Below are 72,089 nucleotides of genomic sequence, written 5' to 3'. Positions count from 1 at the left end.
TTGGATGAAGCAGATGCTGAAGGAGTACAATGTCGAACAAGATGTCATGACATTGTACTGTGACAACATGAGTGCTATTCATATTTCTAAAAATCCTGTTCAACACAGCAGAACCAAGCACATTGACATTAGACATCACTATATTAGAGATCTTGTTGATGATAAAGTTATCACACTGGAGCATGTTGCCACTGAGGAACAAGTAGCAGATATTTTCACAAAGGCATTGGATGCAAATCAGTTTGAAAAACTGAGGGGCAAGCTGGGCATTTGTCTGCTAGAGGAGTTATAGCAATTACTTCTATCTGAATGTGCTCAAACGTTAATAGCACGTTCACTACTGGGCCAAAACAAATTCAACCTTCGTTTCACACGTCCCCCTACATTCCTCATTCAAACTTACATTTTCGTGGCAATCTCGTTTTTATCAGCATTCCCCAACACTTCTCAGATATTCACGAAACCACTCCAAAAGCTCTGCTTCTCCATGGCTACCTCACCAAAAGAAACCTCATCCCCTGTTTCACCCTCTGTACCATCATCTCCATCATCCACCAAAACTCCATCAAACCAGGAACAACCTGAATTCAATATCCAACCCATACAAATGATTCCTGGTCCAGGCCCTGTTCCTGAGAAACTGGTCCCTAAAAGACAACAGGGAGTGAAGATTTCTGAAAACCCTAGCTTTGCAACAAGCCCTAGGGAAGAAGACACTGAGATGGATAAGAAGATCCGCAGTTTTGTGAATAGCATTTTGAAAAATGCTTCTGTCCCTGATGCTGATAAAGATGTCCCAACATCTTCCACCCCAAATGCTGAAGTCCTCTCTTCATCCAGTGAAGAGAAATCAACAGAGGAAGAGGATCAAGCCACAGAGGAGACCCCTGCACCAAGGGCACCAGAACCTGCTCCAGGTGACTTCATTGACCTAGAAGAAGTAGAATCTGATGAGGAACCCATTGCCAAAAAGTTGGCACCTGGCATTGCAGAAAGATTACAAAGCAGAAAGGGAAAAACCCCCATTACTAGGTCTGGACGAATCAAAACTACTGCACAGAAGAAGAGCACACCAATCACTCCTACCACATCCAGATGGAGCAAAGTTGCAATCCCTTCCAAGAAGAGGAAAGAAATTTCCTCATCTGATTCTGATGATGATGTCGAACTAGATGTTCCCGACATCAAGAGAGCCAAGAAATCAGGGAAAAAGGTGCCTGGAAATGTCCCTGATGCCCCATTGGACAACATTTCATTCCACTCCATTGGCAATGTTGAAAGGTGGAAATTTGTATATCAACGCAGACTTGCTTTAGAAAGAGAACTGGGAAGAGATGCCTTGGATTGCAAGGAGATCATGGACCTCATCAAGGCTGCTGGACTGCTGAAAACTGTCACCAAGTTGGGAGATTGTTATGAAAGTCTAGTCAGGGAATTCATTGTCAACATTCCCTCTGACATAACAAACAGAAAGAGTGATGAGTATCAGAAAGTGTTTGTCAGAGGAAAATGTATTAGATTCTCCCCTGCTGTAATCAACAAGTACCTGGGCAGACCAACTGAAGGAGTGGTGGATATTGCTGTTTCTCAGCATCAAATTGCCAAGGAAATCACTGCCAAGCAAGTCCAGCATTGGCCAAAGAAAGGGAAGCTTTCTGCAGGGAAGCTAAGTGTGAAGTATGCAATCCTGCATAGGATTGGCACTGCCAACTGGGTACCCACCAATCATACTTCCACTGTTGCCACAGGTTTGGGTAAATTTCTGTATGCTGTTGGAACCAAGTCCAAATTTAATTTTGGAAACTATATTTTTGATCAAACTATTAAGCATTCAGAATCTTTTGCTGTCAAATTACCCATTGCCTTCCCAACTGTATTGTGTGGCATTATGTTGAGTCAACATCCCAATATTTTAAACAACATTGACTCTGTGAAGAAGAGAGAATCTCCTCTATCCCTGCATTACAAACTGTTTGAGGGGACACATGTCCCAGACATTGTCTCGACATCAGGGAAAGCTGCTGCTTCAGGTGCTGTGTCCAAGGATGATTTGATTGCTGAACTCAAGGACACATGCAAGGTGCTGGAGGCAACCATCAAAGCCAACACAAAGAAGAAAATGGAGCTGGAACGCCTGATCAAAAGACTCTCAGACAATGGCGTTGATGATGGAGAAGCAGCTGAGGAAGAAGAAGATGCAGCAGAGGATACAGAATCAGATGATGATGATTCTGATGCCACCCCATGACCATCAGACCTTTATTTTTGCTTTTTACTCTTACTAGCTATTGGGGCATGTCCCTTTGCACATTAATTTCATGCATTCTACTTTTGCCAAATTCTGTCTAAAAAGGGGGAGTAGTAGGATATTATGCATCATTTATGATTTTGAGGGGGAGTAGTATTTATACTGCTGCTGCTGATGATGACTGATGTAAGCTACTGAAACTAGTAGCTGATAGAAGATGCTGCAGTGAACTGCTGCCTAGCAGAATATTCACTTCACAGCAGTAAGAGCATGGAGACAGGGGGAGCAGAAAGCTGATGTCACGTGAGATGTCTTGACATCCTGGAAAAGACTTGTAGATTTGCAACTAGCAGAATTTTGCTGTCACCACTACAGATACTGCTGTGCTTGATTACTCTGATAATGAAAGTTGCTGATCCCACTTGCATGACTGCTCGTACCTGCTCAGGAAGTGTCTAAGTATGTTTTAGACAAAAATTTGCCAAAGGGGGAGATTGTTAGTGCTTAGCTTTACTTAGTTTTTAAAAGATTGGCTAAAATTTTGTTAAAACATAAGCACTTAGACAATGAAGGAAAGCTGGAGTTGCTGCACATGATGTCTAACATTATGTCATGGAATCAGATCGGGCTGCACAATGCACAAGGCAAGATAAAATGTCAAATGAAGAATTGAAGCTGCAGGATCCACGATGTCGGATACAATGTCCAGGACATCCTGCCCGAAAATACTGGACACATAAATCTGTTATATCTTTAACAGATTAATGTGCAGTCAACAACAGATTAGGAGCTCTATCTTTAGGAACGAATTAAAAGATAATTAAAGATCAAATTACAAACTTGAATAGTTTCGTTCAGGGATTAGAGATTGAAGATAAAAACTAAAAGATAAAAATTTATCTTTTAGATCTTTAAGTGCAGATTTTTCAGGAGAATGATAGAGCTTATCCAGCGCAAGGTGTTGCAGCCCAGATACGCACACTGCTATATAAACATGAAGGTTGCACGGGTTTTTTACCAAGTCAGAGATTGAAGAGTTATTTTGTGAGTTTTGTGACTTGAGTGTTTTGTGAGCCACCTTGATGCTACCCTAACATCAAGTGTTGGACCTGAGTGTGTAGAGTTGATCTCTATTGTTCAGAGAGCAATCTCTGGTGTGTCTTTGATCTGTTTGTAAACACGGGTGAGTGATTGAAAGGGAGTGAGAAGGGTTCTCATATCTAAGAGTGGCTCTTAGGTAGAAGTTGCATGGGTAGTGGTTAGGTGAGAAGGTTGTATACAGTGGCTGTTAGATCTTCGAACTAACACTATTTTAGTGGATTTCCTCCCTGGCTTGGTAGCCCCCAGATGTAGGTGACGTTACACCGAACTGGGTTAACAATTCTCTTGTGTTATTTACTTGTTTAATCTGTTCATACCGTCATATATAATCTGCATGTTCTGAAGCGCGATGTCGTGACATCCTGTACGACATCTGTCCTCAGTATCAGAATTTCAAAGGGGTTGTAGTGTTTGATGCATTTCGCAAGGAGACGTTCGAAATGCGTGCAATGCTTTTTTGTACCATTAATGACTTTCCAACATCTGGGAATCTCAGCGGTTACAGTGTTAAGGGTCATCATGCATGCCCCATCTGTGAAGAAAACACAAGCTACATACAACTTAAATGTGGGAGAAAAACAGTCTACAATAGGCATCGCCGCTTTCTAACACCCAATCATCCTTACAGACGACTAAAAAAAGCTTTTAATGGAAGTCAAGAGCATGATATTGCGCCAATACCGTTGATTGGTGAGCAGGTATATGAGCGGGTTTAACACCTGAATACTGTATTTGGGAAGACCCAAAAGAAGGATAAAAGTAAGAGTTGCATATGGAAGAAGAGGTTCATTTTCTTTGATCTTCCGTACTGGTCTGATCTTGACGTTAGACGTTGTATTAATGTTATGCATGTGGAGAAAAATGTTTGTGACAGTGTGATTGGGACGCTCCTTAACATTTAAGGCAAGACGAAGGACGGCTTGAATACCCGTCAAGATCTAGCTGATATGGGCATACGATCACAATTGCATCCAAGGTCTGATGGGAAGAAAATTTACTTGCCCCCAGCCTGCCATACTTTGTCCAAAAAGGAGAAGATAAGTTTTTGTCAGTGTCTTCGTCGAGTGAAGGTTCCACAAGGATACTCTTCAAATATTAAGAGCCTTGTGCAGTTGAAGGAGCTTAAGCTTGCAGGGTTAAAGTCTCACGATTGTCACGTGCTCATGCAACAATTGTTAGCCATGGCTATACGAGACATCTTGCCAAACAAAGTCAGGTTAGCGATAACTCGCCTGTGCTTTTTCTTCCATGCTATATGTAGCAAAGTCATTGATCCTGTCAAGTTTGATGAGTTGGAAAATGAGGACGCAATTATACTGTGCCAGTTGGAGATGTATTTTCCCCCTGCTTTCTTTGACATCATGATTCACTTGATTGTGCATCTGGTCAGAGAAATCAAATGTTGTGGTCCTATTTATCTACGGTGGATGTACCCGATTGAGCGATACATGAAGATCTTAAAAGGGTACACAAAGAATCTATATCGTCCAGAAGCATCTATTGTTGAGAGGTACATTACAGAAGAAGCCATTGAATTTTGTTCAGAATACTTAGAGAAGGCTAAACCTGTTGGCCTTCCTGAGTCTCGGCATGATGATAGAGTGGGTGGTAAAGGTTCAAAAGGACTGCATGTGATCACTCCAAGTGTAGAACATTTGTTACAAGCTCACTTGTATGTCTTGAACAACATTAATGAAGTTTTGCCATACATACTTAAGCATGAAGCTTTAGTTGAACAGAATAATCCAAAAATGTCAAAGAATTGGGTGTTGAAAAAGCATAACAAGACTTTCTGTGACTGGTTTAAAGATACAATCTTTGCAGATGAGAATGCTGCATAAACATTAAGAAAGCTAGCAGATGGGCCTAAAAGAAATGTTATAACTTGGCAAGGATACGACATAAACAAGTATTCATTTTACACAAAAGCACAAGATGACAAAAGTACAATGCAGAACAGCGGGGTCACCCTAAGGGCTGAATCTCAACACTTTGCAAGTGTCAATGATGCCAATCCCTGTGTAGCTTCCATCCCTTACTTTGGGTTCATTGATGAAATTTGGGAGCTTAACTATGTGAAATTTATGGTATGTGTTTTCAAATGTAAATGGGTTGACAGCAACACCGGTGTACGCACCGATGATATAGGATTTACACTAGTAGACCTAAAGAAACTTGGTTACCACAATGACCCTTTCATCATGGCAGAACAAGCTAGACAAGTATTTTACATGCAAGACCCTTGTGATGAAAGGTGGTGCGTGGTTCTGCAGGGCAAAACAATTGGTGTTAATGTAGAAGATGATGATTCATACATGGACAGCTATGTTAGTCCTTTGACCGCACAAATCACTCCTAACGTTGTCGGAGAAGAAGAAGCTGATGACGTTCATGCTAATCGTAATGATCATGATGAAGGAGAATTGATTAACATCGTCTAATGTAATTTTCTGCAAAGAGAGAGGTCACCAAAGCAAGTAAGTGACAGCTACATTTTTTTCTGATTGAGGTATCGATATTTTGTTTTAGATGGCATCCTTAGGACTTCATACAGCTCATGTTTGTCGCCAGTTTCATCATCCACCACCCTTACCTTCTCTGGCTTCTCACGTTTATTGTTGTTAAATCCATATTTATGCTTTCTTCCCTTCATGTCTTGTTTTATCACAACTTTAGCCAAATCTCCTATCTTCAGCACAGCTGAATCTCCTGTCTTATTCTCCAATGACACACTTTGATGGCTTGTATCTCTTTTCTTCATATGCTCTAGTGCTTCAGCTTCAGAATGCATAAAGCAATCTGAACTTTCCAATGATCACCAAAGGCTTATGCATCAGCATTGACACTTTCCACCCTCTTTGCTTTATGCTTCTGTGTTGCATTTCGTGCTTCCTCCTTATAAATCTCACATTTATTAGAGGTTGCACTAGAACGATCAGCACCAATCTGTGCTTCTTCCTCGTCTACTAGCTCAATATCTTTCCTTTCAACTTTTGTTTTGTAAATTACAATGTAGTTTACAAAAGTAAAGATGAAACGAAAGATATTGAGCTGGTAGAGGAGGAAGAGGCATGAATTGGTGTTGATTCTTCTAGTGCGACCTCTAATAAATCTGAGAATTATAAGGAGGAAGCACGGAATGCAGCACAAAAGCATAAAGCAAAGAGGGTGGAGAGTGTCAATGCTGATGCAGAAGCCTTTGGTGATCACTGGAAAGTTCAGATTGCTCTATGCATTCTGAAGCTAAAGCACTAGAACATATAAAGAAAAGAGATACAGGCCATCAAAGTGTGTCATTGGAGAATAAGACAAGAGATTCAACTGTGCTAAAGATAGGAGATTCGGCTAAAGTTGTGATAAAACTAGACATGAAGGGAAGAAGGCATAAATATGGGTTTAACAACAATAAACGTGAGAAACCAGAGAAGGTAAGGGTGGTGGATGATGAAACTGGCGACAAACATCAGCTGGATGAAGTCCTAAGGATGACATCTACATGTGTATTTCTCAAGATATAGTATTTATATTCCATCACGCATCCATTGACTGCTGATTACATGTAATAGACTTTTTTTAACATGCTTGCCCCAAATCAAATCATAATTCAATGTTTGCTGCACAACACGTCACTAAAATTTGCTATGTACAAAATGACACCAACACCAATCAACCCCTCCCCTGGTAACCCCCAATTTCATTCCTTCATCATTCAAGGTCTTCATGTCATTCCTTCCCCGAGAGTTTGAAGTACTGTTGTCAATGATTTCTCTACAATTCCAAAAATCTCAAAAAAGTTTGCTTGCATTCACCCCACTTTGACATCCTTTAAATCCCATGGGAATCTAGCTTTAAGTGCACACTATGTAATCTTGACATGTCTACGATTATTGTTACTTGTGCTACACAGTAATTTTCTTTCATGTTTTGAAACAAATTTAAAGCACAAGTATCACAACACATCATCAACCTTAATTTGTTATCAAACTATTGATTTATCATACTTTTTCATTACTATTACATCTTATCCTGTTTTGAATCACAATTAAAAAGCACAACTAAACCACTTATGACTTATCCTTTTTTGATTAATCCTATTTTGTATGTTGCTGTATGTTACTGTATAAAAGATCATGGATACGATCGTTGTCTACTAGACCACCTAGTGCTGAGAGACCAGTGGTCCATGTTGATCCAACTACCGGCAAGGCCAACGGTCCCCACAGGAAGAAATTAAGAACATATTTGGGGATTGTGGCGCATGATAAGGTGGACATCACCTACGAGAACTGGAAGGAGGCCCCTACTGCTCAGAAGGACCTGATTTGGGAGGATATTCAGGTATTTTTCTTTTCTTATTTGATTTTGTTTAATTAATAGCCAAAAAATACATTATTGTAACAAATAAACTTTATTTGATGTTGTCAGGCGGAATTTGATATCCTAGAGGCTTCTGACAGTAGGACGAAAAGGAAGTTACTTCAGACCGTGGGCGAGAGATAGAGGTTGTTTAAATCAGACCTCACGAGGAAATGGGCCCTTGCAGTCGATCAGGACGGTGTGGAGGACACTGTCTGTGAGAAATACGGCATTAGCAAGGAAAAATGGGCCCAGTTTTGCCAGACTCGCAGACACCCTTCTTGGGAGGTATGTTCCTTGCCATTTAAGTTGTTTTTAAAAAACATTATCTTGTTATACTTCATTCTAGCAATTTGAAAGATTATTGTTTTATTTTGGCAGGATGTGCACAAAAGGGCATAGGCCAGCCAGAAGCAGAAGCTCCTGGCTGAGAAGACGAAGAAAAAGCTGGAGGAAGCTGCACAGTCAGGAAGTGTTGATGGCTTCATCGACCCTCCATCCCCGGTCAGACGCCACGTGAAGTGGAAGATGTCCCGCACGAAGAAAACAGGGGAGATGACGACTGAGACCGCAAAGGAAATCGCTGAGAAGATCGTAAGTCATTTTCAACTAACCATTACAATTATATTTCAATATTTTGTGAATGCCATGTACCACTGTGTGCTTTCTATGCAGGATTCCTTTAACGAGCAGGCCACACAGGGATCCTTCGTCCCCCATGGACGTTAGGATGTTCTCACTGCTGCTATTGGACGTCCAGAGCACCCTGGACGTGTCCGTGCTGCTAGAGCCGGTGTCACCATCAAGCAATACTTTGGATCAGCTCCACGGACGTCCTGCAGCTCTTCCTCCCTGCCTCCCGAAGAATTGCAGCAGTTGACCCAACAAATCAGGGACAAGCTAGAGGAGTCCATCACAGAAAAAGTGACGTGGCAGCTCATGGCATCCTTCAGCTAGATGCAGTCCCAGATTCAGTCCCAGATGCAATCTCAGGGACTTGCACTGCCTCCCGACCCTCTGGTTGGTCCCTTCAATCCTCGAGTAAGCACAAAGGGGAGTTGTGTTGATCCCTCAGGAAACGATCCTGAGACGGGTGACTCTGATAGGTGCGGCTTGTAAATAGAAGCAGATCCTGCCTTCCTGGTTGCCATGGGGAGAGTTTATGAGGGATCCACTGTTGTTCATAACACTCCTTTGTTGCCTGGCCTAGTAAAGGTGAGTGTGGAGGAGGTTACAGATGCAGATGCTCTAGTTCCTGTACCCACTGATGAGGTTTCCTTAGTGGGGTAGGCACTTCACACCTTCCTAGCTTGGCCGACACATCTGGTCAAGTCTTTATCACAGCAGGTACTTATTGTCCTTACTATATGTTTCTTCTTTTTAAATTATGTCTGGTCAAGTCTTGTGTGTCTGTCTCCTTCTTCCCTACTCTTTTACTTTCCGCCGTGCATCTAATTTCCGCTTTTACTTTCTGTTAAGTTTCTCTTCTACTCCTCATTCTCTTAACAATTTAGTAAAAGCCTTAGAAGAGTAATTTTTTAATTAGTAAAGGTTTAGGAATAATTAATTCAACCTCCCCTTCTTAATTATTCTGAGGCCACTCGATCCAACAATTGACCATCCTAGAGCTTTTCTTGAGGCCTTATCAGGTTAGATGGGATGCCACCGTGTTCGGGGTCTTTAATCCAGATTTCCCGCTCTACATAAAGCACGAAGACCTCTCCAAAATCACACACGGTGGTCAATGTCTCAGCATATCAATGTTACAGTTGTGGATTCTGTAAGTCATTTTATATTACTTTTAATTACCTAAGTTATTGCTTTCAATTCATAAATATTTAACTTTGACTTAACATAAACAGGCATCTCACTGAAACATGTACGCGAGCGGGGAATTCTGATATCTATGGATTCCTCGAGCCACAGTCCATTCAGAGGTCTGGGCAATCGCAGTTTGAGTCTGAAAGTTATTGCTTTCAATTCATAAATATTTAACTTTGACTTAACATAAACAGGCATCTCACTGAAACATGTACGCGAGCGGGGAATTCTGATATCTATGGATTCCTCGAGCCACAGTCCATTCAGAGGTCTGGGCAATCGCAGTTTGAGTCTGAAAGTTACATAAAGACTTGGATGCAAAGTTCAAAATGCGATGTCTATCTTGGAGCCTACCTAAATGGGTAAGTCACACAAAATAACTGAATTTAATTAATGTTTACTAATATACTAACCCATATTCGTCTCCACTGCAGTGGACACTGGCAGATGGTGGTCATCCTGCCCAAGGAACACCTAGTTGTCTGGTTTTGTTCATTGCATAACAGGCCAGACAACTGCCTTAAGGGGATTATTAACAGGTTAGTGTTCTTTTCAATACATTTGCATTGAAATAACTCAACGTACAACACCATTTTTTAATTGTTACTCATCTGGAACAGTGCTTTAAAAGGTCTTGATGATGCTCCACAGCCTAAATTAAAGGCTCCTGCTAGGTGGATTGTCGTCAAGGTACGTCATTTACATAAAACTTCCACTTATATATATTTCTTTATGTGTCTGTACACTAGTTGTTTAATTAATATCCAAATTTCATTATGTATTTAGTGTAATAGACAAAAAGGAAGTACTGAGTGTGGCTACTATGTGATGCACTAGATGTCCACCATCATTTTAGGAACTTTTTGGAATAATTGGGAAGCGGTAACTTTATTTCCAACAAAATCGATTTTTTTATAATTTGTATTACATTATTAACTTATTATGATTTATTTCATCATGCAGTATTTTAACGATCCTAGACCATTGGAGACAGAGAGATTAAAGGCATTGCGGATCCAGTGGGCACAGTTTTATCTCCGAGTTAGAGATCAGACCTAGGATTTAGGGACATTATCTTTAGCTTAGTTTACTTTGGTTTAACATTTTTGACATTTTCTATGTAATATGAACATTGAATTCATTTTATGATTGTTCTTTATGATAAATCAATTATTTGATGTTTATCATCATTAAAACTGCTTGAAAGCATAATAAAATGTTTATTTGCTGTGAATTGGGCTTGAAACTGCATTTTTACAGGTACAATTTTGGGTTTATTGTAAAAACAGAAAATATATATAAAATAAAATACTTGAAAGCAACATCAGTTATTAACAAAAACCGATGTTAATATGATAAACAACATCAGTTATTTACAAAAACCGATGTCAACATGAACCTTAACATCGGTCATACAGAAAACTGATGTTAACTTTTGTACATTAACATTGGTTATTCATACATAACCGATGTTACCGTTTCTATATTAACATTGGTTGTTTATACATAACTGATGTTAATGTACATAAGTTAACATCGATTATCTATACATAACCAATGTTAATGTACAAAAGTTAACATCGATTATCTATAAATAACTGATGCTAACTTTGTACATTAACATCGGTTTTCTATGAATAGTCAATGTTATATACAAAGACGTACAACAAATAAGTATATGCATCATCAACGTTGACATCGGTTTTCTACTGAAACCGATGTTAATGTATAACATTAACATCGGTTTTACTACATAACCGATGTCAACTTTCGTCATGCATACACTTTTTTTTGCTGTAGTTCATTGTGTTTAACATCGGTTGTTTAGAAAACCGATGTTATCATATTTATGTTAACATCGGTTTTTCAAAACCGATGTTAACGATGATACATTCAACATCGTCACTTTCAACATCGGTTTTAGAGCCGATGTAGAATGCCCTAAATAACCGATGTTGAAAGTGTAATTTCTAATAGTGATTGTAAATTTGCAATTTTGGATCAACTAATGGTAAATGGAAAGTATTGACGGTTAAGATAATAAAATTGAATATGACATATATTAAACTAATTATCCTGTGTCAAATTCCTTAATTTGGACCCCATCAAGTCATTTCTTATTGATTAACACTTTTTGAATTTGATGGAAGAACAAAATTGTGAATTTTACATAACTAGAGGACTAAATGTCTATTTTAAAATAGGAGAACTAAAATTACACAATTTAAAAATAGGAGGATTAAATGTTTCTATTTTAAAATAGATTGACCAATGCGAAATTACATATTTTTAAAAATAGGGGGATCAAAATTACACAAGAGTGTGTTTGGATGAGGCAATTTAAAATTCTATAGAATTTTAAATGCTTCATTTGAAATTATTTCATTTTCAAAATTTTGTACTTGGATAAAGAAGTTAAGTTTCTTCATTTTTAGAATTTTATGCTTCGATAAAGAAATTGAATTACTTACTTTTCAAAATTTTCTTGTCTTGATAAAATATTATTATATTTGAATAAAACAAGTTTTTTAAATAAAAAAATTATTTTTTCGTTAATAAATTCTGTTGTATTTGTCGAGTGTGGTATTTCAATAAATATGTATTATTTTAATCTCTTTCAATTAAGAATATATTAATTCAACTATTTAAATCATTATTCCATTTATAGCCCACTACAAATCTCTATAAGCTTACAAGGCGAAACTATTTAGCAGACAAAATGACATATATTAAATGTGATCTTAGAACCACCACAACACCAAAAATATACAAATCAGAATTCACAGGGTTTTTTCGACAATAAAATCAGAGGCATGAATGTATAGTTCCACCTTAGAATTTTATTTAAAAGTCTACAAATAAAACTATGATTTCCACCGAAGTCATTGTCCAATAATGCAACTTCTTTTTTGGCTACAAGTTTAACCTTTCTTCATTCACAACGTTCTATGGCTGAAGCCCAAGTGAATTTCTTACTCACGGTTGGGTCACTTCATCTCAAGCTGTGCAACTTGCATTGTGTGAGTTGTGATTTCTTCCATATGCTGTTTGGAAGTGATGTTTCTCTATTTAGTGGTTGAACCGCTTTTTCTTATAATAGGGGCAACTTACACCAAGAAAATGAACATCATATCAACCTCCAAAATGTTCTTCCATTCCGAAGCTACATCTGTGATATTATAGGTACATGCATACATAATTAGATTTGCATCAATACAAGTCTAGTGTCACATAAATGTGCATCATGAGACCTAACTTATTTTGTTTTAACAAGCTTTGATGTTGTTATTGCAGGCAATATCACAAATAAAAACAGTTTATGCTTTCGTTGGAGAGAGCTCTGCAACCAAATCCTTTATAGAGAACATGGAAAAACAATATGTTATAAGCAAAGGGGAGGCACTTGTGAAGGGAGTTGGGGTAGGGATGTAGCAAACAGAGAGTTTCTATTCTTGGGCAGGATTCACAGTCACTACTTTGTCAACTCACTAGCAACCCATCTTTGGCAACCTCGAAATAATTCTCTCTCAAAATTTAACCCCTCTTAAGTGACGGATTTGCTTTAAAGAGTAAAGTGAGGACTTATTAATTGAAAAATTAACGTTTGATATTCATATAATGCATATGCATGTATTTAATCACAAAATGAACAACTCATTTTTTAATCAATGACTATAACTCCTCTCAGTCCTTAAATCTTGCCAGTTAGTCATACATCCGACAGATCACCTCGATGGAAAAATTACATAGCCTAAGTTAGTTGTATTACCCTTAAGGGACATATAAACTGAACCATATTGAAAGGAGTCTTCTAAGAACCCACAATTTGAATCACGGGATGATGAGGACTCTTTGTCATAACATAGTATTGGAGTTTTTTCCACCAAGTGGTTGAATGCTTGGTTTTGTGAGAGAAATCGAGTTGTTTTTGTTTGGATCAACTAATGGCAACTCTAGGTAGAGCATGTCAATGTGAGTAAGGGAGGACCATTAATGGCTAGACCTATTGCCATAGGCAAGATGAAGAGCAGGGTGTGAATGTTACACGAGACAAACAAGGTGCATGAGTTTAACATCTCAAGTAATTGCTAATATAATCATATTTAATGAGATGTAAATACAAAATTAGTTGATAAATAAATAGACTTTACATTGACAATTAATAGTATTGTAGGAGTTGAACATGTAATCGTGTATGCAAATCAATGTTGCCTAGCCTGACAATGCTTAACTATTCTAGGAGAAATTTTTATTGATCATTGTAATATTTGGATTTCAATCTGAAGTTCCTCTGAAGAAATATAGAGGTTGTTTCCCAAGAACCATCACTCTTTGGAGGCACCATAAATGATAACTTGTTAGTGTTATCTTCCTTAACAATAGTTTCAAACGAAAGAAGTAAAATAATTTTTCTCTTCCTCTTTCATGCATATTCACAAACACTTTGTGCTCACCACCTAGCTCAACCCTAAATAGAAATACAAATTTCACACATAAATAGAACCCAAGCCATCTCCCACATCTCCAGTAATGGAAGCAAATTTGTTAGACAAGTGGCCTCAGATATCTTAAGAAGGGGGGGTTGAATTAAGATATTACAAACTGTTTCCCCAATTAAAAATTCTATCAAGTTATAAATTCCCTTAATAATAAACTTCTTAAATATTGATTCAAATAGAACAATTTGAATATGAATATAAAACAATAATAAATAAAGGAGTTTAAGGGAAGAGAAAGTGCAAACTCAAATTTATACTGGTTCAGCCACACCCTTGTGCCTACGTCTAGTCCCCAAGCAACCCGCTTGAGAGTTCCACTATCTTGTAAATTCCTTTTACAAGTTCTAAACACACAAGGACAATCCTTCCTTTGTGTTTAGAATTCTTTTACAACAAGAGACCCTCGGTCTCTTAATCCCTTTTCAGAATAAAGAAGAAGAGAAGAAGAAATCTCTCTTGAAAGAGATAGATTGAACAATTAGAGCACTTAAATAATTCCTTAATGAATTGCAATTGAATTGGCCAAGGAATTCTTAAGAGGATAAAACGATTTTGCTTTATGAGAGAATAAATACTTGTTGTTCTGAAAAACTCTGAGCAAATTCGTGTTCTAAGTCACATATATATAGACCATTGGTGGTCATGTAAAAGCCTTTTGAGAAGTTGTGACTCTTAGAAATATTTTTCTGAAAATCTTGTCTGGTAATTGATTACAGGATTTGTGTAATCGATTATAGCTTTCAAATTTTGAATTAAAATGTTCATTAACTGCTGGTAATCGATTACCAATATTGTGTAATCGATTACACAGTCTAAAATTTGAATTCAAATATTTTGTAGCTGTTGTAAAGCATTTTTGGCCACTGGTAATCGATTACGAGAGAGTAAATCTTTTGAAAAAGACTTTTTAACTTAAATTACTTGGTCAAACCTTTTGCTAAATCAATTAGGAATTCCCTTCCTAAAATACTAGTGATCATCTTGATACTGTGGCGTGTATTCTTGAATTTAAACTTGAAAAGCCCATTTGCATCATTTACATCAAATCATCATGATCATCATCAAAGCACCAAAGGCATTTGCTTCAACAAAATTTATTTAAAATTCAAATCCAGGTAACATGACAATGAGAACAAAGCTCAAATCGCAAATTAATGAAATAAAAAAGAAACCCTAGATAATGGAGTTGAGAAACCAACCTTGTATGAAGAGAGTGTGCAATCAGAATCAAGAGAGAACAAAGGTTGTATCCATCGTAAGAGTGTGCAATCCGAACGAAGATTTTCGTGATTGTGAGAGAGTGGGAGCGAGGATCTCGAAATCGTAAGAGAGAGAGAGAGAGAGAGAGAGAGTGTATATATAAAGACTACGTTACTAATATTCAGTGCTATATTAATATTTGTATTCAAGTTTATTATGAGTGTCTGTGTGTGGTAATTTTTTAATAAGTGTCAAAGGTAAAAAAATTGACATAAGCTTTACTAACTTTCACTCACATTTTTGTAATCATTGATTAAATTTATTTTATTTTATAAATATAATATTTAATAAAATAAAATATTAAATATACATAATGAATAATAATATATACATTCTACTTTTTTTGAACTACCTAATTTTAGTGTGTTTCTTGCATTAATGGTTATGGAGGTTTGAAAAAAATGAATTTTCATAAAAAATATCATTTTCCCCATTTCTTATAATAATGAAAAAATAATTAATGATTTAGAGAGGTCCATCAAGTCTCAACTCTAAACACATTGTACAAAATGTTGTTCCAACAAAAAGAAAATCAATACAAATCGGAAAATTCAACCCCTTCAAAAACAGTGCAATTTGGCTCTCACTTGCAACTCGCCTCTCACTTGCATTGATTCAAAATCTTAAAATATCTTTCCTCGGTGAGAGACAAAAATGTCAAATTATGAAGAAAGGCTTATCTAAATATAATAACATTATTCACTTCCAATATTCTTTCAACGTCCAGAATTTAACATACATATGGTACAAAATAAATTTTTTTCTCTCTTAATTTCTAAATATATGTAATAATTTATATCTATTTTGTTTACCGTGATAAAAATAACTTTCTTTTAAGAAAGCAAAAACAACTATGGAGCTTATAAGAAACTCTTCAAAATAAATTTTAATTTTAATCAAGTTTTAATTTATTTTCATCAACTAATGATTTTGAAAAGCTAAAGCAAATACATGAAAATATTAAAAGTGATTCTTTTAAAATTATGTTGTAACAAACCAGTTCTTATTCCTTAGAAAAATAAGAAATATATATACATAGATAGATAGAGAGAGAGAGAGAGAGAGAGAGATAATGTGTGTGTGAGAGAGAGGAAGGAGAATGAAAATGTTGCCTAATAGACTTGTTTGATGGTTAATTATGATCAAAATTAATGTGAATTTTGAAAAACAAAACAAAATTGTTCAATTCATTTAAGAAATTAAATTAACAATGCTAAAAGAGTGAAGTGGTAGTGTAATCAAACTTCTTACAAAAAAAAAGGTGTATTTAGATACTCTTCATCCTCAATAATAAGAAAGTACCTAAATAAAAATTAAAAGGTTAATTGGCATATAAGGAAAATTTTATCTATTGTAATAAATATAACAATATTTTGCTCATAAAGATACTAACTTGGTGACTAATTTTTAAGCAACTTCAATTAATTACTTTTATGAATCTAGAAATATTATTTGAAATGCACAAATGGCCTCCGCAGACTCATGAATGGGATGATCTCTTATGCTTAGAAATAAGAGCTTAAACACCGCTACTTATCCATAATTGCAATGATGATCATCTATCTTCTACTATATTCTTGTTTGCATTTTTTTCTTTGACTCCATTGTCAGCTTGGTGGCCAGCTTTACCATTGCATATTTAAATTTATTTTCTTCTAGTGCAAAATGTAAGGTTGACAAGGGTGTGTTTTTTAATCATATTGTTGATTAACTTGGAATTAATCTCAGTTGTGTTTCCATGGGAAAAAGTTTATAGACATTGGGAAAATCTTAAGCCTTTGTTTTCAATGCTCAAGTCAATAAAATATCAAGGATGCCTTTATGCTTTCTTCAAGAAATGGAAACTTATTTTATAAGTACAATGGTTTTTTTAAAGGTATGGTAGAGAATAATCACATCATCAAAGTGGACTTAGCACCTGCAAAGAGAATTAGGATTCCATACACATAAAAATTACCATCATATACATCTTGAGTATATGTGGCCAAGTGAACTTGACGTTTAATTTTAAAATGTTGTATTTTTGTCCAAATTTCTTAGATGTATATGGTGATAATTCCATTGCACATCTGGGACATATGGATAAAAATATAGTATTTTAAAATGGAACATAAACTCACTTGGCTACATATACCCAAGATGTTTATGGTGGCCATTTTTGCATGTATGGAGTCTTAATTCTTTTTGGAGGTGCTAGGTACACTTTGTAGATGTGATTATTCTTTACCATACCTTTAGGAAGACCATTGTACTTACAAAATGAGTTGTCATTTCTTGAAGAAAGCATAAAGGCTCCCTCCTTGATATTATTGACTTGATCATTGAAAACATAAGCTTAAGATTTTTCAATGTCTCTAAACTTTTTCATATGGAAACACAACTAAGATTAACTGCAAGCTAACTAGAAATATGATGAAAAAAAATAATGTTTTTCTTAAGCTTGCATTTTGCTATTGAAGAAAAAAAAATTAAATATGCAATGATAAAATAATGAAAATAAACTCAACAAAATCATGTTCGGCAGCAAAAAGTAAAAACAAAAAGAAGTTCAATCCACATGTGTTGAAGTAAAGGAACTACATCAGATTCATAGAATATGTTCAGAAATTCAAGTGTTGTTTGTGTTATTTCTGCACACAGGTATAAAGCAACAAAGAGTTGTTAAATTCCATGCTTCAATATTTGATTAGATACAAAATAGTATACAACCAATAGAGTTTATGTTTGAACTATTCTCATAATACGATTTCAAAGAAATGGAATGAGAGAAAAACAAAACATAGAACAAAATACAACATCCAAATGAAAGGAAATGAAGAAAGTGAGAGAACAAAGGAGTGAGGAAGGAGAAACAAACTCAATGTTTGGAGGCACGATTAGTCCTGAATGGATTGACAAGAGTTTATGATCAATTTAAAGGAAAAAAGAGTGAGAGAAGTGAATGAAAAAAGTGACGAGGAGAGTGAATTGAACTAAAATATTAAATAAGGGTAACACTCTTTAATTAAAATTGAGTTGACCTTCCACCAACACGGTTTAATTGATGTTATTTCATATGAGTTATTGATCCTTCCTTCCAAAGTAGTGTGTGGGGACCATTACTCTCAAAGGCAATATTTTTTCATAATAATGTTTGAGATTAATATTTATGTACAATATGTGTATTTTAGACTTTTATACGATAATCAAATTAGGTATGTTTTTTCTTACGCACTTAAACTAAGCATATTTTGTGATGTAACGTTTCAATGCGTTCACATGGGTGTCAATGATCTATTTAATGGGAGAACTCGTGTTCAATTCCCATCTTGTCCAAAATATATTCCATTGGATCAATAATGGTGATGTACCAGAAATGGGATTAGTCTCTGGCCTAGTAGGTTGGGGGACACTTGAGATTTCAGACATAAGACAAAAAATTACTAAACATATTTGCATCATTTAAATATTATAATAGTATTTGCATTAAATAATATTTAATGATATTATCAAAGTATTCATCATATTTAATGTTCTTATTGAATTATAATCTATTATTTAACGATATAATATTTAATGTTGTGAGTAAATGATATAAGGTGTATTAAATAATTTAATTATATATATATAGAGATGCATGCATTTATTAATTTTAACAAATAATATAATATTATTTATATTACATAAGAATTAATGATATAATATTAAATGATATTATTAAATTTTTCATAATATTTAATGCTATTATTGAATTAAATTATACATAGTTAGTGATATAATATTAATGATGTTATTAAATAATATTAATTTCATTGAAGTTTTTTCAAAAATATAAAATTTAATAACATTGTCAAATTTAATTTTAATCCAATGTATTTAATAATTGACTTAAATACAATTTTGGTTCCTAGATTTCTTAAAATCTAAAATTTTGATCATCCTAATTTAAAATAGAGATATTTAGATCCTTTATTTTTTAAAATTCATATTTTTAGTTCTCCTCTTTTAAAATAGAGACATTTAAGCTCCTACTATTGTAAATTTGCAATTTTGGTCATTCTCTCAAACAGGAAGTATCGACGGTTAAGATAATAACATTCAATATGACATATATTAAACTAATTATCTTGTGTCAAATTGCTTAATTTGGACCGCATCAAGTCATTTCTTATTGATTAACACTTTTTGAATTTGATGGAAGAACAAAATTGTGAATTTTATACAACTAGAGGACTAACTGTCTATTTTAAAATAGGAGAACTAAAATTACACAATTTAAAAATAGGAGGATTAAATGTTTCTATTTTAAAATAGATTGACTAATGCGAAATTACATATTTTTAAAAATAGGGGGATCAAAATTAAATAAGAGTGTGTTTGGATGAGCAATTTAAAATTCTATAGAATTTTAAATGCTTCATATGAAATTATTTCATTTTCAAAATTTTGTGTTTGGATTAATAAATTAAATTGCTTCATTTTTAGAATTTTATGCTTGGATAAAGAAATTCAATTACTTACTTTTCAAAATTTCTTGTTTTGATAAAATATTATATTTGAATAAAACAAGTTTTTTAAATAAAATAATTATTTTTTCGTTAATAAATTGTGTCGTATTTGTCGAGTTTGGCATTTAAATAAATATGTACTATTTTAATCTCTTTCAGTCAAGAATATATTAATTCATCTGTTTAAATCATTATTCCATTTACAGCCCACTACAAAGCTCTATAAGCTTACAAGATGAAACTATTTAGGAGACAAAATGACATATATTAAATGTGATCTTAGAACCACCACAACACCAAAAATATACAAATCAGAATTCACAGAGGTATGAATGTATAGTTCCACCTTAGAATTCTATTTAAAAGTCTACAAATAAAACTATGATTTCTACAGAAGTCATTGTCCAATAATGCAACTTCTTTTTTGGCTACAAGTTTAACCTTTCTTCATTCACAACGTTCTATGGCTGAAGCCCAAGTGAATTTCTTACTCACGGTTGGGTCACTTCACCTCAAGTTGTGCAACTTGCATTGTTGGAGTTGTGATTTCTGTCATATGCTGTTTTGGAAGTGACGCTTCTCTGTTTAGTGGTTGTACCGCTTTTTCTTATAATAGGGGCAACTTACACCAAGAAAATGAACATCATATCAACCTCCAAAATGTTTTTCCATTCCGAAGCTACATCTATGATATTATAGGTGCATGCATACATAATTAGATTTGCATCAATACAAGTCTAGTTTTCAATTACAATAGTTCTTCTAGTGTCACATAAATGTGCATCATGAGACCTAACTTATTTTGTTTTAGCAAGCTTTGATGTTGTTATTGCAGGCAATATCACAAATAGAAACAGTTTATGCTTTCGTTGGAGAGAGCTCTGCAACCAAATCCTTTATAGAGAACATGGAAAAACAATATCTTATAAGCAAAGGGGAGGCACTTGTGAAGGGAGTTAGGATAGGGATATAGCAAACAGAGAGTTTCTATTCTTTGGCTCTCATTGTATGGGTTGGAGTTGTTGTGGTTAGAGCCGAAAGAGCAACCCCATAAGACATAATGACTGTCGTGATGAGTATTCTCTTTGGTTCCATGTAAGGAAGAAATCACCTTCAGGATTGTTTAGAATGGAGAAAATGGTTAATAATTAATAACTAAGTAACAATAGTCTCCTTGTGAATTGCATATCTCTCACTTACGCATCACCAGACATGTAAATATTTAATTGATGTTATTTCGTATGAGTTATTACCGATTAACACTGTTTGATTTTGATGGAACAATAAAATTGTGAATTTTACAAAACTAGAGGGCTAAAATTGTCTATTTTAAAATAGGAGAACTAAAATTACACAATTTAAAAATAAGAGGATTAAATGTTTTTATTTTAAAATAGAGTGACCAATGCAAAATTACATATTTTTAAAAATAGGGCGCTCAAAATTACATAAGAGTGTGTTTGGATGATCCAATTTAAAATTATAAAGAATTTTAAATGCTTCAATTGAAATTCTTTCATTTTTAAAATTCTGTTTGGATTGAGAAATTAAGTTTCTTCATTTTCAGAATTTTATGCTTGGATAAAGAAATTGAATTTCTTCATTTTCAAAATTTCTTATTTTGATAAAATATTATATTTGAATAAAACAACTTTTTTATTAAAATAATTATTTTTTTCATTAACAAATTCGAAGTAGTGGCTGCAGGAAGAGCACTATTATTTCCCTGGTTGACCATCATGTAACCTAGCTACCTTTAAGGATTTTATGACCCATTCTACCATCATGTACTAAATTTTCATTAACAATCCAGCTAACTATCACATGCAATCCATCTACTCCTCCAACAGGTTCCCATCACAGCCAGAGAAAGCAATCCTTCAAGGATTGTCCTTATCAATTCCAACAGGGAATTAACATATCCTTTTGAATTAGCAAAATCAAGGATTACCCCAAAACATGGAGAGAATTAACATATCCTTTTGAATTGCATCAGAGAAGGTACTCAAGTCTCGCAAAAAAGGTTGAGATTGTTGTGTGAGGGGAATATGATCCATAACCTCTGCAAACTCCGTTGTTAGCTCAAATTGGGAGTCCTCGACCTTTGTGTTAGCTTCTGTCTCCACTTCAACATTGGGCACCTGTGTAATATGCTCATTCACCTATAAAATAGTAGATACGGTGTTCTCAATCAGATTCTCTTTTGGCACCTATGTAATATGCTTTTACGATTAGGATTCCATCTTGTTAAGATTTGTTTCATCTATTAGGATTAAGATTAGGATTTAATTTTATCTTTAGGTCAAATATGATTAGGAATTTTTTAGAATTTGTTTTATGTTACTTGATTTATTTACTTGTTTGACTGTCCATCAAAGCATTGTGATTCAAATAGAAGAATTATCCTTTAATTAAGAGCATCATTGTTTTTTTAGATTTCAAGTGGCACTACTAGAAAATAAGGTTTTTACATCGATTATTTAAGACTTTCAACATCGGTTATTAACCGATGTTGAAAGTAATGATGTTGAAAGTAATATCGTTAACATTGGTTTTTCAAAACTGATGTTAACTAATAAATACAACATTGGTTATTTGAATAGCCGATGTTATATGACAATAATTATGAAAAAAAAGAAAGTTATAAATCTACATATCAACATCGGTTTTTTAAAAAAAATCGATGTTAACTAACACTAACAACATTGGTTTTTTAAAAAACCGATGTTAACTGACACTAACAACATCAATATTCATTTTTAACTTTCAAATAGTACTTTGACCACTGGATGTGAAGCGCCTTCAATCTCTTTGGTTCTAATGGTCTAGCATCAGTGAAATAATGCATGTTATAATAAAACATAAGTTAATGATATAATAACAATCGTAAAAAAATGAAATTTGGTGAATTAAAAATTACCATTTCCCAATTATTCTTGAAATTTCATAAGATTATAGTTGACATCCAGTGCAAGACGTAATATCCACACTCAGTGCTTCCTTTTTGTCTATTACACTAAATACATTATGAAATTTAGATATTCAACATTAAGAACAAATTAGTCTACACAATACTAAAATATAAGTAGAAGCATATTGTTTAAATGACTTACTTTAACAACAATCCACCTAGCAGTAGGTTTGGATTTACTTTGTTGAGTATCATCAAGTCCTTTCAAAGCACTATTGAATACAAATATTGATGCTTATTGTACAATTAAAATTTTGATATTCTTGACTAATGCTAATGCAAATGTATTGAAAAACAAAACCTGCATATTGACCTATTAATTATGCCTTTGAGGTAGTTGTCTGGCCTATTATGCAACAAACAAAACCAGATGACAACATTTTCATTAGGCAAAATGACAACCATTTGCCAATGTGCATTGTAGTGGAGATCAATATAGGTTATTATACTGTTATACATTATTTAAATTCATTTGTTTGGTTTAAGTTACCCATTCAGGTAAGCTCCCAGGTACATATCTCATTTTGAATTTTGCATCCAGTTCTTAATGTAACTTTCTGATTCAAATTATGATTGGTCAAATCTCTGGATAGACTGTGGCTCGAGGTATCCATACACATCAACATTCTCCGCTCGCATACTTGTCTCAGTCATATGCCTATTGTTGTGAACATAAAGTAAATTATGTAAGAAGATAAAACAATAAGTTAGGTAATTTACAATAATCAAAATTGACTTACCGAATCCACAACTGTGTAATAGAGATGCTTTGACATTGACCACCGTGTGCTATTTCAGATAGATCTTCATGCTTTATGTACAAGGGGAAGTCTTCATTAAACAGGCCAAACAAGGTAGCATCCCACATAACCTACAATGGCTTCAGAAAAAGTTGTGGGATGGTCAATGTCATAAGATAGAAGGGATCATCGACTTCATGATCCGGCCTATCTGCAAGTTTCACAGGTCAACATGGGCACCCTTAATGCACTGATCATGGATAATTAAAGATTCTAAATCATCCCCCTCCAAAGATGCTCAAAACTCTTTAATCACTTTATTTCCCCCACCAGGTATATCCAACAAGGTCACTGCACCACCCATGTACATACACAACACACAATGTATGAAACATGGGCACCATCAATGCACTAATCGTGGATAATTAAGGATTCTAAGCCATCGCCTTCCGGAGATGCTTAAAACTCTTTAGCCACTCTATTTCCCCCATCAGGGATATCCAACAAGGTCACTGCACCCCCCATGTACATACACAACATAACATCATCACAATGTATTTTCAACATTTCATCTCAATATCATTATCAACATCAACATCATCTCATCTTAATGACATTATCAAAACCAACAACAACATCTCATATTAACATAATCATCAATGACAACATCAACTCATGTTAACATAATCATTAATAACAACATCATCTCATATCAATATTATCATAAACACCAATGTCACCACATATCCATTAATGTCATCAATAGAAATATCATTAGTAAGTCACACTCCGCATATACATATACAGTTCATGCCTAAGATTCACACTCCCCAGGTCTTCAGACAACACAAGTCTAAAAGAAACAATAATGTTATTCATCAATAATAGATATATCGCATCCCATTAGTCAATAACATTGTTTTCTTGAAAACCAGCATGCAACAGGGACATGCATACATCCCCATAGTTAGGTTCCCTGACCTCAAATATGGTATTAAAAACTATAAACAATAATAAACTCTCCTCACCTATCATGTGCTCTACGTCAGTTTCTCTATGCGTCACTTAGAGACCTCTCTCGTTGACGTTCGTCAGTCCAAAAGCAAGGTTCTACATACCAAATTGAAAGAAATTTAGTATACATTTCTGAAACAAGGTTAATGACAACATTTGGAGTCAAATACCCCTGTCAAAACATTAAGGGCTGATGGGTGTTTCAGATTCTACTAAAAGGAGACATCATTTTAAAATTCCGATCACGCCAATGTGACTGGGGTTTAGTGAAGGTCACGAAAATAAAATCAATGTTGTAAAAAGATAAATTTTACAATGTCTCATTCTCAAGGGTTTTTCAAAGGAAGTGTAAAAACACCCTATTACAGTACCCAAAACACAAGAGGCACTAAGAGAAACTCAAACTAACTAAGAGAAAGGCTTAGAAGTCAAGATTACCTCAGAGAAGCTTTAAAATGGAGGATTGGGGAAATTTTCTCCACCGAATCCTTGAGGAGGATTCAAAGGATTCCACTTTGATTAAAATGTTCCTCTTGGTGTGGGGTTTGATGACAAGCAACGACAGCTCATGACAACCACTAGTGGTCATTGGTGGTGGAGAAGGAGGTGTTAGGGTTTGGGTGGCATTTGGAGAGGATGAGAGAGTGAAAATCGTGTTTTTCACGCTGAAGAACAAATTTATAATCTGCAGATCTCGCTTAGCGAGCTCGTCTCACTAAGCAGAAGTCCACTTTTCGTACTTAGCATGACAATTTGCGCTTAGCACAACTCCCTCTACACTAGGTCTCGCTCAGCGTAATTCCCTCTCGGGTTGGAATTGTTCTTAGTGCGCCCTTGGCACTTAGGGAGACACTTTTGTTTATTTTCAAAATCCCAATGGTCAGACTATGGAAGAATGTCTTAGGAAGCTCTAGGCAAAATCTGAAGATGATCCAACGGTTAAAGAATCCAAGAATCACGATTTTATTGAAATAGGTTTGGGTAAATTTTGAAATCTCATAATTTCAACTTAGCTCAACAAAACTCCACTAATTCAACTCATACCTTAACTCATTCAAGTCAACCATATAGTCAAATAACATGATAAATACAATTAAACATAGATTTATAACTAGTAATATTTCAGAGTGTTACAACTCTCCCACCCGTTTAGAAATTTCATCCCCAAAATTTATCTGACTCAAACAAGGATGGAAAGGTTGCTTGCATTTGACTCTCTAATTCCCACATGGCATATTTTCCTAATGCACCTCCCCAGATCACCTTGACCAAAGGAATATCCTTCCCTTTAAGGTGCTTTGTTCGTCTATCCTCGATCCTCAAAGGCAATGTTTCATATGTCAAGTTCTCCTTCACTTGTACGTCATCCAATTTGATCACATGAGATGGATCATGTATATACTTACGGAGTTGAGACACATGAAAGACATTGTGAAGATTAGAAAGAGAGGGGGCTAATGCAATTTAGTATGCCACAGGACCGACTCTTTTAAGAATTTGGAAAGGACCGATAAAGCGAGGTGTGAGTTTTTGGGATTTCAATACTCGACCAACCCTAGTCCATGGAGTGACTCTCAAGAATACATGATCACCAACCTTGAATTCTAAGTCTTTTCTCCTCTTATCCTGATAACTTTTATGCCTACTCTGAGCAGCCTTCATCCTTTCTTGGATCAACTTGACCTTCTCGGTGGTTTGTTGTACCACTTCAGGTCCTAAGGTGAGGTCTTCTCCAGGCTCTAGCCAACATAGGGGTGTCCTACACCTTCTACCATACAAAGCTGCATAGGGAGCCATGCCAATCATAGAGTGAAAACTATTGTTATAAGTGAACTCTATCAAAGCCAGAAAACTCTCCCAGCTCCCCTTTTGCTATAAGACACACGCCCTCAAAAGGTCCTCCATTGACTGAATGGCCCGTTCAGTTTGTTCATTAGTCTGAGGATGGTAGGCTGAACTTAGTCTAAGCTTGGTCCCCAATGCTCTGTTCAGGCTCTCCCAAAATCTAGAGGTAAACCTAGGATCTCTATCAGACACTATGCTAGATGGCACACCGTGTAATCTGACAATCTCACTAATATAAAGGGAGGTCAACTTCTCCAAGGAAAATTTGATATTAATGGGAATACAGTGAGTTGACATGGTCAGTCTGTCAACAATAACCCAGATAGAATCTAAACCCCTGGGGGTTCTAGGTAGTCCTACAACAAAATCCATGGAAATACTGCCCCACTTCCACTGGGGTATCTCCAACGGTTGTAACTTCCCTGAAGGTCTCTGTAACAAATGCAACAGCAAGAGGCAATGAAGGAGGAATAAGTGGGAACCAAACAGGGGGACACGTGGCAGAATTAGGAGGAGAGAGGTGTAGCACAAGACTCAAAATAACCAACTCCAAGCTAGCCGAGTATGTGTGGTCCCGAAAGTAGAATAAATAGCAAAACATGGGAGTGGGTGAGGCATGGAATTTGGGTGATGTTATTCTCCTTCTCCTTTGGAAATTTGTTCTTCTTTTTTCTATCATCCATTTCTGCCATTGTTGTCTCTGTAATTGCAGGATTTCGTTGAGATCCTTGCTTTTCAGTAATAAAATTCTATGTTCCTGCCTTGCATTTTTTGGTACAACTATTACATTGGTGCTTTCATTCTACAATGGCTGATAATACACGTTTGAAAGAGCTTTCTACGAACATGTCTAGGGTTTTGGAAATGCTGGAGGCTGATCGGAAAGACAACAAAGCTCGATTTGAGTCCATTGAAGTTGTGGTAGAGTCATTATTGAAACAAAATTCTGGTTCCGGTGAGAACCACAATCTGCCACATCCACCGTTCCAGGTGCGTAATGTAAAGCTCGATTTTCCTCGTTTCGACGGATCTGAAGTGCTCCAGTGGATTTTCAAGGCGGAGCAGTTTTTGACTACTACAATACTCTAGACCCTCAGCGTCTCATGATTGCTACAATTCACATGGAGAAAGAGGTAGTTCGTTGGTTTCAAATGACTAATAGAGCTACACCTTTTCAGTCTTGGATTAAATTTACTCGTGCCTTAGAACTGGAATTCGGTCCATCCCCTTATGAATGTACTAGATCTCAGTTGTTTAAGCTGTCACAAGTAGGGTCTGTGCATGATTATTATACACAATTCACTGCTTTTGCAAATCGAGTACAAGGTGTTACTAGTGAGGCTCTGATTGATTGTTTTATTAGAGGACTCAAACCTGATATTCAACGTGATGTAATAGCCCAATCTCCTGCCACCTTACTTCGTTGTGTCTCATTTGCCAAGTTATTTGAAGAAAAATATTTACCTAAACACAAACCATTCCAAAATTCGTACCCAAAACGTGCCCAAAACACAAGCCTAAACACAAACCTACCCTCTTCCTAGTCCGTCAAATCCACAAGCCTACCTCCCTTACTTCCTACTCCTATAAATTACAATTCAAATGCCCAAAAATCTAGAAATATAAAAAGAATGTCACCATCTGAGATGCAGATTCGTAGAGAGAAAGGTATATGTTACACTTGTGATGAAAAGTCCATTTCTTCCCATAGCTGTCCTAATAGGCAATACTTACTGTCGCAACCTACCCTTAGGCGGGAAGGCGACGTGTGAATCGCGGGATGCGTGTTCCACGAAAGGAATACGCGCGGAGTCGCCACCAACGTTTATTTGAGGAAAACGTCGGAAAAACCGGAAAAGACGCGATCTACGAACTTTTAAGTGAAAGGTTCGGGAGTTGTATTTATGCGCGGGGAAGGTATTAGCACCCCACACGTCCGTCACAAGGGACGACAACCTTTAATCGAATGTGCAAACATGACTTTGATTTTTACGTTCCCTTTTATGTCCTTATATCCTTTATACCCTTTTTATATTTTTTCTCTTTTTGTGGTCGACAAGGGTGTTTCCCTTTGCTCCTACGTATTCCTCAATTGGGATGAGAAAATCATACCTACGTAGTTCTTTCGGAACAAAGTGTTTGGTTTAAGTTTGTTTTTTGTCTTTTTTGCAAAATATGTTTTTTATTTGAACAAAAGGTCATTTAAGGTGTTGGACCATTAAACGGTCTTTTGATTTTGAAAGGAGAGAAACGTTAAGGCATTGGACCATTAACGATCTCTTGTTTTTGAAAGGAGAGAAACGTTAAGGCATTTGGACCATTAACGATCTCTTGGGGTGGTCGACAAAAGCGGGGCTTTTGCTCCTACGTATCCTCAATTTCGATGAGGAAATCAGACCTACGTAGTTCTTGCAAAAGCGGTAAAGTCACATGTTGATTTTATGCTTTTGAACGGTCCATGTTAACCGATAAAAGCAAAGAGGACCGTTTAAGGCGTTGGACCTTAAAACGGTTTTTAGTGATTTTTCGGAAAAAAACTTGATTTGTGAGTTGATTTTAGTCTTAGTTTCACTTTGGTTATTAATCAATTCATTCAAGGAAACTTCCAAAGAAAAACGTCCGATTGATTTTTTTTATTATTTTATTCAAAGATATTTTGATTATTTTATTATTATTTTTCAAGATATTTTGATTATTTTATTATTATTTTACTTTTTTTTGGTTTAACCGAGGTTATAGCGTGAACGATCGGTTAGATTTCGTTTTAAAAGTGATTAAATGAGATTACAACACAAATGATCGGTTGAAATTCATTTTACCATTTATTAGGTGAGAAAACGGCTTAAATAAACGGTAAAAGCGCGTTAAAGACAGAAGAAAAGAAATCGAAAATGAACGAAATTAAAGTGAAAGTACACAAAACAAGAAATGAATTGAAAGTCTTGGATTCGAAAACTTACCCGTTGAAGAATGAAGAACGAACGAAGAACGGATGAAGAACGGTGAAGAACGACGAAGAACGATGAAGAATTTCCACAGAATCGCTTACGGAAGCGTTACAGAAGCACTTCGACTCGATTTTTCTTCATGAAAACGTGTTTTTTGCCCAAAATAGCCGAAATGCATAGCCAAAGGGGTCTTGAACATTTTGAAACAGCTCCCCCTCCCCTATTTATAGAAAAAAAGGGAGGTGTTTGCCGCCCAAAGACTTAATGAAGAAGATTTCTAAGCGCACCCGAATTACTAAGTTCACCCCCCTTTTCGTATTTTACGGAAAAGTTACGGAAGCCTTACGGAACTGTTTTCGAATTTGATTTTCATCTTTTTTCTCTTCCCTTTCACCAATGTTAAGTGGAATATGCTTACCCAAGGTTTTCGGAAATTTTACGGAAGTATTACGGAAGCCGCGGAAGCCCCGAAAACCATTTTTCAAAAACGTGGAGGAGCTTGCCGCCCAGTTGCTTCCTCCTTAAGCAACCCAACTTCCAAAATGTTCTGGAAGGGCCTAGATTTGAATTGCTATTTACATCCCTATCTTGATAAGTTCACCCCCTTACCTTTTTTGGTGATTCTTTTTTCGTAAAGTTACAGAAACTTACGAATCTCGTAACGATACTTGTTTTCTTTCCGTAATGTTACGGAACCTTGCGGATTACATAATCATCCCCTTTTTGACTTATGGAATGTTACGGAATCTCACTTAATTATGCAACGATGCTTCCATTTGATTTCTGGTGTGTCACGGAAACTTACGGATTGTGCATCAATATTTTTTGGTTTTCCGGCATGTCCTGGAATTTCACAAATTGCCTAATGATGGGTGCCAAGCACCTCACAAGGACCAAAGAAAGGTCGCATGTCATCAAGCAAAGGTCCCCGGACGAAATTAGGGTATGACAGTTGCCCCTCTTTACTTGTCTTTTATTGGAGATAAAAGGAAAGTAAAGACAAGACACTAATTTCGTTCCTCTCGATTTGACGAGAGTCGCGGGTGACCATAAAATCTCCACATGCAAATGACTTGTTGTTCCCGGAATTTCACAAATTGCCTAATGATGGGTGCCAAGCACCTCACAAGGACCAAAGAAAGGTCGCATGTCATCAAGCAAAGATCCCCGGACGAAATTAGGGTATAACACTAATTTCGTTCCTCTCGGTTGACGAGAGTCGCGGGTGACCGTAAAATTTCCGCATGTAAATGACTCGTTGTTCCCGGAGGAACAAAAGGTGCAGAAGACTATGTCAGTCTCTGCATGTCATCAGGCCCGCCGCCTCTGGATGACACAAGGGTGCAGAATGACCAAATTTTGTCTCTGCGTGTCATCGGGCCCGCCGCCTCTGGATGACAAAAGGGTGCGGATAACCGTAAGGTATCTCCGCGTGTCATCGGGCCCGCCGCCTCTGGATGACACAAGGGTGCAGAATGACCAAATTTTGTCTCTGCGTGTCATCGGGCCCGCCGCCTCTGGATGACAAAAGGGTGCGGATAACCGTAAGGTATCTCCGCGTGTCATCGGGCCCGTCGCCTCTGGATGACACAAGGGTGCAGAATGACCAAATTCTGTCTCTGCGTGTCATCGGGCCCGCCGCCTCTGGATGACAAAAGGGTGCAGATAACCGTAAGGTATCTCCGCGTGTCATTGGGCCCGCCGCCTCTGGATGACACATGGGTGCAGATAACCGTAAGGTATCTCCGCGTGTCATCGGGCCCGCCGCCTCTGGATGACAAAAGGGTGCGGATAACCGTAAGGTATCTCCGCGTGTCATCGGGCCCGCCGCCTCTGGATGACAAAAGGGTGCGGATAACCGTAAGGTATCTCCGCGTGTCATCGGGCCCGCCGCCTCTGGATGACAAAAGGGTGCGGATAACCGTAAGGTATCTCCGCGTGTCATCGGGCCCGCCGCCTCTGGATGACACAAGGGTGCATGTCACATGACCTCAGGGTCAGTATGACAAAGATTATGGGGCGGCCGACAAAAGCAAGGCTCTTGCTCCTACGTATCCTCCAATGAGGAACTCAGACCTACGTAGTTCTAGATAACTTGTGAGACTTGAAAAAGTCTCCACCAGAAGATGCCTACATCTTCGGAAAGGGTGCAGATGACCATATTGGCCTCCGCTTATCAATCACACTCGAGGTGCGGATAACCGTAAGGTGTCTCCGCAGGCTACCAGCTCTTGGGTCATGGTAACAGAAAGCAGTGTGGTCGACAAAAGCGAGGCTTTTGCTCCTACGTATCCTCCAATGAGGAACTCAGACCTACGTAGTTCTGGATAACTTGTGAGACTTGAAAAAGTCTTGGTGTTTTCTTCACTAAAATGCAAACATGCTTTAGTAAAGAGATAAATATTCCAACTGATTAGAGCAGCATACGCTTTTTTGAGTGAAAAACAATGCGTTTACCGGGGAAGGAGAGTCTGCTGATGAAATCCCCCCATAACCTTATCTGAGATTTTGGATGTTAGCATTTTGTTTCTAAATGACCATTTAGAGGAAACACTGGGTTCGACAAAAATAGAAGAAATCCACTCAAAGTGTATCAATCTCGCATAGGTAAGTGTTTCATCCTAATTCCGAACCATAGATATGTCATGAGTTGACTTTGCAAATTATTTCCTATCAAATCAAAAATTACATGCGTGATCATGGATCAATAGGACTTCCCTTGGGAATGGGTTCTTTTGGTGGGTTTTTCGGCTTTTGTGTGTTTTTGGCTTTTGATTTTTTGTTGGCTTTTCCTTTTCTGTTTTTGTTTAGTGTGGGGCAAAAAAGTCGCTAGCGCACTGATTTTGGTTGGTAATTAAAGGGAGAAGACCATTTTAGGTCATGGTTTCCTTTCCTTCTTTTTGTTCATTTGGTGACAATTCTGTATTGTTCAGATATTGTCCGGTCTAAAGACCTCTCTGCACATTTCTTCTGGTTTCTTTGACCAGGAGCTTTCTTCTTTTTTTTTTCTTTACTTTCTCCCATTCTTTGGTTGGGACTTTTCTTTCTTTTCTTTTTTCTTTCTCCCTCTCTTTGATTGGGAATTTCCTTGTTTCCTTTTTTCCTTTGATTGGAAATTTTCCTTCTCTTTTTCTTTGATTGGAAATTTCCCTTCTATTCTTTTTTGCTTCCGAGGGTAAGGATTGACATTCTCACCCTGGGTCAAGGTTTATGGTGAGTCAGGATCTTGGCTCAAGACTTGTAGAATGGCTAGGCATGGTACATGTCAGGGTTTGGTTTGGTTCAAGGATAAAAGGGGTGCCCCACATTATTTCCATGACACAAATGCAAAAATGATGATTTGGAAACTTTATGCAAAACTGGTCATGCATGCACCTATGCGGACACTCAAGTGTCAAATTTTTATGGTCATGTGATGCTAGGGCTCAGGATTCATTTCCTCTATTTTAGTCAACCCAATGTTTCCAAAATATGTTCTTTTATCAATTTGTGCATTCATCCGAGTCCATTTCGAGCGTCCCGGGAAATTTCACAGTATTCACCCTTCAGGTGTAGACACATTTTTTTCAAAAACTAGTTATGATCAATGAATTTTTTTTCAAAGAAAAGTTGGAAATCATCTCTTTTCAAAAGCATGTCGGTTTTTAGCTAGACAACTTTTTTTTCTTTTTTTTTCTTTTTTTTCTTTGAGGTATTTTGCTACCTAAACATGTGTATATTTTTTTGAGGTATTTTTGCTATATACATGCATATCCAAGGTATCTTGCTACCTAAACATATATATATTTTGTGAGGTATCTTTTTGCTACATACATGCATATCTAAGGTATCTTGCTACCTAAACATACATATATATTTTGTGAGGTATCTTTTTGCTACATACATGCATATCTAAGGTATCTTGCTACCTAAACATACATATATATTTTGTGAGGTGGTTGTTTGCTACCTAAACACGCATACATATATTTGTGAGGTATGACTACCTTCTGAGCTTGCACTTGTTTTATTTAAATTCCCAGGATCATGAGCAACTAGGTGCGTCCTACTATAAAAAGTGATCAAATAACAAGCATAGATTCAAAAGGTACTAGGTTGCCTCCTAGTAGCGCTTCTTTAACGTCTTGAGCTGGACGCCTTATGACTTGTCGGTCACTGACCTAGTACTTTGCTTACCTTTGGCTTTGGACTTGGTCGCCTATTGGTCGGCCATGTGGTGTAGGCAATACTCAAACCTTTTTGTGGATGAGCAGAGGTGAACTCTAGAGGTGATGGCGGTGCGTCTGTTGCCCGCTGCCGGCCATCCCCAGGCTGCTGTGGTGTTTCGCCCTGCGCCTGCCTGGAGACGCAGAACTTCTTGATGAAAGCTCGATTGGTAGGGGGCCTGATGCCCTTGCTGGAGGTGACAGGTACTCCGTAGAACTGACAGAGACCCGTAATTAGAGCTTGACAACTCCAAGACCCTGTTGGACTTCTTCGGGTCCACTGGGTGTCTTGCAGGCGCGATCCCTGCAAACAATAGATGAAATCAGAAATCAGTTGAGCGATGTGCATACTTACCTATGATGACGTGACCTTGCCGGGGGGTACGGGCACCCTGTAGGACTGATAGAGGCCCGTAACCAGAGCTGGAAACCCCAGGGCCCTGTTTGACTTTTTCGGGTCCACTGGGTGTCTTTGTGGGTGCGATCCCTGCAAACAATAGATGGTATCAGAAATCAGTTGAACCATATGCATACTTACCCACGTCGGGACGACACAGACCAACTGATACTTTTGCAGGGGGAGATTGGCAATGCGGTCGCTGGGCAAAATGTTGCTAAGTAGCAATGTCATCTATATCTGTGTAAGAGTGGTCATGTTGGTGCGCATGATCCGCACTCGTCTCTTTGCAGCGGCACAGGTGAAATCTTGCCCCGGTATGCATAGTAGCTGTGTGATAGCCTCCCTTTCTGGTTGTGCTTGCACAGTTGGCCCTCCTCCAATATCAGGGGGTGGCCTAGGAACCGTTAAAAGGAAACTACTGGCCCCTTAACCGGGAGTGAAAGTCTCGGTTAAGCATTTAAGGGCAGAGGACCTTAAATCCTCTTAAGGTGTGGATGTGGAGCACACTGAAAATGAGGACACGTAGCCCTCTAAAGGTGAGGGCGTGCAGCCCTCTCAAGGCGAGGATGTGTAGTCCTTTGGAGGTGAGGGCGTGCAGCCCTCTGTTGGCGAGGATGTGTAGTCCTCTTCAAGGTGAGGGAATGCAGCCCTTTGTTCGCGAGGACGTGTAGTCCTCTCAAGGTGAGGGCGTGCAGCCCTCTGTTGGCGAGGACGTGTATTCCTCTAAAGGTGAGGGCGTGTAGCCCTACGAAGGTGAGGACATGCAGTCCTCTGATGGCGAGGGCGTGTAGCCCTCTTAAGGTGAGGGTACTAGTACCCAAGGTGAGAACGTGTAGCCCACTCAAGGCGAGGACATGTAGTCCTCTGGAGGTGAGGGCGTGCAGCCCTCCGATGGTGAGGACGTGTAGTCCTCTCAAGGCGAGGACGTGTAGTCCTCTGAACGGTGAGGGTAACTAATACCCAAGGGTCCACCCTTATGAGAAAGCAAGAGATCGACTCATCGAGAGAGCCGGTCATCCCAAATTCAAAAGATTTGGACATTTAGATGTAGGGAATCTATGTAGTCAACATGATTTTTAGGGATGCAGATGCATGCAACCTTTGTTGTGAAATTTGGTAAATGCGGACTTCATATGAAATAATGCAATGAAATGGAAAGTTTGTACAATGTTCATGTCATTCTTTCCTTGTTTTGTGATTTTGATTTTGATTTAATTTTTTTGGAAAACACAGATTGACTGTCCTTTTGAAAGAGGTGATAATTCATGCAACCTTATCCTATCTTTTGCAAATCTCTATGGGAACTCCCTCAGAGTGTATTTTCTTTTTGATTTAGTCACTTGACCATTTTGGAGTGACGGCACTGGAGTCGTTTGATGTTTAATCAATCCATTGAAATCCTAGGGTTTGTCCCCTTTTTTTTGTTGAAAACATCGATGGGTGAGAACTTTTGATCGGCCCCTATGTTCACTTGAGGCTCATGCACGGTGCCCCTCATTGCCCCAATGTAAGGCTTTGAGGTACCAATCGTTGTCTTTCGTCATGACCTTGTAGGAGGGAACCTATTGGGTGAGAACTTCTAATCTGCCCCTAGGTTCCCTTGAGGCTCATGCACGATGCCCCTCATTGCCCCAGTGTAAGGCTTTGAGGTACCAATCGTTGTCTTGTTTTCATAGCCTCGTAGTGAGGAAGAATGAAAGAAGCAGTTGATTCTTGCAAAAAGAATTTTCCAAGGACGAGAAATAGTTGAAGGATTTTTTGATGGATTAAGTCAAATGACTCCTATGTAGAAGCAAGATGTTTTGATGTTTTGATGATACCAAAGGATCAAGTGCTTCCAAGTTTTATTCAAGGCAAGAATCCAAGAATCCAAGAAAATCAAGATATATGATCAAGTTGATCTCTAGAATCTTAGGGATAAGTTTCCAAATTGAAGAAGCAAAAGGTTTGACCAAGGAATTCTATCCTTTCAAATTGAGATTTGCTCTCTGGTAATCGATTACCAGCAGTTTGAAAATGTTTTTATTCAAATTTTTAAAACCTGTAATCGATTACATAAGTCTTGTAATTGATTACCAGAGGGGATTTTCAGAAAATAATTTCCAAGAGACATATCTATTCAAATGTTTTATGAATGGCCATTCAAATGTTTTAAAGAGAGTTTTCATTGCCCAAACAGTTTTATCCTCTCGAAAGATCAAGAGTTTTTCTGAACTGAAATGTCTTATCCTCTCAAAAAGATTCCTTGGTCAACCACTTGCTTATTCAATAAGGAATTTTTGATTGATCTTCATTTTACAATCTACCTCTTTTACGAGAGACCTCTTCTTCTCTTCTTCTTATTTCTGAAAAGGGATTAAGAGACCGTGGGTCTCTTGTTGTAGAGGATTCCTGAACACAAGGGAAGGGTTATCCCTGTGTGCATTGTTAATCCGAAAAGAGAGAGTGATAGTTCAATTGGGGAATAGTCTTTGCATCTTAATTCAACCCCCTTTTTTCTTAAGGTAACTGAGGCCATTTGTCCAACATCCTATTCTTGATAACTCACTTCTCTCTAAAAAGACAAAATGAGGTCACATGAACGTCTATATTTTTACTTGAAAACACAGTCAATCAAATGTTTTTTTATTTTTTATTTTGAAACTTATTTTTTATTTTGAAACTTATTTGTTTTGAACTTTGCTCGTTGTTTTACGGTACCCCTACCAACGTGCAAGATGAGTAATCTCTGATTGAACGGTCTTGGAAGTCAACACTCAGGAGCGCAGGTTGCTTGAGCAAACAGACCAATGGCTTACACTCACATTCCGGTGGAAGTTGAATAAGCAAAGATGTGTTCGTGAGAGGATGTCCATTTTATCCATATCATTTAACATTGTAACTGTGGTTTATGGCATAAACTTGAAAATCCTGATGAGTCATAACAACAGCTTCCAGAATTGCCCCATGTATGGTGTTGCTTGTCAATGTTAGGATTCAACAAGCGATTCTCCTCAAATTTCAGCCAGCCCGTATCAATTAGACCTTGCACCTTACGCTTCAGAGCCCTACAATGCTCAATGGAACGCCCCGGGGCTTCTCCGTGACAAGCACACGTTGCGTTCGAGTCGTATTCTCGGAGAAATGGAGGTTGATGAACCTTGGCTAGGGTTATGGCTACCATTGAATTATCAAGTAGATATGGGATCAAGTTTAGCATATGACAACGGAATTTGGGGTGAACCCTACAGGCTTTTTGCTGCAAAATTCCTTTTTGTTGGTGTTTTTTTTTTTGGTTTGTGCTAAAGGTGGTCTTCGTCATTGGAAGTGCGGTAGACAGGCTTTGTGGTTGATTTAGGGATGGCCTTTGTGGATAACTGGGTGGTGGGTAAGGAGGAGGTTTGTTATTGGCTGAGTAATGACATTGTTGGGTTGGTGGGAAACTTGGCCGTATAGGAATGGCAGTCACAGCATGGGTTTCTCCCTCTTTGTCACCCTCTTCATTTGCCCCAGCTTTCTCAGTCGTCCTAGTAGGATGATCAAATTTGCCTCTTTTCGGATCCACTTCGATCTTTTTGCTGGCGAAGACCAAATCTGTTAAACTTGAAGGTGTGTAACCCACCATTTTTTCATAGTAGAACACCGGTCACGTGTCTACTATCATTGTGATAATCTCTTTCTCTGTTTTTGGGGGTGCTACTTGAGTTGCCAAGTCTCTCCATCTTTGGGCGTATTCTTTGAAAGATTCGTGCCCCCTTTTTGCACACTTTTTGTAGTTGCATCCTATCCGGAGCCATATCAGAATTGTACTGACACCACCTAACGAAGGCAACCATTAGGTCCTTCCAAGAATGGACTCGGGAAGGTTCCAAGTTAGTGTACCAGGTAACAGCTACCCCAGTAAGACTTTCATGGAAGGAATGTATCAGCAATTACTCATCTTTTGCGTATTCCCCCATCTTCTGACAATACATCTTTAGATGGTTCTTGGGACAAGTAGTCCCCTTGTACTTGTCAAAGTCCAGCACCTTGAACTTGGGAGGGGTGATGATATTGGGTACTAGGAACAACTCTTTTAGGTTAGCAAAGGCATAATCTTCACCTCCTTCAATGGCCCTGAGCCTTTCCTCTAGATGATCCAACTTTCCCATTCCTGCCATAGTCATGAGGGTTTTTAACCGCTGTGGAACGTGAGGGTTGTGGTTGTGGATGATATTGAGGGCCCTCCAAAGTGTTTTGCAGGGGTATACCACCAACTGCTTGCCCTTCAGCAGCATATCCGAGGCAAGGCTCGAAGTTGGCTAGATCGTGGTGGGGAATTTCATGTGTCTCCTCCATGGGTCGAGAGACATGTGCATGATCAGATTGAGGTTGTTGGCTCTTAATGAGTATGGGAGTGGAGTTATTGACATCCTCATTGGGAATGTACACCACATTGGGTGGTGTATAGTTTGGGAGGCAAACCATATGGCGGGAAGGCGTGCTTGTTTTGAATTTGCACATCATGGGGTCATCCGTACTTCCCAAATCTTTGCCTACCATATTTGAGGTTGGATGATTCATTTGCTTGAGGCCAGATGGGAGCATCGGGTTCACCTTAGCGACAACGCTAGTAGCGGCAACTATAACCGCATTGGCTTCCATTATCTTCTTCATGCTCATCATGGCCTCCATCATTGTGGCCATTTGCTCTTTCATGGCCTCCATGTCGGCCTTCATCTTCTCTTGCACCTCCTCTGCTTCACCCATTACTCTAGCTCTAGCACAAGTTCGGTAAGTGCGCCGTAAAGCGTGTCCTTTTCTTTTTGATAACAATGATTAAGTTCATTTTATTTTATTTTATTTTTCAAGGAAAGAATGCAATGAGCAATGCAACCAATGAAAAGCATAGATGTATGCGAATGATGTACAGTTGAAGTATTGCGAATTTTTACGCAGGATATGGGGTTGAATCAATTTAGATTTTCAACATGGTCCATGACATCTTTGTCAAGGTGAAACTGGAAGTAACAAGGACATAAACAATCCTAAATATGTTTGGCAGTAGACGAAGCAGTGATGTGACTCGATTCATCTTTTGCCCCAATTTTGCAGGACGGTTACTTCCATATTTCAACTTGACTTGATGAACCTTTTTGTAAAAGCATGAGCTTGGTTCAACCCCGTAATCCAAGGAATGGCAATTCTGATCACCAATACTTCAACAACATCTCATAGGGATGAATGACTCGGGCATACTTTAAGCTATGCATGGAAAATGTAATTATGAAATTGAGATGCCCGAAGAAACATCCTTTCTTAGTTAAACATGCATTAGGTACCATGTTCAATCATTTTTGTTTTTAAGTGAAATGGGTTTATGATCCCAACATGGTTGGCTCATGGTACCGAATATATGCAACTAAGAATGCAGCGTGAATTTTCGTACTTCCTTTTTTTTTTTGTTTTTGTTTTGTAGAGGAAAATACAAGGATCATGTATGAGTAAACAAAAAGTATGTTGAACGCATATGATGATGCAATGACTCATGCAAAATGGGAATGTGATAACGGACAAATGCAGGAACGATATGTTCATTATGATGCTGAAGAGATGTTTATGCGGTGCATGATATGAATGCATTTTACGGACACGAGAGCCCGGAAAATTATCTCTTCTTACTTGCGCATTTGGGGGCGCAGTGCCCCATGTGTACAAGTAAGAAGGTGATATGGACCTTCCGGCTTCCCGTGACAAAGGACGAGACCAACATACAATGCATGCTAGAGATAAAATGCGGGAGTGACTTGATTCGCACTGAATTTTGGAGTAAAAACGTGGGATAAACTCATCTTATTCAAAAAGTTATAACTAGTCAAGATCTGAGCGACAATACAAACTTCCTAGCGGTTTCCAATCATATGGTCCATTAAGTCTATCATATGCTGACAATAGCTGAGAAGTCCGTGGATCTCCTCGGGGGCGGAGTAGGTGTCCGCCACTGCTTTGGCCTTGGCTAGCAATCGGGGAAGTTCTTGACTCCTGTTCAAAGTAAGAGCAAATCGGTCCGTCCACATTGTTGCCTCTTGGTGCAATGAATCAATTACCCTTTCCCTTGCTTCCCTTTCTGCTGATATCTTGGCGTACTCATCCTCTAGCCTTTGCTCGTGAGTCGCCGCTAGATTTAGCTTCTCTTTGCACTTATCGATGATGGCCCACATATTCCCTTCAGTCTCGCTTAACTGTTGGGACAAATTTCTTTTCGACCTAAGGCAAACCTTTAGCTCATCCTTCAAGATCATGCCTTTGACCCGTGATGATTCCTTTCACCTCTTCGGAGCTTGAGCTCACTATTGCTGCCCTATAAAGCCCCTCAAAACTTTGCTTTGGTCGTGTTCTTCCTTTCGGGCCTTCTTGGTTTCTCGTTCCAAGGCTTCAACTGTGGCCATATTGACGTCCCTTAGTTCATCATACTCTTTTCAGACTTTGATGGCTATGGACTTGAACTTCTCTTCGACTACCCGGGCTCTTTCAAGCTCTGCCTTTAGGGCTTGTACCTCATCACTTTCTTCCGAAGCTTTAACCTCATCGTCTCTCATAGTCTTTAGATTTGGGAGCCAATCCAATCCTTGTGTTCGGACTCTCAGCCACTTATGATAGCCGCCGATGATCCCATTACTGCTTCCCCTAAGCTCTCTGTCCTTTCTTCACGCCGCATCCCATGCCTTGCGAACTCCTTGGAGTACCCTCGCGTTTGTGATCACTGAAACCCCATGCGATGAAAGGCGTGATGCTTTCGTCTGATGGCACTTCTCTCATGGGGTAGCCAAGCTGTCTTATGGCGAGGACGGGATTATAATTAATACAACCCCTTGTTCCCATCAAGAGAACATTTGGACATCCTTCGCATGAAGATAGAATCCTGATTCTTCCTTCCTTCTAGCGAGGGAACCAATTAACAGACGCCCCTCCATGCTAGCCAAGAGTTGGTCCCAATTCGCCTTTCCTTTTTCGACGCACGAGCGGTGACCTTGTAGCGGATAGACGGGCCTACCTTCTTGGAGAAAAGGGTGTGAAACCAGCCACACATAGAGAGCCAGTGCACAACAAAAAATTCTTGCGTCGCTCTTTTCACATCCCCGGTCGAACGTGTCATACATGGCCAAAATGGCGACGACCGGGCTTTCCTTGCCATGATGAAAGGCGAGGAAAGCGTCAATCACTGCTAGGTCCACTAACCCTTCCATATTCGGAAAGAGGACAACTCCAAAGATCAAAAGCGCCAAGATGTCAATAAAAGAAAGCCCATTCGCCTTGATTTTCCAAGGCCTTTGCCCTTTCCTCCAAACACTTCCTTGATACTCCGACTACCCCATTCCTATTTTGCTTTACCTGGTTCAACTCTTGTGCTGAGATTTTCACTACCTTGGCAACTCTTGTCGTGGAGGGATAGAACCCAGAGAAAAGATATGGCTTCCTTCCTCCCAGTGGGCATCCCAGGATTTCTTTAAACTCTTTCACAGTCGGCACTAGCTGGAAGTCCTCGAATGTGAAGCACCTTAGGGGCTGGTCATAATACTGGGAAAGGGATGCAATCGGTTCCATGGAGACTTCTACCCTAGCTAGGTCCCAAATCTTACCATAGGCTTTGCGGAAGGCTTGCTGTTGAAGTTGACCCATTAATTGCCCCAACACTAGTAAACTAGTGACCTCTAAGCTCTTGATTTTGACTTGATAGAACCTCTTTTTAAGCGAAGGCTTTTGACTTGATCCCATGTTTTACTAAAGTGAAATAAAATCTAGTCCGAATCAAAACTCCGACATCTATCATGGGTGGAATGGATGAATGCATGAAAAAATGCATATGACACAGATGCAATTTACGAATACGGGAGCCCGAGAAATTGTTTCCTTCTTGGATACAACGTTTGGGCAGCATGGCACCCAACGTATGTTTTTTAAGAAGGCGACACGGACCCTCTGTCGGTTTGCTAAAGTGAGGGGATCAAAGACGAAACCCACGCATGATGCATATGCGAAAGGCACAACACGGGGATGTACATAGTACGACAATATTCACAAACAAATATAAGCAAAAGGGTATATGATACTTATGCATGGCAGTGTGAAAAATGGCACGCAGCGTGTTTGCTCCGTGCCCCTATTTAAGGGACCTATAAGGGAGAGAGCTAACTAGGCTTTTAGTGATAACCCCCAAGGTAGTCATATCTCTCTTGATGGTTTCTAGAGGTATCATCCCCTTCGAAGAACATACTGCAGCAGTAGGGACTACTAGCAACAATATGTTTTCAAAGAGAAAAACTCTAGATGAGGGTTCACTGTAATCAAGCAAGTCGGAGACCTAGCATGATCACGGATTCACCTCCACTCCTTATGTTCCCACGAACCCGGGTATAGGGCCCTTTTTCAACTCACCGTGTGTGCAAATAGTGTTAGTGTTTGTGTGCATCAAATGAATAAATATTTACCTCATGCATACAAAAAAAATGCACTAAAAGCATCAAAGAGTTATATATACAAGAACATAATAAGGGGAAGCCAACAAAGGAGTAAGTCATGGCAAACTTTGCACAAGATTAAATGGCCTAACTCTCTAAAAATAGTCCCCAGCGGAGTCGCCAACTGTCGCAACCTACCCTTCGGCGGGAGGGTGACGCGTGACTTGCGGGATGCGTGTTCCACGAAAGGAATACGCGCGGAGTCGCCACCAACGTTTATTTGAGGAAAACGTCGGAAAAACCAGAAAAGACGCGATCTACGAACTTTTAAGTGAAAGGTTCGGGAGTTGTATTTACGCGCGGGGAAGGTATTAGCACCCCACACGTCCGTCACAAGGGACGACAGCCTTTAATCGAATGTGCAAACATGACTTTGATTTTTACGTTCCCTTTTATGTCCTTATATCCTTTATACCCTTTTTATATTTTTTCTCTTTTTGTGGTCGACAAGGGTGTTTCCCTTTGCTCCTACGTATTCCTCAATTGGGATGAGAAAATCATACCTACGTAGTTCTTTCGGAACAAAGTGTTTGGTTTAAGTTTGTTTTTTGTCTTTTTTGCAAAATATGTTTTTTATTTGAACAAAAGGTCATTTAAGGTGTTGGACCATTAAACGGTCTTTTGATTTTGAAAGGAGAGAAACGTTAAGGCATTGGACCATTAACGATCTCTTGTTTTTGAAAGGAGAGAAACGTTAAGGCATTTGGACCATTAACGATCTCTTGGGGTGGTCGACAAAAGCGGGGCTTTTGCTCCTACGTATCCTCAATTTCGATGAGGAAATCAGACCTACGTAGTTCTTGCAAAAGCGGTAAAGTCACATGTTGATTTTATGCTTTTGAACGGTCCATGTTAACCGATAAAAGCAAAGAGGACCGTTTAAGGCGTTGGACCTTAAAACGGTTTTTAGTGATTTTTCGGAAAAAAACTTGATTTGTGAGTTGATTTTAGTCTTAGTTTCACTTTGGTTATTAATCAATTCATTCAAGGAAACTTCCAAAGAAAAACGTCCGATTGATTTTTTTTATTATTTTATTCAAAGATATTTTGATTATTTTATTATTATTTTTCAAGATATTTTGATTATTTTATTATTATTTTACTTTTTTTTGGTTTAACCGAGGTTATAGCGTGAACGATCGGTTAGATTTCGTTTTAAAAGTGATTAAATGAGATTACAACACAAATGATCGGTTGAAATTCATTTTACCATTTATTAGGTGAGAAAACGGCTTAAATAAACGGTAAAAGCGCGTTAAAGACAGAAGAAAAGAAATCGAAAATGTACGAAATTAAAGTGAAAGTACACAAAACAAGAAATGAATTGAAAGTCTCGGATTCGAAAACTTACCTGTTGAAGAATGAAGAACGAACGAAGAACGGATGAAGAACGGTGAAGAACGATGAAGAATTTCCACATAATCGCTTACGGAAGCGTTACAGAAGCACTTCGACTCGATTTTTCTTCACGAAAACGTGTTTTTTGCCCAAAATAGCCGAAATGCATAGCCAAAGGGGTCTTGAACATTTTGAAACAGCTCCCCCCTCCCCTATTTATAGAAAAAAAGGGAGGTGCTTGCCACCCAAAGACTTAATGAAGAAGATTTCTAAGCGCACCTGAATTACTAAGTTCACCCCCCTTTTCGTATTTTACGGAAAAGTTACGGAAGCCTTACGGAACTGTTTTCGAATTTCATTTTCATCTTTTTTCTCTTCCCTTTCACCAATGTTAAGTGGAATATGCTTACCCAAGGTTTTCGGAAATTTTACGGAAGCCGCGGAAGCCCTGAAAACCATTTTTCAAAAACGTGGAGGAGCTTGCCGCCCAGTTGCTTCCTCCTTAAGCAACCCAACTTCCAAAATGTTCTGGAAGGGCCTAGATTTGAATTGCTATTTACACCCCTATCTTGATAAGTTCACCCCCTTACCTTTTTTGGTGATTCTTTTTTCGTAAAGTTACGGAAACTTACGAATCTCGTAACGATACTTGTTTTCTTTCCGTAATGTTACGGAACCTTGCGGATTACATAATCATCCCCTTTTTGACTTCCATTTGATTTCCGGTGTGTCACGGAAACTTACGGATTGTGCATCAATATTTTTTGGTTTTCCGGCATGTCCTGGAATTTCACAAATTGCCTAATGATGGGTGCCAAGCACCTCACAAGGACCAAAGAAAGGTCGCATGTCATCAAGCAAAGGTCCCCAGACGAAATTAGGGTATGACACTTACTGTTACAAATGGATGATGATAACAATGATGAGTTGCAACCAGATCCTTCTCTTGGGAATGAAGAAGCATTGGGAAGCTTGAGCTTGGACCATCATTTATCTTACAATGCACTGAAAGGTTCCTTAGGTTTAGGAACTATGAAGTTTAGTGGTACAATTAATGGCATGGCAGTATAGATATTACTTGATAATGGTAGCTTAGATAATTTTTTACAGCCTCAAATTGCTAGGTGTTTGAAACTTCCAATTGAACTTGCGCCAAATTTCCAACTCTTAGTTGGAAATGGGCATTCATTAGTTGCTGAAGGTTTGGTGAAGCAGCTGAAAGTCATGGTTCAGGATCATCCCCTCCAATTGCCAGTGTATCTCCTTCCAATATCTGGTGTTGATTTGTTCCTTAGAGCCACATGGCTTGCCACATTGGGTCCCCACATTTTGGATTATAGCAAACTTACCTTGAAATTTTACAAGGACAACTAGTTTGTAACACTACACAGTGATCAACCATAATTACCTAGCCCTGCTCAATTTCATCATCTAAGGAGAATGCACAATACTCATGCTATAGCTAAAGTCTTTACATTGCAGTACAAATAGGAGGATGTGCCTCAGGATAAATGGCTCGATTTACCTGAGAACATGGAGCCAGAATTGGTAATGTTACTGCACAATTACAAAAGTATCTTTAATGTCCTTACTGAATTACCTCCTTCAAGAACTCATAATTATTCCATTCCCCTGATCAAAGATACCAAAACAGTGAAAGTGAGGCCTTATAGATATCCTCATAGTCAAAAATAGTAGATTGAAACTATGGTCCAAGAAATGCTTGCTACATGCATTATCACTCCTAGCACAAGTCCATTTTCTTCACCAATTATTTTGGTCAAGAAAAAGGATGGAACATGGAGATTTTGTATAGATTATAGAGCCCTAAATGCCATCACTATTAAGGACAACTTTCCAATTCCCACTGTGGATGAACTCGTTGATGAGTTATATGGCTCTAACTATTTTTTCCAAACTTGACCTGAGATTAGGTTATCATCAAATACTTGTTGCTGAGGAGGACAGACACAAAAATGCTTTTAGAACTTACTAGGGACACTATGAATGGCTGGTCATGCCATTTGGGCTTACTAATGCCCTAACCACTTTCCAAAGCCTCATGAATGTTGTTTTCAAAGATTATCTTAGAAAATTTGTTTTGGTTTTCTTTGATGACATATTGGTATATAGCACTACTTGGAAAGAGCATCTATCACACTTGAAGCTAGTTCTTCAATTGCTACAACAGAATCAGTTGTATGCCAAAGTATCCAAATGTTCATTTGGATTATAGTAGGTGGATTACCTGGGACATACAGTTTCAGGTCAAGGATTCACAATGGATAAAGATAAGGTACAAGTAGTGTTACAATGGCCAACACCTATTACTATCAAACAATTGAGAGGGTTCCTTGGACTCGTTGGATATTACAGGAAATTTATTAAATCTTATGCAGTGATAGTTGCACCCTTGACGGAGCTACTTAAGAAAGATAACTTCATATGGGAAGTTGAAGCAGATGAAGCTTTCACCAAGCACAAAAAGGCCATCACACAGGCTCCAGTTTTGGCTTTACCAGATTTTTCACAGCCATTCACCTTAGAAACGGATGCTTCTGGAATTGATGTAGGTGCTGTTTTGAGTCAAATGCACCATCCTATTGCTTATTTTTCAAAAAAAAAAATTGACTAAGAATGCAAAAACAATCAGCATATGCAAGGGAATTCTTTGCTATTATGGCAACCATAGCTAAATTCAAACACTACCTACTTGGTCACAAATTTATCATTAGGACTAATCCAAAGAGCCTCAGATCACTAACTGATCAAGCTATGCACACTCCTAAGCAACAGAATTGGATACATAAGTTGATGGGTTATGATTTCACAATTGATTATTAGCCAGAAAAAGAGAATGTAGTTGTTAACTCTCTTTCCAGATCAATTATGATGGCTATATCTCAACCGAAATGGAAATTGATTCCAGAATTGAAGGAAGCTTTGGCACAAGACACACAACTTAGCACAATTATGCAACTTTGTTTGCAGAATAGTCCTCCCAATCCTAATTATTCAGTGTTTGATCAGTTGTTGTATTGGAAACTTGCTAAGCGGGGCTATGCGCTAAGTGAGTAATGTGTTCTCAGAAACTTAGAAATTTTTGTGTTTAGTGTGCGCTAAGCGTGCCCTGTCACGCTAAGCGCAAATATCTCTTTGTTTTTCAAATTTTGAAATTAGGCTTAGCGAGCCTGCTTGCTAAGCCAGTGTTGTCCACTTGAGAAGCGCCTTGCCGCACTAAGCGCAAATCCTTATCTGCTTGGAAAATTTGTGGAATTGGGCCTGCTCGCTAAGCTAATTCTACAGAAAAAAAAATTCAATTTGTGTTCACTTGCTAAGCACGTGGCTATCGCACTTAGCACATGAGTAGATTTTCCTAAGGCGCACTAAGCGAGTCACTTGTGCTAAGCGCCTAGTTTGAGTTTTAGTTTTCTTTTCTGCTTTTCAATTTGAATAAATCACTGTCTAATCTTGTGTTGTGATTCTTTTGTATCGCAGATGGTTTCTCGTAAGAGAAAAGCCACAGATTCAGTGTCTCGACCGGTTATGATAGATCAAGATTTATATCACAGGAGACTTGGGACCGTTACTCAGATAATGTGCTTGCCAGAAACATTCTACTAGAAAGAAATGTCAAGTTGTATATCACTGAGTTTGATGATTTCAGAAGAGAATTGATTAGAAGAAACTGGCATAAACAACTGACCAACTTGATTGAGGGAAGCATTGATGTGGCAATTGTGAAGGAATTCTATGCAAATCTATATGACCCTGAGGACAAGTCTCCCAAGAAAGTTAGGGTTCAAGGGCACTTGATAAAATTTGGTGTTGATTCCTTCAACGCTATTTTGGAGACTACAATTGTCTTGGAGAAAGAGGATAACATACCCGCCTAATCTAGGTTTGCTAGATTGAGGCCTGATCCTCAAGAGCTTGCAACCTGACTGTGTATCCCTGGGAGGGGATTTGTACTTAATGTCGAGTGTTTGTCATGGAAGCTCTTGAGGAAAGATCTTACCACTCTGGCTCAAACCTGGAGTGTTCTATCTTATTCTAACTTGGCCCCAACATCCTATACTTCTGACCTTAATCTAGATAGGGCCAGGTTAGTCTATGGGCTTGTAATGAAGATGAACATGAACTTAGGATCACTTATTTCTGGTCAGATTTCACTCATTGCTCAGTCCAACTCCTCGAGGCTTGGATTTCCAGCCCTTATCACTGCCTTGTGCAAGACCCGAGGAGCCACCTCAGATTTTCTCACTTATGAGTCTATTAGCCCAGGCAGTAATTTGGCATATATTAAGAAACATTGCTATAACCTAGATGACCCTTTGGTCACTTTTCTAGGGACCTACAAATCCAAGGCTAGAGGATCCGAGGCCCCATCTTCTTCAGCTGCCCCTGCTCCCCCTACTTCTGCTCTTCCTTCTATAACAGCTCCTACCTCTGCCCCTGCTTATTATATCTATGTTGCAGAGCCTGCGTCAAGGCCAGCTTCTGGTTATGCAGAGTTTGCAGGATGTGGTTCAGCAGAGGCCTGTTATGAGTATGGAAGAAATTTCACAGAGGGTGACCTGGCCAGGAGTCTAGCCTTCTCCTTTGGGAGGGGGTGAGGCCTCTGCAGCCCAGGAACCTCAGCCAAACCATGAGGATGACTCTTCTGAAGCCACTCTCACTCCACCAGAGCCATTTATTTTTGAGGATGATCTAGTGGCTGATCCAGTGACCGCAGAAGGTACTCAGTAGGCATCTCCAGCAGGCACTCATGCACTGGATTTGAATGAGGAGGCCATGGATCAGGACCCACCACCACCACAGGACCAGGATCACTAACAGGATTATTATTTCCTTGCTTTTTGAACAGTTTTAATATTTTCTTGTCTTTAGTACATTTAATAATTTAGATTTATGTTTATGTTTCTGCCTTTAAATTTCAGTTATAGTTTTTATTTTTGTTGATAGCTTGTATAAAGCTTGATTGAACAGTTCACTTATATTATCCAGTGGTTTGATGCTTGGTTTTGAAATTCAATGTTTGTGATTGGTTTGAATTGATCAATTGTATGAATTGAGTGAATTGAAATGCATAGATCATATGCCTTGAATGAGCATGCAGTCATTAAAAGAGAAAGAACATGGAATTAGGATCATGATTGAAAATGTTTGTTGGTTTGTTAGGTTGATTGTGAAGGAACACATTAGCCGCTACCCGGTGAGAGTGTGATCTTTAATTGTGAGAGAACGACTAACATTGAGTAATGATTTTTGCATGAATCTTTGAGTATTGAATGAATGCGTGTAATTGAAGATGATGAAGGCCATGTTTTGATTGAAGATAGCCACTTAGCCAAAAAGCTTACCTTGTGCATGATTGAATTATCCCTTGCACCCATTTTGAGTTGAAAGTATGATTGTTTGATTGAACCTTGAGCCTATACAATTTATCTCCTTTTACCTTGTCTTAGGTTATAGGAGATCATCATTCATAAAACGATATTTGGGGGAATTATGGGGTGAAAGCTTGTAATGGTAAGAAAAGAGCAGCACACACAGCCATTTAATAAGCAGCAAGTATATAAATAAATAAAAACTGTAAGTATAAAATAAAAGTGTGTGTGCTGCTATTTAAGAAAAAGAAAAGCTAAGTGCGGAAAAACAAGTAATAGAGCTGGAATAAAAAGAAAAAGGTTGATCTATGGATGAATGCTCTCTTAGAACTTAAGCTTTTGCATCCTAGAAAAATCATGAATTGTTTGCAGCCCAGCCTCGTTACAAGCCTAGAAAAGTCCTTCGGATTCAGTTGTGTGTTTATAACTGTATGTCATGAGATGAATTGCAAAGATTGAGACTTGTGTTAGTTGTTGATTGTTGAATATCCCTAAACACTAGTGTTTGAGTGAAACAGTAGTTGTGAGGCTTTGGTTAATGATCCTTCCTTAATATTTGTCGCTCTTACTAACTTATTTCAGTTGTGTTCCTTAATAATCATGTTCACATCTTTGAAAAGCTGCATGTTTTGTGAAAAGCTCTTCATTGAAGCATTGTATGTCATTCATGTCATATGATTGGATTCTTTAGAATAAAAACCTTGTGAATAACCACTGTGATTTTGTCACTTGTGGACAAGTGAACTGTTCTTTCTTTGTTTGAGGGCAAGCTAAACTGTAAATTTGGGGGAGTTTGTTAGTCATCGTTTACGACGAACTCTCGTATAGAAATTTTTTCCAAAATGTATATATATCCCCCAATTTATGGTTATTTTTGGTAGGATTGTAAATATTTCAAGTTTAGTTTTCATATGTGCTCAATAGACGCTTTCCTTATGAATTTAATGTAAATTTCATCTCAATTTCAGGTAAAAAGGAGAAAATTATGAAGGTGCTAAAGTTGCTGTCTCGCTAAGCCTGAACCATGCGCTTAGCAAGACCAAACAACTAAGCGAGGCAGCAGTGGCTTAGCGACTGAGGATAAGCCTGAAGAGAGTTCTTCCACGCCAACACGCAATTTGGCTGTCACTTGTAACTCGCCTCTCACTTGCATTGATTCAGAATCTTAAAATATCTTTCCTCGGTGAGAGACAAAAATGTCAAATTATGAAGAAAGGCTTATCAAAATATAATAACATTATTCACTTCCAATATTCTTTCAACGTCCAGAATTTAACATACATATGGTACAAAATAATTTTTTTCTCTCTCTTAATATCTAAATATATGTAATAATTTATATTTGCTTTGTTTACCGTGATAAAAATAACTTTCTTTTAAGAAAAAACAACTACTGAGCTTATAAGAAACTCTTCAAAATAACTTTTAATTTTAATCAAGTTTTAATTTATTTTCATCAACTAATGATTTTGAAAAGCTAAAGCAAATACATGAAAAATATTAAAAGTGATTCTTTTAAAATTATGTTGTAACAAACCAGCTCTTATTCCTTAGTAAAATAAGAAATATATATACATAGATAGAGAGAGAGTGTGTGTGTGAGAGAGAGGAAGGAGAATGAAAAATTTGCCTAATAGACTTGTTTGATAGTTAATTATGATCACAAAGATACTAACTTGGTGACTAATTTTTGAGCAACTTCAATTAATTACTTTTATGAATCTAGAAATATTATTTGAAATGCACAAATGGCCTCCGCAGACTCATGAATGGGATGATCTCTTATGCTTAGAAATAAGAGCTTAAACACCGCTACTTATCCATAATTGCAATGATGATCGTCTATCTTCTACTATATTCTTGTTTGCATTTTTTTCTTTGACTCCATTGTCAGTTTGGTGGCCAGCTTTACCATTGCATATTTAAATTTATTTTCTTCTAGTGCAAAATGTAAGGTTGAGAAGGGTGTGCTTTTTAATCATATTGTTGGTTAACTTGGAATTAATCTCGGTTGTGTTTCCATGGGAAAAAGTTTATAGACATTGGGAAAATCTTAAGCCTTTGTTTTCAATGCTCAAGTCAATAAAATATCAAGGATGCCTTTATGCTTTCTTCAAGAAATGGAAACTTATTTTATAAGTACAATGGTTTTTTTAAAGGTATGGTAGAGAATAATCACATCATCAAAGTGGACTTAGCACATGCAAAGAGAATTAGGATTCCATACACACAAAAATTACCATCATATACATCTTGGGTATATGTGGCCAAGTGAACTTGACGTTTAATTTTAAAATGTTTTATTTTTGTCCAAATTTCTTAGATGTATATGGTGATAATTCCATTGCACATCTGGGACATATGGATAAAAATATAGTGTTTTAAAATTGAACATCAAACTCACTTGGCTACATATACCCAAGATGTTTATGGTGGCCATTTTTGCATGTATGGAGTCTTAATTCTTTTTGGAGGTGCTAGGTACACTTTGTAGATGTGATTATTCTTTACCATACCTTTAGGAAGACCATTGTACTTACAAAATGAGTTGTCATTTCTTGAAGAAAGCATAAAGGCTCCCTCCTTGATATTATTGACTTGATCATTGAAAACATAAGCTTAAGATTTTTCAATGTCTATAAAGTTTTTTCATATGGAAACACAACTAAGATTAACTGCAAGCTAACCAAAAATATGATAAAAATAATGTTTTTCTTAAGCTTGCATTTTTCTATTGAAGAAAAAAAATTTAAATATGCAATGATAAAATAATGAAAACAAACTAAGCAAAATCATGTTCGGCTGCAAAAAGTAAAAACAAAAAGAAGTTCAATCCACATGTGTTGAAGTAAAGGAACTACATCAGATTCATAGAATATGTTCAGAAATTCAAGTGTTGTTTGTGATATTTCTTCACATAGGTATAACGCAACAAAGAGTTGTTAAATTCCATGCTTCAATATTTGATTAGATACAAAATAGTATACAACCAGTAGAGTTTATGTTTGAAATATTCTCACAATACGATTTCAAAGAAATGGAATGAGAGAAAAACAAAACATAGAACAAAATACAACATCCAAATGAAAGGAAATGAAGAAAGTGAGAGAACAAAGGAGAGAGGAAGGAGAAACAAACTCAATGTTTGGAGGCACGATTAGTCCTGAATGGATTGACAAGAGTTTATGATCAATTTAAAGGAAAAAAGAGTGAGAGAAGTGAATGAAAAAAGTGACGAGGAGAGTGAATTGAACTAAAATATTAAATAAGGGTAACACTCTTTAATTAAAATTGAGTTGACCTTCCACCAACACGGTTTAATTGATGTTATTTCATATGAGTTATTGATCCTTCCTTCCAAAGTAGTGTGTGGGGACCATTACTCTCAAAGGCAATATTTTTTCATAATAATGTTTGAGATTTATTAGAGGTTGCACTAGAAGAATCAGCACCAATCTGTGCTTCTTCCTCGTCTACTAGCTCAATATCTTTCCTTTCAACTTTTGTTTTGTAAATTATATTGTAGTTTACAAAAGCAAAGGTGAAACGAAAGATATTGAGCTGGTAGAGGAGGAAGAGGCACAGATTGATGCTGATTCTTCTAGTGCAACCTCTAATAAATCTGAGAATTATAAGGAGGAAGCACGGAATGCAGCACAGAAGCATAAAGCAAAGAGGGTGGAGAGTGTCAATGCTGATGCATAAGCCTTTGATGATCACTGGAAAGTTCAGATTGCTCTATGCATTCTGAAGCTTAAGCACTAGAACATATGAAGAAAAGAGGTACAGGCCATCAAAGTGTGTCATTGGAGAATAAGACAGGAGATTCAACTGTGCTGAAGATAGGAGATTCGGCTAAAGTTGTGATAAAACAAGACATGAAGGGAAGAAGGCATAAATATGGGTTTAACAACAATAAACGTGAGAAACCAGAGAAGGTAAGGGTGGTGGATGATGAAACTGGCGACAAACATCAGCTGGATGAAGTCCTAAGGATGCCATCTACATGTGTATTTCTCAAGATATAGTATTTATATTCCATCACGCATCTATTGACTACTGATTACATGTAATAGACTTTTTTTAACATGTTTGCCCCAAATCAAATCATAATTCAATGTTTGCTACACAACACGTCACTAAATTTTGCTATGTACAAAATGACACCAACCCCTCCCCTGGTAACCCCCAATTTCATTCCTTCGTCATTCAAGATCTACAATTCCAAAAATCTAAGAAACGTTTGCTTGCATTCACCCCACTTTGACATCCTTTAAATCCCATGGAAATCTAGCTTTGAGTGCACACTATGTAATCTTGACATGTCTACGATTATTGTTACTTGTGCTACACAGTAATTTTCTTTCATGTCTTGAAAAAAATTTAAAGCACAAGTATCACAACACATCATCAACCTTAATTTGTTATCAGACTATTGATTTATCAGACTTTTTCATTACTATTACATCTTATCCTGTTTTGAATCACAATTAAAAAGCACAACTAAACCACTTATGGCTTATCCTCTTTTGATTAATCCTATTTTGTATGTTGTTGTATGTTATTGTATAAAAGATCATGGGTTCTCCACCTGCCTCCCCTCCTCCTTCTCCTCCTCCTCCTCCTCCTTCTCCTCCTCCTCCTCCTCCTCCTCCTACTCCTTCGGACGCATCGACTTCGCCGTCTGCCGTGAAGCGGACACGCAAAGCCTCACGTCTACGATCATTGTCTACTAGACCACCTAGTGCTGAGAGACCAGTAGTCCATGTTGATCCAGCTACCGACAAGGTCGACGGTCCCCACAGGAAGAAATTAAGAACATATTTGGGGATTGTGGCGCATGATAAGGTGGACGTCACCTACGAGAACTGGAAGGAGGTCCCTACTGCTCAAAAGGACCTAATTTGGGAGGATATTTAGGTATTTTTCTTTTCTTATTTGATTTCGTTTAATTAATAGCCAAAAAGTACATTATAGTAACAAATAAACTTTATTTGATGTTGTCAGGCAGAATTTGATATCCTAGAGGCTTTTGACAGTAGGACGAAAAGGAAGTTACTTCAGACCCTGGGCGAGAGATGGAGGTAGTTTAAATCAGACCTCACGAGGAAATGGGCCCTTGCAGCCGACCAGGACGGTGTGGAGGACATTGTCTGTGAGAAATACGACAATAGCAAGGAAAAATGGGCCCAATTTTGCCAGACTCGCAGAGACCCTTCTTGGGAGGTATGTTCCTTGCCATTTAAGTTGTTTTTAAAAAACCATTATCTTGTTATACTTCATTCTAGCAATTTGAAAGATTATTGTTTTATTTTGACAGGATGTGTGCAAAAAGGCATAGGCCATCCATAAGCAGAACACTGCCCCCCACATTTTGTCTCGTGGGGGTTTTGACCATTTGGAGCAGAAGCTCCTGGCTGAGAAGACGAAGAAGAAGCTGGAGGAAGCTGCACAGTCAGGAAGCATTGATGGTGTCATCGACCCTCCATCCCCGGTCAGACGCCACGTGAAGTGGAAGATGGCCCACACAAAGAAAACAGGGGAGATGATGACTGAGGCCGCAAAGGAAATCGCTGAGAAGATCGTAAGTCATTTACAACTAAACATTACAATTATATTTCAATATTTTGTGAATGCCATGTACCACTGTGTGTTTTCTGTACAGGATTCCTTTAAGGAGAAGGCCACACAGCGATACTTCGTCCCCCATGGACGTCAGGATGTTCTCACCGCTGCTATTGGACATCCAGAGCACCCTGGACATGTCCGTGCTGATGGAGCCGATGTCACCATCAAGCAATACTTTGGATCAGCTCCACAAACGTCCCGCAGCTCTTCCTCCCTGCCTCTCGAAGAACTGCAGTAGTTGACCCAGCAAATCAGGGACAAGCTAGAGGAGTCCATCACAGAAAAAGTGACGCAGCAGCTCATGACATCCTTCAGCCAGATGCAGTCCCAGATTCAGTTCCAGTGCAATCTCAGGGACTTGCACCGCCTCCCGACCCTCTGGTTGGTCCCTTCGGTCCTCGAGTAAGCACAAATGGGAGTTGTGTTGATCCCTCAGGAAACGATCCTGAGACGGGTGACTCTAATAGGTGCGGCTTGTACATAGAAGCAGATCCTGCCCGCCTGGTTGCCATGGGGAGAGTTTATGAGGGATCCAATGTTGTTCATAACACTCCTTTGTTGTCTGGCCAAGTAAAGGTGAGTGTGGAGGAGGTTACAGATGCAGATGCTCCAGTTCCTGTACCCACTGATGAGGTTTCCTTAGTGGGGCAGGCACTTCACACCTTCCTTGCTTGGCCGACACATCTGGTCAAGTCTTTATCACAGCAGGTACTTATTGTCCTTACTATATGTTTCTTCTTTTTAAATTAATTCATTCAGCGTGCCTCAAATTAGGCCATTTAACTTTGTTTCTTGAACTAGTAGTTGTGTCTCCGGCAAAACCACCTCGAAAGCCCGATCCGGAGGTCGATGATCCGCTTTATCTGATGACATTGACCATCTCAGAGCTTTTCTTGAGGCCTTATCAGGTTAGATGGGATGCCACCGTGTTCGAGATCTTTAATCTAGATTTCCCGCTCTACATAAAGCACGAAGACCTCTCCGAAATCACACACGGTAGTCAATGTCTCAGCGTATCAGTGTTACAGTTGTGGATTCTGTAAGTCATTTTATATTAGTTTTAATTACCTAAGTTATTGCTTTCAATTCATAAATATTTAACTTTGACTTAACATAAACAGGCATCTCACTGAAACATGTATATGAGCGTGGAATTCTGATATCTATGGATTCCTCGAGCCACAGTCCATTCAGAGGTTTGGGCAATCGCAGTTTGAGTCTGAAAGTTACATAAAGACTTGGATGCAGAGTTCAAAACGCGATGTCTATCTTGGAGCCTACCTAAATAGGTAAGTCACACAAAATAACTGAATTTAATTAATGTTTACTAATATACTAACCCATATTCGTCTCCACTGCAGCGGACACTGGTAGATGGTGGTCATCCTGTAACATCCTGGAAATTTCTACCCGGAATTTTTGAAAACGATGTATTTTGAATGATTATATATATATAAGTATTATTCAGTGTATATGCATATATGTTCTTGGTAAGGGTAGGAATAGTGGGGGCAAGATATGCGGGTTAGACTAATTAAGGAAGAGAAATCCATAACTGGGAGGTTATGGGTTAATTCCTAATTAATTAGTTTAAAAATCATCGGTTTGCGTGCGACTTAAAATTTAACGAAACCAACCTTTGAACCACGCTCGGGGTTTTATTCTGAGCGTTTTGTTATCTACTAACCATATCTTCCTAGACTGTAAGGAGAAGATGCTAGTGTTTGGTGGAGATGTAGTTCCAAGTGAACCATTGAAAGGGGATGCGGCCAACGAAGGAACGGGGGATGTTCGAACTTACATGGTGTTGTTCTCTATGTATGTGGAAGAGGACGCTGAAGTTAGTTGTATACCGGTGGTGTCAGAATTTCCAGAAGTTTTTCCGGATGATATTTGTGAATTGCCACCTGAGAGAGAAGTGGAATTCATTATTGACTTGGTGCCTGGGGCGAATCCAGTGTCGATTGCGCCTTATAGAATGTCTCCGGTAGAACTAGCAGAGGTGAAGGCACAAGTACAGGATCTTTTGAGCAAACAATTTGTTCGTCCAAGCGCATCACCGTGGGGAGCACCGGTCTTATTGGTTAAAAAGAAGGATGGAAGTATGAGGATGTGCGTAGACTACCGGCAGCTAAACAAGGTCACTATCAAGAACAAATATCCTCTACCAAGGATAGATGATTTGATTGACCAATTGAGGGGAGCAACGGTATTTTCGAAGATAGATCTGCGATCGGGGTATCATCAAATCCGAGTTAAGAAGGAAGATATCCCAAAGACTGCGTTTCGGACTCGGTATGGGCACTACGAGTATTTAGTCATGCCATTTGGAGTGACTAATGCTCCGGCTATTTTCATGGATTATATGAACCGTATATTCCATGATTACTTGGATCAGTTCGTGGTTGTGTTTATTGACGATATCCTAGTGTATTCGAGGAATAAGGAGGAGCATGAGAAGCACTTGAGGATTGTGTTGCATATCCTGAGGGATAGGAAGTTGTTTGCCAAACTGTCGAAATGTGAATTTTGGTTGGAGAAAGTACAGTTCTTGGGGCACGTGATTTCCAAGGACGGGGTTGCGGTGGATCCGAACAAGGTGGAGTCGGTTATGGAGTGGCAACAACCGACAACTCCAACGGAGGTTCGAAGCTTCTTGGGGTTGGCTGGTTATTATAGAAAGTTCATTGAGGGATTTTCTAAATTGGCGTTGCCTCTAACTAAGTTGACTCGTAAGAACGAGAAGTTTGTCTGGAATGAGAAGTGTGATCAAAGTTTCCAAGAGTTGAAGAGGCGGTTGACGACAGCTCCAGTGTTAATTTTGCCCGACCCTAAGAGGACATTTGAAGTGTATTGCGATGCAAGCGGGCAAGGCTTGGGGTGTGTGTTGATGCAAGAGGGAAGAGTAGTGGCTTATGCTTCACGTCAATTACGTCCTCATGAAGTTAACTATCCAACTCATGACTTGGAACTAGCAGCGGTGGTCTTTGCCTTAAAGATTTGGAGGCATTATTTGTACGGTACTCGTTTTGAAGTTTTCAGTGATCACAAGAGTCTCAAATACTTGTTCGATCAGAAGGAACTCAATTTGAGGCAACGAAGATGGATGGAGTTCCTTAAGGATTATGATTTTGGACTTTCCTACCACCCGGGAAAGGCTAATGTAGTAGCCGACGCGCTAAGCCGGAAATCTTTACATGTTGCGACTATGATGAGTTTGGAGCAGAGATTGATAGAGGAGTTCCGAGATCTGAATCTGGCAATCGAGATGCGACCCAAGAGCTTATTTGTGGGAGCGTTGCAGATTACCAATGAATTCGTAGATCACATACGCAAGGCTCAAGAGGATGACCCGTTTTTGTGAGGCAAGGTAATGGGTGTAATGGGGGATAAGGATGTAGAGTTCCAGAAGGACACAACCGGGTTAATTAGATTCAAGGGGAGGATATGTGTGCCATCTTTAGAAGATTTGAGAGTAAAGATCTTGGAAGAAGCTCATAAAAGTCGTCTTAGTTTCCATCCAGGAATGACTAAGATGTACCAAGATTTGAAGAGAAGTTTTTGGTGGCATGGCATGAAGAAAGATGTAGCCGAATATGTAGCAAGATGTTTGACATGTCAAAAGGCTAAGGTTGAGCACCAGCGACCATCGGGAGGATTGAAGCCATTGGAGATTCCGGAATGGAAATGGGAGAGCATATCTATGGATTTTGTATCTAGTTTACCCAAGACTAGTCGTGGACATGATGCTGTGTGGGTCATAGTAGATCGACTCACCAAATCTGCTCATTTTATCCCAGTGAATATGAAGTATAGAATGGAGAAACTCGTGGAGTTGTACATCAAGGAAGTAGTAAGGTTGCATGGAATTCCTTCTAGTATTGTATCTGACAGGGATCCGAGGTTCACTTCACGATTTTGGACGAGTCTACATGAAGCCTTGGGGACAAAGCTGAAGCTTAGTTCAGCTTATCATCCTCAAACAGATGGTCAGACTGAACGAACCATTCAGACTCTAGAGGATCTACTTCGGGCGTGTATTATAGAGCAACAAGGTAGCTGGATGGATTGTTTGCCATTGATTGAGTTTACTTACAACAATAGCTATCAAGCCAGTATTGGTATGGCTCCTTTTGAAGCTCTATATGGACGGAAGTGCAAAACTCCTATTTTTTGGTGCGATGATGGAGAAGCAGTACTTCTTGGACCTGAAATGCTACAACAGATTAACGAACAAGTGAAGTTGATTCGAGAGAAGATAAAAGCATCTCAGGATAGGCAGAAGAGCTATTATGATAGAAGGAGGAAGCCACTAGATTTTCAGGAAGGGGAACATGTGTTTTTGAAGGTTTCTCCCGTAACCAGAGTCGGAAGAGCTCTCAAGGCTAGGAAGTTGACACCCAAGTATCTAGGTCCGTATCAGATTTTGAAGAAGATTGGGCCTGTAGCTTATCATATCGCTTTACCTCCGAGTTTATCGAATTTGCATCCTGTGTTTCATGTCTCTCAACTGAGACGGTACAACCCAGATCCATCACATATACTTGCAGTGGACGAGGTACAGGTGAAGGATAACCAGACCTATAGAGCACAACCTCAGAAGATCACTGACCGAAGGATGAAGTCGTTGAGAGGAAAGGAGATCGCGTTGGTGAAGGTGCAGTGGGGAACCGATGAGGGTGATTCTACATGGGAGTTGGAGGATAGGGTGAGAGAATTGTACCCAAGTTTGTTCATCGAGTAGTTAATTTCGGGGACGAAATTCCTAAAAGGGTGGGAGTATTGTAACATCCTGGAAATTTCTACCCGGAATTTTTGAAAACGATGTATTTTGAATGATTATATATATATAAGTATTATTCAGTGTATATGCATATATGTTCTTGGTAAGGGTAGGAATAGTGGGGGCAAGATATGCGGGTTAGACTAATTAAGGAAGAGAAATCCATAACTGGGAGGTTATGGGTTAATTCCTAATTAATTAGTTTAAAAATCATCATTTTACGTGCGACTTAAAATTTAACGAAACCAACCTCTGAACCACGCTCGGGGTTTTATTCTGAGCGTTTTGATATATATATTGCTTACTTTCGAAAACTGGCCCCGACGGACACAGAGAAACGCGAGGAATTGGAACCAGAGAAACGGCACGCAAACTGAGGCAGGATTTTTAGCGTTTCAAAGGTCAGATTTTCCTCACTTTTGTGACTGAGTATGGGTCACAGTCAAAAAGAGAAAGTGGGCCCTTTTTGCTCCAATCAAATAGGGACATGTAGCAGAGCTTGAATAAAATAATAGAAAAAAGAGGAAAACCTTTTATTTAAGACCAAAAAGCTTTTCTCTCTCCTCACTCAGCAAAACAGAAATTTCAGACAGCCCTCCCTCTCCCTCACATTGCTTTTCTTCCTCCCTCATTCACCATTGAAGCTCCACACAAAGCTTCAACCTTTGGTGCTCATTTCTGCCCCAAATCGTGAAAGGAGAGCATTTTCGGGGTCGTGAAGTGCGTGGCTACGAGTGGGACTTCGAAAATTCAGGTTTGGGTGGACTTCTTTCTCTCTTAAATTTCGTGGGTATGGGGTTTTGGGAGATATGATGGGTGGTCTTGCTAGTTTTCTGCTTCATGATAGTTATTTGTGAAGACTCTTGTTGAAAGCTTGTTGAAATTGCCATGTTTGAATGAGTTAAACATACCCATTCTGTTTTAGGGTTCTTGTGATGATGTTTGTGATGTTTATATGCTAAAATGGCTGATGGAAAACTGTTAGAGATGAAGGGTAGAACTAACCTAGGGTTAGAAAGTGAGAATGTGATGTTATGAGTGGAAAAAGAGTGAGGCTTTGAGAGTTGGAAGGTTAAATCTGGATTCTGTGGTAAATGGAGGTTAAAGTGAGTTAATCCTAGCTTGAAATGTCATTTAGGACATGTGAGAAAGGTTAGGCTGTGCTAGAGGGAAAAACAAATGACCAAAGTGAACAAAGAGCCATTTCTAGGGCAAAATTGGGTGTTGAAGAGTCAAATTTTGATTCGGTGGGATTTTAGGTGTAAATCCAGTTTGAGCAAGTTTAGATTGATGTTATAGACTTGTGTGAGGTGAGAGTTTGCTCCAAATTAACCTCATTCTCAATTTCACTTTTCAAACCTCGAAAATCCATTAAAATGAGGGGTTTTGGACACCTAGATTTTGTGTTGCTGTGGTTTGAAGCTTGACTTTGGTTTAGACATGATTGATACATGATTTGGGACTTGTAGGATTTGATTTGGGCAAGATTGGATGAGGGGAAGTGTGGTTTTCGAAATATGCTCTTTGTGCAGATTTTGCTGTAAAATTGTGCAGCAGAATTTTGCACAAGTGCAGAAAAATCCATGTATTTGCTGGTTGTGGAAAGAGTAATGTAGAATGAGTTCTGGATGTTTGCTAGTAGATCCCAACGGTCAAAATGTAGGCTTATGCACTATAGACTTCCAGTAAAATTTTGGAGTCGATCCAACGGTTAACGAATTGGATCGAAGGAATTGTTACTGTGGTCTTTAAGTGAGAAAAGCTGTGATTTTGGTTGATGTGTTGAGCAGAGTTTTCTGCCTTTGCTCTGTTTTGCTTGGCTGTGATAGCTTGTGCTGTTTGAATGTTGTTTTGCTTGGATGTTGTGGAAGCTTGGGAGGATTGATGGGGACCCGGTGTTGAGAGAAACGAGGATATGGGCTACGTGGGAGTACGTGAGCTCAGTTGGAGGTGGGCAACAGGGGATGGTGGGTTTATGCGTGCATTGTGGATGTGGAAAACTTGTTGTGCACCATCGCCCGACCGCCACCTAGTACCACATGTGATGGGTACCCCATAATCCTACAAGCTTGAGATGAGGAAGTGTTGAAGGGTGAAACTTCCTGCTTTTATTGTTGACCACAGAGTGGTACCTGGAGATATGTCGCGGGGGTCAGGAGACCTTGGGGACGTCAGGTGGGGTGCTATTGCCCAAAACCAAGCTTGACCAATCCCGACCCAACCCGGGCATAGTCGGTCAGTGAGAACCTGTGATGTACCTAAGCAGGCGAGCTCCTGGCAGTCAACAGATAAAAGGAAAACAAGACCACAAAGCAAGGAGGCTTGTGGTGGCTGGCCAGCTGTGAAACTTGATTGATATGTGAGATATGGTCTCTGGTAATCGATTACCAAGGGTGGGTAATCGATTACAAGGCTTAAAAATGAAGACAGGGGGCTAAGATGGTCTCTGGTAATCGATTACCAGGGGATGTAATCGATTACCAGGCTTGAAAACGAAGTCAGGAAGCTAAGGGAGCCTCTGGTAATCGATTACCAGCCTATGTAATCGATTACACAGAGGGATGGGTCACTGGTAATCGATTACCAGGTATGTGTAATCGATTACACAGTGCATTTTTGCATATTTCATGTCCTGAGGCTGTGTAATTCAAGTTTAGCCTCTGGTAATCGATTACCAAGGCTGTGTAATCGATTACCAGAGATGAAAAGCCTTAAGATACTCCTTTTAATGTCATATAGTGGTTATGAGATGCATTGTGCGGTGGCATAGTTAGATTCTTGTGAAAGAGTCTACCCCTTTCTTTTCTTTCTTGTAGATCGTGATGGCGGCACAGCTAATCCGTGAACGAGTAGAGATGGAGCGCCTAGAGGGAGCTTGGGAGACCCTCGAAGGCAACACGAGGTGCCGATTTCGGGGCACCATTCGATTCACGGCTACTTCTTTGGTGCATCCAGATGAACCTGCACGGACGCTTCAGCGCACGGTGGAGTGGACAGCTCCTTGGATTAGTTTTGTGTATTTTTGAGGGTGGGTGTAACTAGGACTGACTGTTAGGTTTACTCTTTTATTTTGTATGGGTAGACTTGATGTATAGGAATTTGATTATTGTATACTTGTGGCTGAAGCCACCACTATGGAAACCTTTGCTCTGGATGACACTATATATTTTGTAAAACTCCCATATTTTGGACAGCTTTAAATGATGAATGCATTTATGATCGATCTTGTTATTCGAAAAGAAAGCGTTAACAAATTTATTTGTAAAAGAGTTTATCGACCGTATTTTATTCTTTTATTTTCACGTGACGACCTAAAGTAATGGCTGGTACATTCTTTCTTTTGAAAAAGCAAAATAGTTTAGAGATTATGAGCGGTGAGAAAGAAATGACTCCGAATAGAGTTGTGAACTGGCCATTCAGGACTCTGTAGTGAGGATTTTCCTTCGAAACCTTGTTTTGGTGAAAAGAGAAAGAAATGAAAAAGAAAAAGAAGAAAAAAAAAATTTACCATGGTTTTTGTTAATTAAATCATTACTATTAAACCAGTCATTATTTTGGAGACGCCACACATCCTGCCCAAGGAACACCTAGTTGTCTGGTTTTGTTCATTGCATAACAGGCCAGACAACTGCCTTAAGGGGGATTATTAACAGGTTAGTGTTCTTTTCAATACATTTGCATTGAAATAACTCAATGTACAACACCAGTTTTTAATTGTTACAAATCTGGAACAGTGCTTTAAAAGGTCTTGATGATACTCCACAGCCTAAATCAAAGGCTCCTGCTAGGTGGATTGTCATCAAGGTACGTCATTTACATAAAACTTCCACTTATATATATTTCTTTATGTGTCTGTACACTAGTTGTTTAATTAATATCCAAATTTCATTATGTATTTAGTGTAATAGACAAAAAGGAAGTACTGAGTGCGGCTACTATGTGATGCACTGGATGTCCACCATCATTTTAGGAACTTTTAGGAATAATTGGGAAGCGGTAAGTTTATTTCCAACAAAATTGATTTTTTTATAATTTGTATTACATTATTAACTTATTATGATTTATTTCATCATGCAGTATTTTAACGATCCTAGACCATTGGAGCCAGAGAGATTAAAGGCATTGCGGATCCAGTGGGCACAGTTTTATCTCCGAGTTAGAGATCAGACCTAGGATTTAGGGACATTATCTTTAGCTTAGTTTACTTTGGTTTAACATTTTTGACATCTTCTATGTAATATGAACATTGAATTCATTTGATGATTGTTCTTTATGATAAATCAATTATTTGATGTTTATTATCATTAAAACTGCTTGAAAGCAGAATAAAATGTTTATTTGCTGTGAATTGGGCTTGAAATTGCATTTTCAGGTACAATTTTGGGTTTATTGTAAAAACATAAAGTATATATAAAAAAAAATACTCGAGAACAACATCAGTTATTAACAAAAACCGATGTTAATATGGTAAACAACATCGGTTATTTACAAAAACCGATGTCAATATGAACCTTAACATCGGTCATATAGAAAACCGATGTTAACTTTTGTATATTAACATCGGTTATTCATACATAACTGATGTTACTGTTTCTATATTAACATCGGTTGTTTATACATAACCGATGTTAATGTACATAAGTTAACATCGGTTATCTGTACATAACCGATGTTAATGTACAAAAGTTAACATCGATTATCTATAAATAACCGATGTTAACTTTGTACATTAACATCAGTTTTCTATGAATAGTCGATGCTATATACAAAGACGTACAACAAATAAGTATATGCATCATCAATGTTGACATCAGTTTTCTACTGAAACTGATGTTAATATATTACATTAACATCGGTTCTTTGAGAGAACCGATGTCAATATATAACATTAACATGGGTTTTACTACAAAACCGATGTCAACTTTCGTCATGCATACACTTTTTTTGCTGTAGTTCATTGTGTTTAACATCGGTTATTTAGAAAACCGATGTTATCATATTTATGTTAACATCGGTTTTTCAAAATCGATGTTAACGATGATACATTCAACATCGTCACTTTCAACATCGGTTTTAGAGCCGATGTAGCATGCCCTAATTAACCGATGTTGAAAGTGTAATTTCTAATAGTGATTGTAAATTTGCAATTTTGGATCAACTAATGGTAAACGGAAAGTATTGATGGTTAAGATAATAACATTGAATATGACATAGATTAAACTAATTATCCTGTGTCAAATTCCTTAATTTGGACCACATCAAGTCATTTCTTATTGATTAACACTTTTTGAATTTGATGGAAGAACAAAATTGTGAATTTTACATAACTAGAGGACTAAATGTCTATTTTAAAATAGGAGAACTAAAATTACACGATTTAAAAATAGGAGGATTAAATGTTTCTATTTTAAAATAGATTGACCAATGCGAAATTACATATTTTTAAAAATAGGGGGATCAAAATTACACAAGAGTGTGTTTGGATGAGGCAATTTAAAATTCTACAGAATTTTAAATGCTTCATTTGAAATTATTTCATTTTCAAAATTTTGTACTTGGATAAAGAAGTTAAGTTTCTTCATTTTTAGAATTTTATACTTGGATAAAGAAATTGAATTACTTACTTTTCAAAACTTTCTTGTTTTGATAAAATATTATTATATTTGAATAAAACAAGTTTTTTAAATAAAATAATTATTTTTTCGTTAATAAATTCTGTCGTATTTGTCGAGTGTGGTATTTCAATAAATATGTACTATTTTAATCTCTTTCAATTAAGAATATATTAATTCAACTATTTAAATCATTATTCCATTTACAGCCCACTACAAATCTCTATAAGCTTACAAGGCGAAACTATTTAGCAGACAAAATGACATATATTAAATGTGATCTTAGAACCACCACAACACCAAAAATATACAAGTCAGAATTCACAGGGTTTTTTCGACAATAAAATCAGAGGTATGAATGTATAGTTCCACCTTAGAATTCTATTTAAAAGTCTACAAATAAAACTATGATTTCCACCGAAGTCATTGTCCAGTAATGAAACTTCTTTTTTGGCTAGATGTTTAACCTTTCTTCATTCACAACGTTCTATGGCTGAAGCCCAAGTGAATTTCTTACTCACGATTGGGTCACTTCACCTCAAGCTGTGCAACTTGCATTGTTGGAGCTGTGATTTCTGCCATATGCTGTTTGGAAGTGACGCTTCTCTATTTAGTGGTTGTACCCCTTTTTCTTACATACACCAAGAAAATGAACATCATATCAACCTCCAAAATGTTTTTCCATTCCGAAGCTACATCTGTGATATTATAGGTACATGCATACATAATTAGATTTGCATCAATACAAGTCTAGTGTCACATAAATGTGCATCATGAGACCTAACTTATTTTGTTTTAACAAGCTTTGATGTTGTTATTGCAGGTAATATCACAAATAAAAACAGTTTATGCTTTCGTTGGAGAGAGCTCTGCAACCAAATCCTTTATAGAGAACATGGAAAAACAATATGTTATAAGCAAAGGGGAGGCACTTGTGAAGGGAGTTGGGATAGGGATGTAGCAAACAGAGAGTTTCTATTCTTGGGCTCTCATTGTATGGGTTGGAGCTGTTGTGGTTAGAGTCGGAAGAGCAACCCCGTAAGACATAATGACTGCAGTGATGAGTATTCTCTTTGGTGCCATGTAAGGAATAAACCACCTTCAGGATTGTTTAGAATGGAGAAAATGGTTAATAATTAATGACTAAATAACAAAAGTCTCCTTGTGAATTGCATATCTCTCACTTATGCAGCACCAGACATGCAAAAATTTAATCAGGCAAAAACTGCAGGATACGAAGTTTTTCAAGTGATTCAAAGAAAGCCTCTAATAAGTAATGAATCAGAAAGGATGATGCCTTGAAAAATCAAAGGTGACATTGAATTACAAGAAGTTTACTTTTTCTACCCACGATGGCCAGAGAAAGCAATTCTTCAAGGATTGTCCTTGTCAATTCCAGCAGGAAAGACAATAGCACTAGTTGGTAGCAGTGGCAATGAAAAGAGCACTGTTAGTTTCCTGGTTAGCAGATTTTATGACCCAGCTAACCATCATGTACTAAATTTTCATTAACAATCCAACTAACCATCATGTACTGAATTTTCATTAACAATCCAGTTAACTATCACGTGCAATCCCTCTACCCCTTCAATAGGTTCCCTTCAGGCAGGATTCACAGTCACTACTTTGTCAACTCACTAGCAACCCATCTTTGGCAACCTCGAAATAATTCTCTCTCAAAATTTAACCCCTCTTAAGTGGCAAATTTGCTTTAAAGAGTAAAGTGAGGACTTATTAATTGAAAAATTAACATTTGATATTCAAATAATGCATATGCATGTATTTAATCACAAAATGAACAACTCATTTTTTAATCAATGACTATAACTCCTCTCAGTCCTTAAATCTTGCCAGTCAGTCTTACATCCGACAGATCACCTCGATGGAAAAATTACATAGCCTAAGTTAGTTGTATTACCCTTAAGGGACATATAAACTAAACCATATTGAAAGGAGTCTTCTAAGAACCCACAATTTGAATCATGGGATGATGAGGACTCTTTGTCATAACATAGTATTGGAGTTTTTTCCACCAAGTGGTTGAATGCTTGGTTTTGTGAGAGAAATCGAGTTGTTTTTGTTTGGGTCAACTAATGGCAACTCTAGGTAGAGCATGTCAATGTGAGTAAGGGAGGACCATTAATGGCTAGACCTATTGCCATAGGCAAGCTGAAGAGCAGGGTGTGAATGTTACACAAGACAAGCAAGGTGCATGAGTTTAACATCTCAAGTAATTGCTAATATAATCATATTGAATGAGATGTAAATACAAAATTAGATGATTAATAGATAGACTTTACATTGACAATTAATAGTATTGTAGGAGTTGAACATGTAATCGTGTATGCAAATCAATGTTGCCTAGCCTGACAATGCTTAACTATTCTAGGAGAAATTTTTATTGATCATTGTAATATTTGGATTTCAAAATGAAGTTCCTCTGAAGAAATATAGAGGTTGTTTCCCAAGAACCATCACTCTTTGGAGGCACCATCAATGATAACTTGTTAGTGTTATCTTCCTTAACAATAGTTTCAAACGAAAGAAATAAAATAATTTTTATCTTCCTCTTTCATGCATATTCACAAACACTTTGTGCTCACCACCTAGCTCAACCCTAAATAGAAATACAAATTTCACACAGAAATAGAACCCAACCCTGACAATGCTTAACTATTCTAGGAGAAAATTTTATTGATCATTGTAATATTTGGATTTCAATTTGAAGTTCCTCTGAAGAAATATAGAGGTTGTTTCCCAAGAACCATCACTCTTTGGAGGCACCATCAATGATAACTTGTTAGTGTTACCTTCCTTAACAATAGTTTCAAACGAAAGAAGTAAAATAATTTTTATCTTCCTCTTTCTTGCATATTCACAAACACTTTGTGCTCACCACCTAGCTCAACCCTAAATAGAAATACAAATTTCACACAAAAATAGAACCCAAGCCATCTCCCACATCTCTAGTAATGGAAGCAAATTTATTTAAAATTCAAATCCAGGTAACATGACAATGAGAACAAGGGTAGAGAGGAGATGAGAAACCAACCTTGTTATGAAGAGAGTGTGCAATCAGAATCAAGAGAGAACAAAGGTTGTATCCATCGTAAGAGTGTGCGATCCGAACGAAGATTTTCGTGATTGTGAGAAAGTGGGAGCGAGGATCTCGAAATTGCAAGGGAGTGTGTGTGTGTGTGTGTGTGTGTGTGTGCATGGAGAGGAAAGAGAGAGACCAAGTGAGGTGTAGGTTAAGAGTGACGAGCGAGAAATCAAGGGTAGAGAGGAGATAGGGAGAATCCAGTTGCAAAGAAATTGAAATTCTCTAATTGTTGTGAATTTCAATTTTTGTGATTTCTGTTAATTAAAATTCCTTGTTGAAATGGCATAAATTCAATTTCTCTTTAAATTATTTATCCACACATGTAATTTCAACTTGAAGTATTTTCATTACATGATTAAAATAAATTATCCAGATAAAAGTCACCATCCAAATACACGACTAAGTCTCAATTAGGTTATTAATATTTTCTAGAGTATAATATATATATATATATATATAAAGACTACGTTACTAATATTCAGTGCTATATTAATATTTGTATTCAAGTTTATTATGAGTGTCTGTGTGTGGTAATTTTTTAATAAGTGCCAAAGGTAAAAAAATTGACATAAGCTTTACTAACTTTCACTCACATTTTTGTAATCATTGATTAAATTTATTTTATTTGATAAATATAATATTTAATAAAATAAAATATTAAATATACATAATGAGTAATAATATATACATTCTACTTTTTTTGAACTACCTAATTTTAGTGTGTTTCTTGCATTAATGGTTGTGGAGGTTTGAAAAAAATGAATTTTCATAAAAAATATCATTTTCCCCATTTCTTATAAATAATGAAAAAATAATTAATGATTTAGAGTGGTCCATCAAGTCTCAACTCTAAACACATAGTACAAAATGTTGTTCTAACAAAAAGAAAATCAATACAAACCGGAAAATTCAACCCCTTCAAAAGCACTGCAATTTGGCTCTCACTTGTCGCCTCTCACTTGCATTGATTTAGAATCTTAAAATATCTTTCCTCGGTGAGAGACAAAAATGTCAAATTATGAAGAAAGGCTTATCAAAATATAATAACATTATTCACTTCCAATATTCTTTCAACATCCAAAATTTAACATACATATGGTACAGAATAATTTTTTTCTCTCTCTTAATTTCTAAATATATGTAATAATTTATATATGTTTTGTTTACCGTGATAAAAATAACTTTCTTTTAAGAAAGCAAAAACAACTACTGAGCTTATAAGAAACTCTTCAAAATAACTTTTAATTTTAATCAAGTTTTAATTTATTTTCATCAACTAATGATTTTGAAAAGCTAAAGCAAATACATGAATATATTAAAAGTGATTCTTTTAAAATTATGTTGTAACAAACCAGTTCTTATTCCTTAGAAAAATAAGAAATATATATACATAGATAGAGAGAGAGAGAGTGTGTGTGTGTGTGTGTGAGAGAGAGAGAGAGAGGAAGGAGAATTAAAAATTTGCCTAATAGACTTGTTTGATGGTTAATTATGATAAAAATTAATGTGAATTTTGAAAAACAAAACAAAATTGTTCAATTCATTTAAGAAATTAAATTAACAATGCTAAAAGAGTGAAGTGGTAGTGTAATCAAACTTCTTACAAAAAAAAGGTGTATTTAGATACTCTTCATCCTCAATAATAAGAAAGTACCTAAATAAAAATTAAAAGGTTAATTGGCATATAAGGAAAATTTTATCTATTGTAATAAATACAACAATATTTTGCTCTTTAGCATAAAGATACTAACTTGGTGACTAATTTTTGAGCAACTTCAATTAATTACTTTTATGAATATGGAAATATTATTTGAAATGCACAAATGGCCTCCGCAGACTCATGAATGGGATGATCTCTTATGCTTAGAAATAAGAGCTTAAACACCGCTACTTATCCATAATTGCAATGATGATCGTCTATCTTCTACTATATTCTTGTTTGCATTTTTTCTTTGACTCCATTGTCAGTTTGGTTGCCAGCTTTACCATTGCATATTTAAATTTATTTTCTTCTAGTGCAAAATATTAGGTTGAGAAGGGTGTGTTTTTTAATTATATTGTTGGTTACCGTGGAATTAATCTCGGTTGTGTTTCCATGGGAAGAAGTTTATAGGCATTGGGAAAATCTTAAGCCTTTGTTTTCAATGCTCAAGTCAATAAAATATCAAGGATGCCTTTATCCTTTCTTCAACAAAATGGAAACTTATTTTATAAGTAAAATGGTTTTTTTAAAGGTATGGTAGAGAATAATCACATCATCAAAGTGGATTTAGCACCTGCAAAGAGAATTAGGATTCCATACACACAAAAATTACCATCATATACATCTTGGGTATATGTAGCCAGGTGAACTTGACGTTTAATTTTAAAATGTTGTATTTTTGTCCAAATTTCTTAGATGTATATGGTGATAATTCCATTGCACATCTGGGACATATGGATAAAAATATAGTATTTTAAAATTGAACATCAAACTCACTTGGCTACATATACCCAAGATGTTTATGGTGGCCTTTTTTGCATGTATGGAGTCTTAATTCTTTTTGGAGGTGCTAGGTACACTTTGTAGATGTGATTATTCTTTACCATACCTTTAGGAAGACCATTGTACTTACAAAATGAGTTGTCATTTCTTGAAGAGAGCATAAAGGCTCCCTCCTTGATATTATTGACTTGATCATTGAAAACATAAGCTGAAGATTTTTCAATGTCTCTAAACTTTTTCATATGAAAACACAACTAAGATTAGCTGCAAGCTAACTAGAAATATGATAAAAAAAATGTTTTTCTTAAGCTTGCATTTTGCTATTGAAGAAAAAATATTTAAATATGCAATGATAAAATAATGAAAACAAACTCAGCAAAATCATGTTCGGCTGCAAAAAGTAAAAACAAAAAGAAGTTCAATCCACATGTGTTGAAGTAAAGGAACTACATCAGATTCATAGAATATGTTCACAAATTCAAGTGTTGTTTGTGATATTTCTGCACACAGGTATAACGCAACAAAGAGTTGTTAAATTCCATGCTTCAATATTTGATTAGATACAAAATAGTATACAACCAGTAGAGTTTATGTTTGAAATATTCTCACAATACGATTTCAAATAAATGGAATGAGAGAAAAACAAAACATAGAACAAAATACAACATCCAAATGAAAGGAAATGAAGAAAGTGAGAGAACAAAGGAGAGAGGAAGGAGAAACAAACTCAATGTTTGGAGGCACGATTAGTCCTGAATGGATTGACAAGAGTTTATGATCAATTTAAAGGAAAAAAGAGTGAGAGAAGTGAATGAAAAAAGTGACGAGGAGAGTGAATTGAACTAAAATATTAAATAAGGGTAACACTCTTTAATTAAAATTGAGTTGACCTTCCACCAACACGGTTTAATTGATGTTATTTCATATGAGTTATTGATCCTTCCTTCCAAAGTAGTGTGTGGGGACCATTACTCTCAAAGGCAATATTTTTTCATAATAATGTTTGAGATTAATATTTATGTACAATATGTGTATTTTAGACTTTTATACGATAATCAAATTAGGTATGTTTTTTCTTACACACTTAAACTAAGCATATTTTGTGATGTAACGTTTCAATGCGTTCACATGGGTGTCAATGATCTATTTAATGGGAGAACTCGTGTTCGATTCCCATCTTGTCCAAAATATATTCCATTGGATCAATAATGGTGATGTACCGGAAGTGGGATTAGTCTCTGGCCTAGTAGGTTGGGGGACACTTGAGATTTTAGACATAAGACAAAAAATTACTAAATATATTTGCATCATTTAAATATTATAATAGTATTTGTATTAAATAATATTTAATGATATTATCAAAGTATTCATCATATTT

Source organism: Glycine soja, chromosome 3, assembly GCF_004193775.1.
Source record: "Glycine soja cultivar W05 chromosome 3, ASM419377v2, whole genome shotgun sequence".
Taxonomy (NCBI): domain Eukaryota; kingdom Viridiplantae; phylum Streptophyta; class Magnoliopsida; order Fabales; family Fabaceae; genus Glycine; species Glycine soja.
The sequence above is the reverse complement of the archived record's forward strand: the minus strand, read 5'-3'. Positions refer to the sequence as shown.